This window comes from Sceloporus undulatus, chromosome 1 (assembly GCF_019175285.1).
Source record: "Sceloporus undulatus isolate JIND9_A2432 ecotype Alabama chromosome 1, SceUnd_v1.1, whole genome shotgun sequence".
Lineage (NCBI taxonomy): Eukaryota > Metazoa > Chordata > Lepidosauria > Squamata > Phrynosomatidae > Sceloporus > Sceloporus undulatus.
The window spans coordinates 281,612,256-281,684,344 of record NC_056522.1 but is presented as its reverse complement, the minus strand read 5'-3'; the positions used below and the strand labels follow the sequence as shown (position 1 = coordinate 281,684,344).

The following is a 72,089-nucleotide window of genomic DNA, read 5'->3' as shown; positions in this document are numbered from 1 at the left end:
ATTACATTTGTCCTATGGATACATATATAAGTACAACCAATGGCACTCAGAAGATCTACAGTGCTTACAAAGTGCACAGTGCCCTCCCTGACAAAGAATTAAACAAACTGGATCAGGTGGGCCAGGCGGACTGACGTCACTCACCTCTCATCCTCTTCATGCATCCCAAAGCTTTGAAATAATCTTTTGTTACAATTTAACTAAACATACATACTGCATCTGCATGGATTTAATGATTGTTTGAAGATGAGGCCTGAAAAGTTTTATACTTAAAACATCAAAGGAATGTTTCCTTCTGCAACTATTATGCCATCCTACTTTTCAAGCCCTTTTTCAGGAATATAAAAAGCTTTACACAACAGTTGGTAGTTGAACGTCAAGGCAGCCAAAAGCCCCAATCTAGCAGGAGTCCTCTATGTGCACTTCTGTTGTAGGACTATGTTTTTATATTCAACAGATGCCACCCAGAGATATTTTTAACTTTTTATATTAATTTTTAATATAAATAGTTGTAAAGATATGTCTGTTTTATTCTGAGCAGTACAACTGGTTTGTATATTCTTAATAAGACATGTTGTTTCAACTGTGCAGTGTCTGCACCATTTTGAATGTATATGACATGTAATTAAAAGAGTTAAGCATAATAATACATCTTTAAAAATGGAAATGCAACTTTATCAGCAAGACAATAAAAGTCATACCTTGGGATAAATGTCCAACTTCTTACATTGTGATTATTTTCTTTGTGGTGGAATTAAAACACTGTGGAGTTTGAAGAGATTCTCTAAATTGCCATCCTAACCATAGCAAGTGGAGAAGAATGTGTAAAGCAATTTTTTTAAAACCTGAAAAATGGAGCAGTAGGAGCTTGTAAGCTTTCTGCAAGATAGAAGAGCCTGATGGACCTTCTATGGATTCTGGTTTCCATGTGAGAAACTGAATCAGAAAAATTGTGGTAAATTGAAGAAACTAATTGCATAATTTTAATTTTTTCATATGCATGAGCCATTCCATCTAACACATTTCATTTCTCTGTCATTTAAAATGTAATTTGCCTTTTGTTTTATCTAATGTAAGCAATTTGATGACCATTATGCATTTGGAATACAATCCTAGGCAACCATGGAGCAGGTGGGTAAGAGATGTACACACAGAACTTTTTACAAATGTTTATTTGGAAGTTATTTAAGGTCTTTTAACCAGACAAAGCTCCTGATGTAACCTGCAATTAAAATGATAGGGCTAGAAAGGAACTCTTTGTAACATTGCCACAGCCCCATTTTACTACAGCTGCTCCTATCATAGTCTGGATAATGGTTAGTTTTGTTACAAACTGGCTTTGCATAAAAGCAAAGTGCTTGTCTCAGGATCGGATTCCCTATGAGCCACCAAATCAAATCACTTTAGATAGATTTGTGGAGGCTATGACTATCAGTGGCTTCTGATCATGGTGGCTATGTGCCTTTCAATTAGCATAGAGGGCTGTTGCCCTGATCACCTGCTTGGCCACTGTAGTAAACAAACAAGTTGCACTGAGCCTGTGCAACTCTGACCTACTCCACGTCTGTCTCCATGGGACTTCTAAGACCATGGTACATTCTGTAAAGAGCACTATGTCTAGTAGTTCAAGACACTGTCATCTTATAAAAACAGAGGTGGAGAAAGTGCAGCCCATGTGGCCCTTAGGCTTTTTTTTCCCTTCAGGATAGTGGTTCTCAAATGGTGGGGCAGGACCCTCAAGAGGGCAAGACTTGGAGGCCCTGATTCCCCCTCCTTCTCTGCTTCCCAAACCTTTTCTGTCTTGGAGGAAAAGAGAAAGGCAAGCAGGTGCTTGGGGCTTCATAATCTTATAAAATGTTAAAATATGAATATACATGGATGAATTAACAAAAATACACACTAAACAAACAAAATATTTTGATTCATATACTATGTTATGTGTGAGTGGGGGGGGGTTGATATCCAGATGTAGATGTAAAGGGAGTGACAAAGGTAAAAAGTCTGAGACCACTGCTCTAGAATAAACAATTACCCTAATGAATTGTTCTCCTGGGGGGGGGGGGCATGGGAATATTTCACCATGTTTTTGGCTCTGTAGGCCATTTTAGGCCTGGGAAAGGTGGTTGTTGTTTTTAAAGTTACTCCATTTACTTCCTGTTGTTAAAAGGGCCTTCTGGATCTAAAATGGCCCAGGGGACAAAAACCATGGCAAACACAACGCCTTATATTTGTTGTTAACTGCCCTCGGGTTGACTTTGACTCATGGCAACCTTGTGGATGAGACATCTCCAAACTACCATCCTCAGCTGCTCTTCTTATGCCCATGGCCTCCTTGATTGAGTCTAACCATCTTTCTTTCCTTCTACTAGCCTCTGCCTTTCCCAACATCATTGTCTTTTCTAATGAGCCATACCTTCCCATGATGTGGCCAAAGTACAACACCTCAATTTAGTTATCCTGGCTTCCAGAGAACATTCAGGCTTGATCTGTTCTAGGGCCCAATTTTTTGTCTTTTTGGCTGTCCACGTATCCTTAGCACTGTTCTTCAGCAACACATCCCAAATAATTATTTTCTTTCTGTTCACTTTCTTCACTGTCCAGCTCTCTCATCCATATGTGATGGGAAAAACAATGGCTCATTGTAGTGTTCACAGTTATATCTTTGTACTTTAAAAACTTATCTAGTTCTTTCATTGCTGTCCTTCCCATTCCTAATTGTCTTCTGATTTCTTAACTGCAGTTTCCACTCTTGACAATATTTGATCCAAGATTTTGGAACTCTTTTGACTATTTCAATTTTTTTCTTTTCTAGGATATCTTCTTCAACAATTCCTCCAGGTCCTTATTGGGTTTTGCTAGTAGTAATGTGTCATCTGCATATCCTAGGTTGTTAATGTTCCTCCCCCCAATTTTTACTCCTCCTGTCTCTGAATCTAAGCCTGCTGTGCATATGATGCTATACAGATTGAACAAGCAGGGTGATACAATGCAGCTTTGCCTGGACACCTTTGCCAGTTGGGGACCATTCTGTTTCTCCGTATTCTGTTCTAATGGCAGCCACTTGTCCTGAGTACAGGTTACACATCAGGACCACCAGGCAGTCCCTTTCCTCTAAGAGCGAGTTATAGCTTTCTATGATCTATGCAGTTGAAGGCTTCGCTGTAGTCAATAAAGCACATGCATTTTCTTCTGGATTCCTTAGTGCCTGTTTCTCTGGGATGTCTTGTTCCATATATGGTAGGAGTCTTGGCTTGAGCATGACCTTACTTGCAGAGGAAATTAAAGCAATGGATACTGCAATCTTCTGTGCTTCCTTTTTTGTCCATGCATATTGATCGCTTCCAATTGGTGAGCCCCTGCTTTGTTTTTGATAATTAAAACTATACAGTACTTTAATCTGTGTCTGTGGATTGTAACAGTTCTATTGTTATGTTGTCTGCTCCTGGTGATTTATTTTTCCCAATTACTTTGAGTGCAGCTTTCACTGCACTCTCCAAAATCTGAGGTTCATCCTTGCAAGTTTCTTCTTCCCATGTGTCATTCAACCTTTCACATTTTTTGTGTAGCTCTTCTGTGTATAGTCCCCCCTATGCTACTTAAGGGCATTTTGAGGGCAAGAAAATTATTTGAATTTTTTTGGCAACATGGTGCAACCTCCAAGGTCTCATTGAGGTTTAATGCTACCCCCTACCGCCCAGAGCTGCCCACCCCTGCCTTAAAGCTAATCTGTTGTCTTTCACATACCCTGCCTGGTGGGGAGTGCACCTTCCCACGTTCTGCTAATCTATTGCATGGCTATCAACACCTGCTTTTAGGCTTTGCCAGTTACACATAGATTATGAGGTTCACCTCTTTCAAGTGCCCTCACCACTGAGTAGGTAGAAATAGCCACTCTGAAATAGAAAAATACACAATGGGGCCAGCCTGCCCCCCTAAATAGGTGCAGCAATTGAGGATAGCTGGGTATGGGAATGCACACATGGCTAGAGAAAGTCACTTCTGGATTGGATCCCTAGACCCAGCAAGCCAAACCTGAAACCTGCAGTTCATGCCAAGTAAATCATGTCAGGATCTGGCCCACTAACTCACCACCCATTATTATTGATGACAGCCTTCTGGTGTTTGGTGTAGGTAAGCATTTTTATAACTAGGGTCACCATAACTAGTATATACCTTCAAGGCATAGTACCAAGATTTGTTTCTAGATTCCTAATTTGGCTGTGTCAAATAGGTAGAGGACCATAGGACCCACCCTTAAAGCAGGACTAAGTCAGATTCTAAGTATGGAAGAGCCTAGACACTGGGGCAGTACTGGGTGCAGAACTGGTAAGTGTATGATGTTGCCTTGGGTTCAATGGTAGCCAACCAAGGTTCCTCCCTTAGGCTTATACCTGCCTTTCCCCTGCCCCCTTGGACCTCAATCCTCACTGTAGCTGCTGTGGCTGATGGGAGTCTGCTCCCCCGTTGTTCAGAAAAGTGCTCAGGTTCCCACCCCCTCATGACAGCAATTTCCAAAACAGTCTTTGTAGCAATCCCCTCACATAATCACTTGCTTAGGAGGATGAGAACAACCAATTAGCCTCTTCTTTGAATATCAGCCAGAAGTGTGATGCTGCAGCAAGGAAGGTGAATGCTATTTTAGACTGCATTAACAGAAAGATAGATTCCAAGTCATTATATATAATATCCCCTTATATTCTACACTGATCAGGTCTCATATACAGCGTTCTCTTCTGGGTGCCTGATTCTAAGAAGTTGCATTAATCAGTGTTTAAAACAGGAGTAGGCAACCTTTTTGAGCCAGGGGCCGGGTTGCTGTCCCTCAGGTGACTGGGGGGCCGAAGCCAGGGGGTGGAGCTTCCACCCTCCGGGGGTGGGGCCGCGTGCCGGGGATGGAGCTTCCACCTTCCAGGGTCATCGGGCCTCCCAGAGGCCTCCTGCTGCCGCCAGGGCCCTGGACGGCTCCCAGAGGCCCGCTGCCACTGTCAGAGCCCTGTTCGAGGGCTCCTGCGGCCGCAGTGGGCCTCCTAGAGGCCGCCGCCGGACCTTTTCTGTGGTCGCACGAGACTTCACCTCTAGGCCACCGCCATTTTTCTCCCAAAATGGCGGTGAAGTCTCGCACGACCTCGCCGCCATTTTGGGAGGGGAAATGGCGGCGCCCGGAGCGGCGAAAAGTCGCAATTGGCGGCGGCACCGGCAGCCAGGGGCCGGCCAAAAGGCCTCTGCAGGCCGCATCCAGCCCGCAGGCCGGAGGTTGCCGACCCCTGGTTTAAAACAACAATGGGGAATACTGGATCAAGTTATATTTCAGTTTATTATTTTGTTGTTGTATTTTCAGCATATAAGTTTTGATTACACTGAAAGCTAGATACATTTTCCATTAGGGTTTGGGTTGCTGGCAAGGGAGGAAAAGATGCACCAGGTCAGCTTGAATTTGCAGATGTAAAGATGGTTGTTAACGTGAGGAGTCTGCTTGAGTGGAAAAGATTCCCTTGCCTCAACCATAGAGAAAGCTGGATGCACAGAAGGGAGACAGGGACCAAGAAGAAAATAAATTCATTCAGTTCTTTATCTTCAATGCAACTGCTGTGGGAGGAGGAACTAAATGAACTATTTGCATCACTAAATAACAAATCTGGATGATCAAGTATGTAGACATGTGTTTCAAATGAAGGCATTCTGAGTACAGTACTGAGACACTGAACTCAGGACATGTCTACATTCCTTCATATGTTCAAAGCATGAACAACTGTTTTTTTTACTCATTAACCCAGCATGCCAGATACCAGAATCTGCACATATATGCATGTTGAAATATTGCTGATTACTGAAAAATATCTTTGTTCCGTTCTAAGAAACAAACATAGAAATGTATACAAATTATTTATATGGCAAGTACTTTGGCTTAGTTTTGTAAAACCCCATATTATTGCACAATGAACTAACTCAATCATTTTTTTCTGCTAATATACTACATGTTCAATGGAAAAAGTTCCAGTATCCTGTACGTCAGGCTAAGAGAAATATTTCATGCCCTAAAAAGCCAACATTAACGTTTTTTCTGTAGATATGTCTCATATGCAGAATAATTCAGAAGATACTTTATTATGCATGCACTGTTTGAATAAGGTGCAGTAGCAGGTCTTTTGATTTTACATCCTTGCTGAAATGATTTTACAGATGGAACATTCAGAAGGAACAGTAATGCAAATAGGGGAACTTTCTCAAGGAATAAACAACCTCACAGTAAGTATTACTACAAATTTATCCTTTAAATAAACAAATGAGGCTCCATGACTGATAGCAAACCAAGAGAATTTCATGGCATCTTCACCTGTCTGAGATGGGAGTGGGACAGAGAGGTTTATTTTTATCATCGTTTCCCATTCGTCTTTTCTCTCATATTGTAGTCAGACAGTTTATTTTGGTCACCAACCAGTAAATACAATCAGTAAAACAAACAGTAAATTTATAAAATTGATCTCTAACATCAAAGCTTATTGGCTACCATTTGAGGACACAATTTACACATTATGTAACAAAACTTTGCCACTTTTAATAAAATGGTTTTGTTTTGATGGTTCAGCAAATAATGTAAATAAAAATCATCAGAGTGAAGTCAATAAAAGGAAATTAACTATGCTACTCTAAGGCCTGTGTAGTGTTAAAACAGGCCTCCAACAATGCAGTTTAGGGCATTTTAAACTAGGATCTTGTGGATTCATTATCTCTCCTGAGATGTTCCTGAAAATTTTGGAATCTCGCAGATGGAATAAACCCAACGCGCAAGATCTCCATCCACCATTTTCTTCCTCTGCCTGTGGACAGGGAGGAAGACAATATCGAAGGATTCTTCCTGGAAGCATATGCTTACTCCCCAAAAAACCTAGATCTAAACCATGAAACTCCTGTTTAACATACTGTGTGGGTTATATTCTTAAGGATGAAATAAAAAGCACAAATTTGTGTAAAGTTGGAATAAAAATATTACTTTTTCATAAAGTGCATATACAATGAAATTTTCAGCTGTACACTCCTCCCTCCCCGTTTACAGACTTGAAGTCTGCGGTCTCACTACTTCAGGGACAGCAAGCAGGGAGGGACAAAATGGCACACGCACCCATTTTAACCAATGGGTTTGAGTATTTGCTGTTTTTTCGATTTGCAGGGGGGGGGAGGGTGTCTGAAAGGGATCCCCCGGGAATTGGGAAGGATGACTGTATTGTGAAGTGATACTCAAGGTTACATTCATACAAATTGCAGAATTAATGAAATGCAGGAAGTCCATTTCAGGAAAGAATACTGAAGAGACTTTCAGCTTGCAGCTCATGTTGCTGCAGTTGATATTAATCAGTGCTGTCTTCATTTGTGTCCCACTGACCTGACATTCAAAAGGAAGATCAGGGCCTCTGAAAGATGCGTTCAATATCTGATTGGAGGCTGCCCATAGAATCATAGAATCATAGAGTTGGAAGAGACCACAAGGGCCATCCAGTCTAACCCCCTGCCATGCAGGAAATCTAAATCAAAGCATCCACAAAAGATATTTGAAGACCTGTAAGGAAGGAGACTCCACCTAAAAGGTCATTAATTGTTTTATACATTAATATATTTATATCCTGACCTATATCCAAAGATCTCAGAATGTTATAAAATCAGAAGTTATGACTTGGTGCCAAAATGACACCAATGTTGGCACAAATCATGCGTCCAAAGGAAGGACATTCCACAACTGGAGTACTACAATAGAGAAGGCCCTCTCCTGTGTCCTGTCACAATGTATCTTCTGTACCAGTCAGACACAGAGTGTCCCTCCAGCAGATCTCAGGCAGGCACACATTGAGATAGGCTCTCCCTCAATTGTCAAGATCCCAAGTTGATTAGGGCTTTAAATGTTATCACCAGTAGCAGAAGCATATTGATACCCAGTGCAATACCTTCAGAAGTGATGTTATACATTTTCTGAATGGTGTTCCAGTGAGCAGTCTAGCTGCTGCAGTTTCCATGTCATCTTCCTGGACATATAAAGTATATTGCTAGTCTAACTTGGAATGTTTAAAGGCAAATGAAGCTGGAGGTCAGATATGGCTACAGCTTGGAAATGTTGGTTTTATGGACTTCACCTTCCAGAATTCCCAGGCAGCATGCTCACTACCTGTTCCCTTGTGTTACAGCATTTGTCCAGCTAGGACCAGTCATTCACATATTTTATACTTGCAAACATAGAAGTCTTATCACTTTTAGTATTCATAGAATTCAATACCATATATTATAAAACCTTTTTACTTATGTTGATAAAATTCATTTTATGTATGAAAATAAACCTGAATGAGCAATTCATAAATTATGCCCATGTAAATTCCCTCTAAATCCATAGTGTATCTGTAGACTATATATACTTTTGGCTTATGTAATTTACTCTGTAATATATTTTTATTTCCAGACTATGTTAAGTCAAGATCAGATGTTCAATGATGATAGATTTTTAACACCGGCTTTAGAGGACTGGAGATGAAGACTCCATGACAACACCACTGCTAATACCTTGGTTGTATTAAGAGATATGGCTAGGGCTGGATGGGTGCTACATTTAACAATTTGTCACTGTCTTTGCCACTGAAATAACTAAGTGCTATTTTTAAAACACCTTCCATTGGGACAAAAATCCTATGATCTAGTAACACATACAGAGAACCTATGCAATATTTTTAGAAATGGGAGAAATTGAGCATGTGTAAATATTATACTTCTACACAGGGTGAGCCACTTATTTGTCAGTGATCCATTTTTTCATATTTTGTACATTTAAGATTTCCTTGTGTTGTAGACTGTTGGAATTGCATTGTTTTCTAAAGTGTTCCTGCTCTAAAAAGGTTGATACAACCGATTCAATTATTTATTGTCAATATGGTATAGCAAAACCTGTTCCTTCTCAAGATAAATGTGCTAATTGTTTGCTTTAGCCCCTGGCCCTAAAGCTACAACAAGCATCCAGAATGTGAAGAGATCATTCCTAACCTTTGTGCAGTCTTCTTAACTCTCACATTCTGAACAGTGTCTGTAGTCTACAATAAGAAAACTTAACTTCCTGCATTTAAAAAATGCTAAGAGCAGAAGAATCTTCTTGTTCCGATTGTTTCAGTAACCATCCTATTTTGTATTTGGATAATCTAGAGCAGGAGTGGAAATGTCATATGCAGTACCCAAATCCCAGGCACCCGTTCCCATGGGCTTCTAAATCAAAACCAGAAAACCACACCTCCAGAAGTTTGGTTTTTTGGAGAAAGGTGGGATACAAATTCAATAAATCATTACATCACCGAACCTCTTGGGGGGGAAAATGGATGTCTAAGCACAAGAAGCAGTCCTTTTAGTCATAGCTTTGTAACTCCTGAAAAGCTACATTTTTAATGTTTACAGATTTTTTTTCTGATAAGAATATCAAACTGAATTTTTCATCCAGCAGAATATCTATATTTCTTTCTCTGGTGCACAAAATTTGGAATTAATTCTGATCAACTAAGTAAGATTACTCTCAAGCCAGGATAGATGGGTACTGGGATAAGAACATTAAATGTTCATACTGGAGGAAATTTTTTTCCTACTACAGAGCATCAACCTACTTTCCACTTTCCACTGATGCTCTCTTAAATTTCACCACTTGGCTGCTTTTGGTCTGAATCCTACTATTAGTTCCAAGCAGAACAGAACTACTGACTCTATAAGAATTACATATGTGTTTACTCACTATGCAATAATTGTTTCAATGAAGTCACGCCTTAGTTTCCTATTTCAAATGGGATTGCCCGAGGCAGAACTTTTTGAAAATTTTCTGAACTGATTTTCATAGCAACTGCAAATCTACATGAAAATTTTGTATCTTCTGTAATATTTGCTGATTTTCTCTTCAGATCTCTAGCCTAGTAATCTAAACATACACAAGGGTACCCTCTGCTGGCGATACAAATGTTTGTTCACATAAAACATTCCAGATATAACTTACTATCTTCTACAAAAAAAACATCTTGAGTTTTCTTTCTACACAGACACTAGTCAACTTTCAGTCAACAAGAATTCATTGTATCCTTGTGTTGGAAAAATAATCTAGCCCATTTTATAGAACTAAGTAACAGGCCTTTCACTGGTTATACAAGAGAAATATGCAGTGGCTGCAAAGACTCTTCAACATTCATCCAGACAAGATACATTTAAAAGTTCAAAACCTTTGGAGATTTCAACCATATATACATTGTTATATAGATTCAGATCTAGAATGTTCTGTACATTGAAAAGCATGTCAAACTCAGATGTACATAATGTTTACAAAGATTAATGTCAGCCATAAGCATGCAGACAGAGATCAACATCTTATTTGAACCCAAAGGATGAGTGGTCATACAGCTAAAAAGCAAAATGTCTGAAGAGGGTATTTCAAGCACAACAGTCAATGGTGGACTTCCATGTTTTTATTAGGAATGGTAGTTTCTGAGTTTCAGTATTAATAAATACAAAAAAAGTTATCCTAAGGCTTGCATGAGAAATGGGGCTCAAATGTATGTGCTTCCTAGAATGTCTTCACTACTGTCTGGATAGCTTGACCATGTTTCATGAAAGTTGCTTAAATTTATAATACTGTCATAGTGTGACGTTGTTGTTGTTATTGTTGTTTCCTCTTATGGTTCTGACCCTAAGGTGAGACTATCACAATGTTTTCTTGGCAAGATTTGTTCCATGAGAGGTTGTCTTTGCCTTCCTCTGACACTGAAGGTTTGGCTTGCCCTAAGTCACCCAGTGGGTTTTCATGGATGACCATGGATTCAACCCCTGGCCTCCAGAATCATAGTCCAACACTCAAACCACTACACCACATTGGTTAATAAATGTCAACTTCAGGAACAAGTCTTTCACCAATTTCACAGTCTTAATCCACTTCTGGTTTTGCCCCTCTGGAGGCTGATGAAGATCCAGTCTTGCAGAAGGTATCTATCAATGGCGGGATACAAACCGCCGCTTTGCGGCGTTCCCCCGCCGGCGCCATTTGCTCCGCGAGGGAGCCGCAGCATCCAAACCACGCGGCTCCCGCGCGGAGCAAAAAAGAAGCTCCATTTCGGAGCTTCTTTCTGCGGCGCACGGATGACGTAGCGAAGCGCCAAGGGCGCATTTGCTACGTCATTAGCGCCGCGACACATCTGGACGCTATGCGTCCAGTGCATAAAGATGGCGCCGGCCATGTAGAAGGGCCGGCGCCATCTTGTACATATTGTATACATACTAGGGTTAGGGGGTGCGGAAGCACCGCCCCTTCCTAACCCTAGTACGTATACAATACGTACTATATGGCGGTGTGTATCCCACCAATGAAAGCCACTTCTTGGAATACAAGCCCTGCCTTCTATTCCCCCAGTCCAAAATTTTATGTCAATGGCAATATCTACATGAACTATTACATTCATGTTGCTACATGTGCACCACCCATGTATGCTCCTCCTGCTTCCAATGTCATCACATCCACCAATGACATCTACAAGCATGGATCTCTCCACTTTATTTGTGAAGGGATGAATCGGACATATGTATGCCAAGGGCAACTGGGCTTCAATTGGGGTGGCTACATCCACAATCACTGGGGAGGTGGAAACAGAGGCAACAGCAATAACTGGTACAATTATAACCGAAACAACCAAAAGCAGAGCAACTACAGCCCGGCACACAACCATAACACTTACATAGTTCTCGACCCTCCTACAAATTCTCCTCCCAGTACTTACAATCCAGGGCCACAGCTCCAACAATCCATTGTTGCCTTGCAGTGAGCTGCTGACACCATTTTCTAGTTCTACCATGATTCCGTTCGCAGGAAGTACTCCATGTGGTAATTTCACTTTTGAGTGGAAAGAACTGTAATGATCTACTGAGGAAAGAAAGTTATCTTCCAGATGCTTTCCTGGCTCAGCCTTCACTTCAAAGGACAAGGGTTCTCAGGGGACTACCTCATATCTGGCCTAACTCTGCAAACAGAATCTATTCCCAATCACTATGCACTGTGCTTCCAATCTCTCGCAATGAATATTCAATCAGTTTGCCTCTATCCACCATCATCCAGTGGGAATAAACGGCAGGCCAGCTCCATTGGGCCATGTCTGAAAAAGAAGAAGGCCCTCAGTCCATCCACCATCATCCAGAGGGAGGTAAGGGCAGGCCAGCTCCATCAGGACCTAAAGTAAGAAGAAGGGCTCTCCCTCCAGTCCATTTGCCATGGTCCAGGCCTCTGAGGGAGAGAAGATCTCCTGGACTTATTCCCCTTTCCCATTGCCATTCCCTTCTCCTTTTGTGTCTTGTCTTTTTAGATTGTAAGCCTGAGGGCAGGGAAATGTCTAATTAACAATTTGTAAGTTGCTCTAATAGCCTTTTGGCTGAAGAGCAGGGTAGAAATACTCCAAATAAACAAGCAAACTAACTAACCTTAGGACCTGGAAGAGAGTTGAGCAGCTGGATTATGCAGAGCTGGACTGCACAAAGCTATCAATAGTGGCTTTACATTGAGCTGGGGTGGATATGAGGAACAAAGCCTTATCTACCCTTCTTTGTGTTTTTTATCCTAAGTGTTATGCATAGGCGCTATGCATAAGGTCACATGCTGAATACAAGATTCTAAAATAGCAAGGTTGAGATCAAAGCATCTCAGCCCTGCTGTGAACAATGTTAAGGTAGAATGACACTAGATAAAAGGGTGCACAATTTTAATGTCCCTTGTCACTTGACCACCCTCAATGCTATAAGATGCACCTCAGCTCTATGTTTTACTGTTTCCCCTCTCTACAACATGTCACCTGGCTGTGTGAGAAGTTTACTGGTAATACTTTGTCAGAAATACCTAGATAAAGTAGAAAACTGGGCAGATATTAATAAAATTAAATTCAATATAAAGGTTTAGGCCACAAACCCCAAAAGTAGTGGTATAGGTTCAAATAAATGCAAAAGGGACCTTGGGATTATTTCTATTTTATCCTGCATTGGTAGAAGCGTAGTTTCCACGTTGAGGGAAGTGATAGTCCCACTATAATCTGCACTGGTCAGGCCTAATCTAGAGTACTGCATTCGATTCTGGGCACCTCATTTTAGGAAGGATTAAAACAGGTTCAGAGAAGGGTACCAAGGATGATAAGAGGTATAGAGAACAAAATATATGAGAAAAGGTTGAAGGAGCTGGACATGTTCAGCTTGGTGAAGAGAAGACTGAGAAGAGACATGATTGCACTTTTTAAATACTTCAAGGGTTGTAACAGAGAGGATGGGGCAGGGTTGTTCTCTGCTGCTCCAACGAGTAGGACAATGTCTACTGGTTTTAAGCTACAGGAGGATAAATTTCAGTTGAACACTAGAAGATATTTCATTACAGTGAAAGCATTTTGGCAATGGAATCAATTGTCTAGAGATGCTGTGGAGGTCTCCTTCTCTGGACATCTTCAAAAAGAAGCTGGACAACTACCTGCTGGGGATATTTTAGCTGGAGAACCGGCACTGGGCAGGGATTTGGATGATGGCCCATGAAGCCCCTTCCAACCAGTGATTCCAGGACTATGACATGAAAAATGGATTTTTGTCCTCTTAATCCTGTTACGCTCAGTGACAGTAGGTATCCTAGCTGTACCATCACAAGAGATGGGAGAGGTGGAGAAATCTAATTTTGAGAATATTTTCCAGCTGTAATTAAATAAGGGGTTTTGCTAAGGATACAGCTAAAGTCATGTGAAAATGCAGGAGCAGAAAAATCAGCACTCAAGAGGGCCACAGTGGAGAAAAACTATGAATTTTAAACTCAGCCACTTGTAAGTTTTTATACTGGAGAGAGCGGGTTGCCTACTTGATATAGACTTCAATTTTGAACAGGATGCAAAATTATTTGCTTTGTACACAAACAATGTTCAATTTTCTCCTCCTTACTAAAAAGATGGAACTCCTTTTGTTACACAGAAGCTGCTACGTCATTACTTACATTATCGTGTAGATTACTGCTACATGATTTTATAGCAGTAAATGTTGGTTTTAAGAAACATTGTCCCAAATTCTTTAAATGGCACACCCAAGGAAAGGAGGGGCTGGGAAGGTGGTAGTACAATCTACTAAAACTGTTAAGCACTATCTTTCAAGATGAATGGCACTAATTTTCAAAATGCCTTATTATCACCTAATAAGTAAAGCCTATATACTCTATGATGACCAAAAATGTCACTTATCTGAATAATGCTAAATAAGGTCTACTGCTACTTAAACATACACAGTTGTCCTATTAATGTGCAAACTAGACATTTCTTTTGTAATGAATAGGAATAGGAAAACCATGAAGAACTACAGAGTCTTATTTATCTAATCCTACATCAAATATATAAGTGCACTTGACCCTCCACATTTGTGTCTTTGACTTTTGTGGCTTTGATTATTTACAGATTTGATTAATATGTTCTCTCCAGAAATCTCTAGGTCCTCTAGTGCAACTCTGCTGGAAGTTGACCATACAGTTGTGCTGAAGAACCTAGAGATTCCTAGAGAGATGTTCTCTCAGGTAAAAAGAATCGTGTTTTTTATTTACAGTTTTACCACATTCATTGGGGTTCTTCATCCCTAACCCCAGTGAATGTGGAGGGACCACTGCACATATTTAGATACCAAAGCCCATTCAGATGTTCTAGGTATCTGCAACAAGATGCAACTCCAGATTTAATAAGTAAAACAATTGTTTTCTTTAGCATAACCTAGTTTTTCAAGATTTGGCTGACAACAAAACTGGATGATAGGTGGAGGCCCACACATCAAAATCAGTGTGCCATCACCAGGAGGAGAAAGATGTTCTTTAATCATGTCTGCAGTAATAAAACCAGAACTTTATTTCCATCCTGAAATAAAAACAACCAATAAAATTATAAAACAGAGTTTTGTATTCTGATTAGTTACTCATCTTCTCACTTGCAGAAATGCTAGCAAGAATTTGTACAGATTAGTTATTTGGCATTATCTCCTCACTTGTAGGCAATGTTGTCAATTGTAGACAAATAGACTTGTAGAGAACACCATACATGTCCTATATTCAGCATAAAAGATGGTACTGTAAGCCCCACATAGAGATGCTTCATCCAAATTACTTTCTCCATTCAGTTCACTGAAGGGACACTTCTCATGCATGGAGCTGTCTCTGCTGGCCTGAATGAGTGGAAGCATGTATGGAAGTGTTTTATGTATGGATATCAGAGTCTTATTTAGACAGGTTAACATTGATAACAGTTGTTGTGTGCCTTCAAGTCATTTCTGACATAGGTTTGCACACAACAATGACATTTTACTTTGGAAGGCTCTTTGGGATACATCAGTCCAATCAGGAGGAAAAAAATATTCCCTCTAATTACCCACCCATTTGCAGAAGGAATCCTGTTTCACAAACTCTTAATAGCTTGAAAGAAATTTTTCATCATAACACAGCAAATTTATAATGGACTGTCACAGAACAATGCACTAACAAAATTTTGCTCGTATTAATTTGCATACAGGGAAGAGGGCTTCTTTAGTTTTTGCATGTGTACGTAGTTTACCTTGAGGTGGTCTGTTCAAAGTATACCACACTTTAAACTGGTCTGGATGATTTGCCTACCAGATTTTCTAGATATGGTCTCAATAATATATCTTGTTTTATCTATAAATACAAAGCCAATTAAGCATTTATTGAGTCTCAGCATGGAGTGCACATGTGATGATGACTATTTTTGTGGATTGTTGGCTTTTTAAACTTCACTAGCACCATCCAGTTTCACCTTGTTGGCACTGTAGAAAGTTGGATGGTCACAAACATCTCAAACCACCTAGTTCCCTAGACCAAGCATCCTTGCTGAGGAGCAAGAAGTAGATTCAGACTACATCAATGGAAATATCATTAGAATTAGGATGCAAGAGATGGCACAGAGCCAGTAGACTATTACTGGGAGTATCACATATGTGGTAGAATGTCTTCGGTTGCTCCTGCTCATATATTGCAAGCCAATTCAGTATCAGATAGTTATTTTCAGGCAAGCGCAAGAATCACCTGTCTTCTTGAATTCAGAAATTCAAGATTTTTCTAACCCAAATTCTAAAAGCTCTTTTGTGTTAGAGCAAATCAAAACATCTTTCTCTTTTGAACTCAAGAGTAATCCTACTGAAATGTATCAAAAGCTGACTATCAGATACATGCATTTCAACTCCACTACCCACCCAAAATTTAAAGCCATGACTGCAGGAAACTATCCCCAGCCCCTCCCTGGCTCCCTTTTCCTTTCCTGGTGCTAATAGGGCTATCATCACCTGGCTTTCATTTTCATTGTGTTGCTCTCTGCAGAGGAGAACAAGTTTCAGTGGAGACTGAGGTCTCTGACAAAATGCAGCCTGGAACAAAGCAAGAATCTGGGAATTGGTGCTTCAAACATGCCCAGCTTTCTGGGACATTTTTTTAGACCCTCCAATCTGGGGTTTTCCCGAACTCCTAGCACATATGGCCAGTAGTGTTCCTGCACCAGCTATCACCCAGTGCGAGGGACAGGATTTCCGGGGGGTGGACGTTCAGCTGGGTTTGAGGGGTGGGGCTTCCGGGGACAGCACATGCTCCATCTCCCCAAGCCGGATAGTACTCGGGGGACAGAGCACACATGGTGGAATGAAGCGACACACGCAGACGGAGAAGCACTTATGAACAGAGATACACGCTCACACATATGGGAGAGGCATGCACGCCCAAGAGGCAGAGCATTAGACAAAGCAGGGGGGATGGTGCTGGAGGGGGTTGACCGGATGTCACCCCTCCTTCTGGGATGTCACCCAGTGTGGTCTGCATCCCCCTCCCACACACACCCTGATGGTTCTCAGAGGGGCGGGATACAAATAATAATAATAATAATGATAATAATAATAATAATAATAATAATAATATGTACCATAATCTAAATAAGTATGCACAGAGACCCTTTTAAAAAGAACTTAAATCCTATTAACCAGCTGTATGGCAGGGAAGAGGGCTGTTGGGTAGCATTCAGTTTCCTCCTCTGCCTCCTAAGCAGTCAATAATCCAGTTTTTCCCCCCCTGGCCTTCATGCATTCAGTTTTTGTAACTGTTGCACCAGAGAGGGTATCCACAAACAACACCTTATCTATGTAGCCAGGACCATGCACATGGAAACCTCTAAGATGGGCTGGAATTCCTGGCCAAAATTATTTCAGGTTTTATTATGCATGTCTCATTAAGATGGTGACTGCACAAGATTAACAGTTTAAATATAGATTATTTTCCAACTTTTAACAACTCTGGCCAACAGACATGGAAAATGTAGGCTAAGTCTCTGATACCTTGAACTCAGCTTGTAAAACTGTTCAGTAGGATATATGGTATAGCCATCCCTCAGTCCTAATCAATATTCCAAACCACCATGTACATTAGTGCATCCCAGACTTTATTCTGACATGCTACAAAGGGTATCTTTTGTGTGGTACCATTACTACTTTGCAAAAATACTTGGCATTCAAATTTAAACAAACTCGGGACAATGAACACTGACACAACATCCCAGAGTAGGATTTATCATTCATCACAAAATACATATAAACTGCTTCTTTGTCTTAATAACATTTAAGGGGACAGCCCAACTAGTTAGCAAAAAGGAGGAAACACTTTGTGTTATCACTGGAGTCCTCTGTGATGTGATCAATCAGCTGATATATTGGAATAATCCCTATCAAAATCAAAACCAAAAATCACCATTGTTTTTCCATTTGCATAAGGAAAAATACTTCAAATATTTGTTTGGATCCTATTTTCCCCCAGACTCCTACTCTCCAGATGCTACACTATCATCACAAGACCTGATGACATGATGAGATGGCTCCTTCAAAGGGATATTTGTTGACACCATCTCACGGTGTAATGGTTTCCCATGGAGTTGACAAAAGGACTCTCCTACAAAAACCCTATGAACTCATTGACAGGCAATCCAAAGGCACTCACACCCACAGATTGAGAAGGCTCTGAGTCCTCCCAAGTGATATCCAGGCAGTACATCTAACTGGCTATGTGGTGCTATGAAGTCAATCATTTTATGCATGCATTGTCGGACTGCATAGACCCTAGAGTGAATAAGTGTTTTTAAGATGTAAAAATGTGATTAAACTGGTAGGAAGTTAGGGGGACAAAGGCTGCAAAGGGATGCAAAAGAAATGCACACACTGAAGCATTAAGGGATGTTTACTTGGGTGGGGCCCAATGGCATTACTAGGGTTGGTGTCACCCAGTGCAGTAACTCATGGTGTCAGAGAATCATAAAGACCACAAGGGCCATCCAGTCCAACCCCCTGCCAATCAGGAACTCATAATCAAAACACCCCCAACAGGTGGCCATCCAGCCTCTGTTTAAAAATCTCCAAAGAAGGAGACTCCACTATCCTCTGAGGGAGTGTCTTCCACTGTTGAACAGCTCTTACTATCAGGAAACTCCTCCTAATGTTGAGCTGGAATCTCTTTTCCATCCATTGTTCTGGATTCTGTTCTCTGGAGCAGCAGAAAACAAGCTTGCTCCATCCTAAACATGACATGCCTTCAAATATTTAAACAAGGCTATCACATCACCTCTTAACCTTCTCTTCTCCAGACTAAACCTACCCAGCTCCCTAAATCTCTTCTAATAGGGCATGGTTTCCATACCTTTCACCATTTTAATCTCCTTCCTCTAGACGCACTCTAGCTTGTCAACATCCTTTTGAAATTGTGGTATCCAGAACTAGACACAGTATTCCAGGTGAGGCCTGACCAAAGCAGACTATTACTTTCCTTGATCTAGACATTATACTTCTATTGATGCACCCTAGAATTAAATTGGCCTTTTTAGCTGCTACAGTAACAGAACTTTTTGTGTGATGCTATCTCATGTTCTTTGCTTGCCTGTGTGAGTTCACTTCCTTACTGGCACCTTTTAGCTAATAGTGGCAATTGGAAAACTCACATGAGGCTTGGGCAGAGGGCATTACTTCTGTGGCTCGGAGCAGCACCATTTTGGAACAGACTGGAGCAAAGAGTTAGAACACATGGTGGCAGAGGAGAAGTGGCGGCAAAAAGGAGCTTTCAAATTTGGGACTCTGCTTAAGCTTTGTGATCTTAGCTGGGACTTGGCTAGCAGATTGGAGCTGCACTGCTCCTCCTGCTTTCTTTCATCAGATGGAGTGAGAGAAGAGGTAGCAGAAGAAACTTTTTGTGGGAGAGAGGACAATTGAAGCTGTGTGAGGAAGACAAGTCTTTTGCTCTGAGAGCATTTCTAAAGAACAGGGTATACATACAATAAATAATAATAATAATAATAATAATAATAATAATAATAATATCCTTGGGAAGGAGTATCTGTGCTCAATTATTGGAAAGAGTCCTTTGTCTTGGAGTGACTCTTGTAGTTAAAATCTCTCCCTTTCCCAGTTCACATCAGTCTCCAGTCCAGAGCATGTGGCCTCTGTAAACCTCCTACACACACACTGGCTGTGTCTTTCTCTTCCTCGATTGAGGATTGAGAGTTCCTCCCCTCTGGAGAGAAGCTTCTCCCTTCTACCTGGTCACCCTGGGAGCAGCAACTGAGTAGCTGGCTGAGCACCAGCCAAGAGGCCTCTTGTCCACATTTGCTGCAAGGCTGGCACAGGTGAGAGGCTTCTCGGTCACTGCTTAGCCAGTTGCTCAGCTGCTGCTGCTAGGATGATAGGGTGCAAAGGGAGCAGCAACTGAGCAGCCAGTGAAACTGTGACCCAAAAGACTCTTGCCTGTGCCACCCTTTTCTGCAAGACCGGCACAAGCAAGAAGCTTCTCTGTCGCTGCTCAGCCAGCTGCTAGGTTGCTTCTCCCAAGGTGACTGTCTGGGAGCAAAGGGAGCAGTGACTGAAATTGGTTGTCTTGAATTTGCAGTACATCAATAAACCTAATATAAAAAATATGCCTCCATATCCACAGCTTCTTTAGCCATGGATTCAACCATCCACAGAATGAAAATATTATAAAAATACGGTATATAAATTCGAAAAAGCAAACCTTGATTTTTCCATTTTATATTAGGGAGAACATTTTACTATGCCATTGTATTTAATGGGATTTCACATCCATGGATTTTGGTGTCCACGGGGGGGGGGGGGGGGGGGGATCCCAAGACAAACCCCATAAGATACCAAGGGCCCACTGTATAAGTACTTTGCAGCGAGCAGGAGTATTGCTAGTCTTGCAGCCATGGGTTTCTGGTCCAGTATCTGTTCCATCATGTATAATGTAACTAATGCAATGCAGATTTATTTTCTGTGGGCCTTTTAGGAGACCAGCACAGCCATTAACAATACCACCCATACCTATCTACCCACACCCACAGTGCTGCCTCCATTCCACACCTTCTCCCTCCCCCTTACCAGGTAATTTAGAATATACTAAAACTCATTCATTAGTTGATAGCGCAAAGTTACATTTATTATAGTAATTATTGTATATACTCATGTATAAGTCTAGAAATTTTAATCAAAAAATTAACCCAAATAACCTAAGTCGGCTTATTCACAGATCAATGTAAGCAGGGTACTTTGATTCTTATTAAAAAAAGGAACCATCCTCTACTGAAAAACAAGAATGTTATTTGTCCTGGAAGCACTGACCCCTCACTACTCCCTCATCCAGCCTTTAGCGTGAGCACAAACAGTTATGTCTGCTGGAATTTTGTAATTTCTTTGGCATTGTTTTTCTTTGTTTCATCCTTTAGATGCTTTGTTACAGGCCCCTACATTTTAACCTAACTTATCCACGGGTCATATCAAAATCCATTATTCTGGCCGCAAAACCTGCTCTCGACTTATACATGAAGTCGACTTCTAGTTGATTATATACGGTATAGTATTATATTTTTATTTTCTTATAGTATTATAGGCCTATTAATTAGACACTTCTACTGCTGCCTAAGTAATAATCCATGCATGCAGAAATGTAAACAGGAGTACACAATTAAACCCAAGAGAGAATATTTCCCCATGGGGGATATGCAACTCCACCTTATAAGACGCAGATGCATGGAGTAAAGAAAATGGACAACATATGCTTCTCATAAATGGCTTGTGGTCTAAGCTAGTGCTTCCCTGTCTTTTCAGGGTGAATGACCCTCCATCACCTGCTCAGAACAGGAGTGTCACATATGCTTCTTCTTGCATGACTTCTTTTAAATTTCTGAAGTAGATCTTGCTGTCATATGATAAAATTTATATTAATACATGTGTGAAAGTAATGTATACAAGTTTACAGGATTGCTAAAAAATATTTCAAATGAACATTAAAAAAAAAAAAAGGAATCAACTGCTACCCAGTTTTAAACATGTTTACTCAGAAGTAGCTCTCAACAGGTTCAGTGGGACTTACAACTAGTAAAGCATGCCCAGAGTTGCAGTTTTAAGGTGCATCAGGGAATATAGCCCATAAAACTCAGTGGGATTTACATCTCTTAGGAAAGATGACAAAGATGTCATTGTTTTTCCAAATCAAAAGACATTAATTTCTAAAGCCACACAAATATTGCTTCCCTGTGGTTTTTTCCCTATAAAAAAGTCTTTGATTTAAGACACATGCAGTCTATAAATTCTAGATACAGAGTTGCTAGGAGTCATACAAATAAATCAGGATATGCACTTCTACTCTGTTCCCTCTGGCATATTATCTGATGATTGTTTTGAAAGCATAAATTCATGAAAATCTTCATGCCTTGTTTGATGAGTCTGCAAAAGTAGAAATAAAATTAAGAGTAGGTAAAAATAGTAAAGAAATGGTCAGTCTTTAGTTAACAATAATGATAATCATATGATGGGAATATAAAGCAAACTTCACTAACAATATAATTAGTCAGGCATTTGTCCCACTTTAAGAGAGCTGGAGAAGTATAACAGTTTGAGTGCTGGACTCTGACAGGCCAAGGTTTTAATCCCTGCTTGGCTGTGGTTGACCATGAGCAAGTTGCATTCCCTAAGCCTGGTAGGAAAACAATGACAAACCTCCAACTGAACAAACGCTACCAAGAAAAACCCATGATAGGTTCACCTTAGGGTTGCTATAAATCAGAAATGACTTGTAGGCACACAACAACAACTGCTGCTGCTACTACTATTACTACTATAAGAGCAACAACAACCACTTATGATGAATTTGAAAAGATCATAAAAGATCACTGCTAACACCAGTCTTCTTTCATCAGAATGACAGCCCAGATGTGTGAGTCCTGGAGCCCCATCCCAAATCCTCTTCTAGTGCATCAGTTGAGACAATGTTGACTGGTAGAAATGAGAGAATTGTGATGGTGTAAGTTGGACTCACATCATCACAACTCATTTTTATGATCATTGCATATGTCGGAATTCTGTTCCAACCACACAACAACCAAAATTCCTTTTCAAAACTCACCTTGTAAACCAAGGGTTTGCCAATCTGGATACTTTTTTAAAAAGCTTGTTTATATATTTATCTATGTATTTACATTTAAAAAAAAATTAAAATGGCTGATTAAAAATTAAAACCAGTTTGGTTTGGATATTATTCAGAAATCAGACAGAATCAGGGTCCCCCCCCCGACTCATTGATGTTATAGCTCTCTTCAGATTATTTAATTTCTGTCTTATCTTTTCATCTAGAAAGTTTCCCAAAGTAAAATAATAAAATGCAATCACATTAAGGCTGATTCTACTTCCCCTCTTTCCCTCCCTCATAAAGCACAGCTAAAGAGTACCATCAGTGGATGTGTAACATTATTATAAATATGGGGTGTACATATCTGAAGATACAAGGCACTCAGAACCTATGTTAGCTATGTCCAAATCAACTGGAGTAGATATAATTGCTGGAAGAAACATGGATGCCTACTGTTTCCAAATATGTGTTGACCAATCCAATCAGTGAAAGAAGCAACATTTGTATAAACTCCTGGATAGCCTTTTCTTCCACAGCCCAAGCCCCAGCTTATTATTCCATTAAGGGTATAGTAGCTTGAGTCTTCTGAAGGACAAACCAATGGGCCACCAGAATCACCCTAATAAAAAGAAATAAGATTGCGATTAACACACCCTATTTGCAAGGATGTAAAGAATTATACATTCAAGAAGAATATCAGAACATTCTGATTGGCACAGATCTAAATACCAAACTACTGGAATTCATGTTTATTTCTTCACTGTACTGTCAGAACTGTACTCTGAAGCTAGCAACCCTCAAGGCCGAAAGAATACAGCTCCTATCTCCTGAGGCAATCACTATAATCAGCTTCAAGTGTTCTGTTTTTCCACATTGTTAACCAGTGGACTTGAATATCAAGTACGTTTTGAACAGAATTATAGGTAGGAATCTATAGACATATGTTCCTGGAGCATTCACATGTTAAGACAATCTCAGACTTTGTAAATCCATAACAAATAAGAATATGATGGCTTACTGTACATGAATCCTTTCCCCCTTCAGCTGGGAATCCAGCACAGAACATCTGTTTATTCAGACCACCTGAATGATTCATGTAGTATTTCTGGCATACTTCAGACATCAAAATAGGAACTTCAAGCTGATGGAGTTTTCTTGATTTTTCTCCATCTTGAGGCAGGAAAGGGGGAAAAACTTAAAGTCAGGAAAGTTATTCAGATTTAATTTTCTAGAGCAAAGTAAAACATCTCTTAAATGCTCTCTCTCTCTCTCTCTCTCTCTCTCTAACCAAATGGGCAGCCTGCCATCCTCATCCTATTTCATATGACCAACAGACTAATTTCAAAAGTCCTCTCCAAGTGTTCAGTTCAGACCTCTAGCTATAATGATCTGCCCCCCCAAAAGCAGCCTAGTGGACACAGAAGAGGAGAAGAGGAAAGAAATGGGGCTGGGGGTGGGTAGGAATAGCCCCATTCACTTTGAACTTTGGACCTACCTGCAATTGGTTTTGGCTCTGCCCAGTACCCATGTGTATCATTCACCAGAATACGCCAAGAAAAGGTGTCCCCAACAAAAAAAAATCTTATCTTGGTCTCAGTTCTTCCTTTACATGCATAATCTTAACATGTTTTCCACCACACATGCCTGGCGGATTCCATGTCAGTTGAGTGGTGAGTCCACTCTGGGTTTTGGACTGAACTGCCAATGAACTGTTCAAGGTGCTGGTCCTATTTGGGGAATAGGTTTCAGTATCTTGGGTAGCTCCTTTACACTTCAGGATAAACCAAGAATGAGTCAATCAATCAATCAATCTTTATTGCTTTTGGCCAATGGCCGTTGCAAAAGATAATCCAAGAATGGATTTGCCATTCCACTAACATGGAAGCCACAAGTTGCTATTGTTTTATATCAATGAGGTCCCTTTTATCCACTACTCTCTTTGATGAAGCTAAGTGGCTAAGCAAAGTTCTGGCCAATGGCTAAGTACAGCATTTCTGCTGAAAGGGATAGTGCTCACCTTCGTACTGAATGCCCCATCCTGTAATGACACACAATCTTGAAGGTTCCACCTTCTCATCTCTCTTAGGTAAGCAGACTGGACGAACATAATGGTTGAATTCAAAAGGCTCCATCAGTTGCACCAGTGCAATGTCTGAATCCGTAGTAGTAGCATTAAAATCTGGATGCAGAAGGTACTGCTTTACAGATCTTTTCTAGAAAAATAAAAAGATGGCAGCACCATGCTATAGGAGAAGATGGACATCATCAATGTGAATGCATTTGACCTGGTCTAGAAATTATTTTGGAGTCACTTGTGAGATAAAAAATTCTGTTCATCAACTGCATGATAAAGCTAATATCTCTTCTAAAAATGAAGAAAAAAAACTTGCACTAACCTGACTGTTTTGTTCTTGGTCTCCTATGTCATGGGCTCCAGCCACCACCCTCCAAAGATCTTTGTATTTTTCCCTTTATATGGAATAGAATGGAAGATATTTCAGGATTGCTTTAATTACACAGTTTCTATCGAGCATTTCTATTCAGTCATAAGAATATCCCTTACATACACAGTTGGCCTCTTGAATGTGAACAAAAGTAAGACTTCCTTCTGAGAAAATGTAGGATTTTACTTATACAAACTGACTAACTTCCTTATGAGCACCAGTGGCATTAACAGCGATCAAGAAAATTAGAATACAAATGTTCTCAAGTCAGACAGCAGTATATAGGAACATAACAATAAACTGGTACTCATAGCTGGGAATAAATTATTTTTTAAAAAATCAGTTGTTATTAGACATGAGTAATTTGTACAATATTCAAGGAATAAAGCTAAAATTGCAAAGGAGAGGGTGGAGAAGAGGTAATTGATCTTGGTGAGACATTATAGAAAAAAAGGAGACGGTGATTAGCATTAAGTATATGGTTCTGTATTTAGGAGGTATATATTCATCAACTGATGTGGGTGTAACATATGAAATTAAAAAAAGTAAAACTTCACTGTTTTCATCTTCTATGCTAGTTAACTGCTAATATGGATAAGTTCCCATACCATTATGTCATATAGCTTTTCCAGTCATTTTTTGGCTGGTTGGCTGGTGAGAAGATACAAAATTGCCCAATTCTGAAAGTGGCCAGGTTCAATATTCTGCTATCTAGTTATTGGAGGTATTTTGTCAAGATCAGTTCTTGACAAAACTCGGCTATCAATATCCATAAGATTATAAGACTGATACTTCCACTTTTAAAAGCCCTCCCTTCAGCCACCATCTTGGGGGGAGAGAGGCAGGCTAGCTCCAACTGCCTGCCTGAAAGAAGAAAAAGCCCTCCTTCCGACCACCATCTTGAGGGGGAGAGAAGCCTGGCCTGAGAGACTAAGAGCCCTCCTTCTGACCACCATCTTGAGGGGGAGAGAGGCCTGGCCTGAAAGACTAAGAGCCCTCCTTCCAACCACCATCTTGAGGGGGAGAGAGGCCTGTTATGTTTTATTTTAACTTTGTATTGTACTTCCTGTTGTACACTGCTTTGATCTAATTTGGAAAAGCGGTATATAAATAAACATTATTATTATTATTATTATTATTATTATTATTATTATTATTATTATTGAAAGATATAAGTCCACACACCAACATGCAACAGAAAATAGTCTGCATTCCTCATTGTTGTTTATATCCATCTAAAAAAATCAATAACAAGGCTCACAGAAAAAAATAGAGGCATGAAAAGGCCACTTGGTGGCAATAAATTCAGTTTACAAAGAAAGGAGGGCTCAAAGGCATTCACAGGCAGGAAAACCAAAAGCAATCAGCAGATAATAAGTTCTGTTTTAAAAAGAAGAAGAACCTTTGTCATTCTGAGAATTTCTGAAGAACAGAAATTGATAAAATATTTAGATGAGTGAGATTTAGGAGATTATTGCACACATTTTTCTCATGGGCTGGGTATGGGTGTAATCTGCTTAAAAACAGATGTTTTTGCATGCCTCCATGCCCAGCTCAGAGGCATTGCATACTCGATCCTGACTTTGCAAAGAACAGGACTTTCCTATTCTTTGTGACATCCGGGAGAGGTCTAGATTGGGTATGGAATGCCTCCAAGCTGGGCATGGAAGCATGCGAAAACATCCATTTTAAAGCTGTTTATGCCCATACCCAGCCTGTGCCCAGCTCAAGAGAAAGATGTGTGCAATAATCTCCCAAGGCTGATGAGTATGTTTAATTTTTGCAACCTTCAGTGGAATGTAACAGAGTTTTCTTGGCAAGATTTATTCAGTGGGTTTGCCTTTGTCTTTCTCTGTGGCTGAGAGAGTATGCCTTGCCCAAGATAACTCAGTGGATTTCCATGGCCAAGCAGGGATTCAAACCCTGCTCTCCAGATTTACAGTCCACTGCCCACACCATTATACCATGCTGGCTCTCTCTTACAGCTATACAAATTATATTTTTTAAAAAGCATTTTCCTAGGCATAGAGTTAGCAGACAAATAAACTAGAACTTTCATTTTTAAAATCTTACCTGGTTTAGGAATTTATTGGTATAAATTTGAATAACTAATTTGAATTTATTGGTATAAATTTGAATAGCCTTCATCTTCTCACAAACAACACAGATTTGAGACAGAATCAGATCTTAAAAGAGTGATTCCTTTTTGTGGCCACTATGTGGCAGTTTATTCTACATAATTGCCAACCCTTCAGAAGATAGAAAATGAAGGAACATTTTTAATTAGTATAAAAAGAAACAGATTTTGGTTCAACTAGAGTTCACTTTGGTTCAAATAAGGCCAGCAAATACTAAGGCTTCAATACAATTTTTACTCCAAAATAGAGTTGTCACTAAAACATAACTTATATAAATATTATTAATTTTCCATTTAGTCACTACAGTATATTTATACTAGGCAGGACTAACAACTCAAATTAGAACTAAAGGGAATGGTGAAAATAGCACAGCCCTCTTGGTGATATTGGGTTGCATCTCCAAGCATTCTTCACAATTATCAGTCCTACTGCTGGGATTTGCAGTCCAACAACTTCAAAGGACTGCACCATTCTTCCCACTAGACAAAGATTTCAGTTGTATACATTCTTACCAAGGAAATTATCAGTAGATACAATTCAACTGCATTGCAAATTGTATGGTGTTATTATCAGGTGGAAGGTATATTACTGACAATGTACTTACCTTTCTTTAAAACAGTGAGCAGCAGTAACTACCCATGTGCTTGTAAGAACAGTTCCACCACAGAGGTTTTCACCCAAAATTTGTATGCTGGCTTGCCAAGGCCAAGAATATGGTACAGCCTCCTCACCTCCAACTATTCGACTGAAAAGAAACCTGGGTTGATTTAATGCTACTCCACAAATGTCATCTGGTAACAAAGAACAGGAAAAAAGCTAAATCATGTTCAAACTCTTTATGTGAAAACATAACACTATCTACACCTGGATAATCCTACAGAATTATATACAATAATCTATATTTTTCTTATTCTTATTTTATTAAGAAGAGATGCTATATGTATTCCAGTCCTTGGAAAAAATGGAAAGCTACAGCTCCTAGAATCCCCCAGCTAGGATGGCCACTGACTATGGTCAATGGGGGATTATTGAAGCTTTCATCCAAAAAATAACTTTCCCAAGGTCTGCATGGAATACCGCATACCATGCAGCTGCAGACAAGTCTACATAGGGACCACCAATTGCAGTGTTCAAACACAAACAAAGGAACACGAGAGACACTGCAGACTGGGTCAGCCAGAAAAATCAGCAGTAGCAGAACATGTTATAAACCACCCTGGACATAAAATGCTGTTTGAAAACACTGATATTCTGGACCATGCCAACAACTATCAGGTCAGAATGCACCTGGACAACTTCAAGAGGAAACTAGAAACACTGAAAGTAAACAAAGGGCCTGAACAGACAGGCCAAAATAAAGCTGCTTTGGGTAACTTTGGAGGTATGCTGTTTAAATGACACACACATCTTAAGAGGCCAGAAGCTGTACCAAAGCTGTGCTCCAGTCCTTAGGACTGGAGCTTGGCTTTGGCTTGGCTGCCAGCCTCTTAGGCCACATGTTTCATTTGAATAGCATACCTCCAAAGTGACCTGAAGCAGCTTTATTTTGGCCTGTCTGTTCAGGCCCAAAGTTTGGCTGCCAGTCCTAAAAAACACCAAAATCAAGACCCAGTAAATGCAAATGAAATCCATCCAGGGCGAGAGGGTTTCCCAGCAGACAATGGATCATTAATTAAATAGACATCCTGAGGCATTGCCATTCAGCAACAGAACAATACACATATTAACATACATATTATTATTATTATTATTACAAATCGCTTCCCCTCAACCAACAATATATACACCCCACTCTCTTCCATGCCAGCATTCTCTGAAGACGCCAGCCACAGCTGCTGGCTATACATCAGGAAAAAAACTCTTCTAGAACACAACCTCATAGCCCAAAAAACCTCTGGACTACTTTTCACATCCCTTTTGCCCTTCTCTGCTCCTACCAAAGAGTACCTCAACACAAGTTGATTTACCAGAAATGTCAGTTTGATTTGTGGCATGACTTGTTTCTTCAGGAACCAGCACTTCACTGCTTGAATTTGATATGTTTAAATCTAGGAAAGACAGAAAGACAGAAAAGCAACAGGCACTCTGAACATTTTTCCAAGTAAGGTTTCTTCTGCTTTCATCATAAAAGATAAAATGTGAGCCACTGGGAGGACTTAGATCCATAGATAAAAGATTTGATTAAAGGCCTATATTTTGAGGCACAGCAGTGAAGCAACATTCATCTTTTTTGCCTGCCTGTGTTACCAAACTTTTGGATGCTACCAGAGCAAGTGGCAGCCAGAATTTAAAATACCACAGAAATTAAGGTTGAGAATACTAAATATTATGAATGTAGAGTAAGAACGGGCCTTAACTGTTGCTGCTATTTTGTTTTGTTATCCTTACTTATCATCTCAATCAATAACAATAAGAATAATTGTTATTATTTCTTACCCACTTCTCCCCGTGGATTGAGATAACAAGAAATCAACAATTAACATCAGTTAAACCATATTAATTAAAACATGCAACAGTTTAAAAAAAAACAAATAAGACATGTATATTTAAAAACAGTCTACATTTAAAATTCAACATCTTAATTCACTATTTAAAATCATCTGGATAGGCCTGCCAAAAGAGATTAGTCTTCAGTGCTGTCTAATCTCTTCTGCCAGGCCATTCCACAGTCTAGAGGCAGCTGAAGAGAAAATCCTCTGTCCGACAGTTACCAACCTAGTCCTGGCTGACTGGAGTAAATAATAATAATAATAAAAATTTTATTTGTATACCGCCCTTCCTATGATCAGGGCGGTGAACAGCAGGTTAATCAAATACAATTACATATAAATACAATACAATAAGACAAAACTGTTAAAACCAGTACTAAAACCCCATCAACCAGCTACCATTGCTGTCGAAGGGGGGAGGGAGACTAGCTGGAGCTTGTGTCAGGGAATGTCCATCAGAGGACCTGATCATACGGGGATGATTATATGGGAGAAGGCCATTCTGTAGGTAACCTAGACCCAAACCATGCAGGGCTTTAAAGTAATAGCCAATGCTTTGTACCTTGCCAGGAAATTAATTTGCAGCCAGTGGAGTGATTTTAAGATCAGTGTTATATTTTCACTCCTGGATATCCCAATAATCAAACTGGCTGCTGTGTTTTGAACTAACTGAAGTTTCCAAACTTGGTACAGAGGTAGACCAATGTGTAGCACATTACAAAAGTCCAGCCTTGAAGTTATCAGTGCATGAGCTGTCATCTTTAGGTCCTCCAAATCTAGGAAGGGGAGCAGCTGATATAGCAGCTGAAGCTGATAGTAAGCACTCTTGGCCAAATACAATCTACCATAGTCTAAGGTGCATCATATATAAATTGTTTGATACTTAGGAGTATAGATTAGAGTATGTTTTTAGAGATGACTTCAGAAACCTCAGTATTAGTCTTCTGCTTTGGCAGGAGGGAGTGGGGAGAAGCCAGCTTTTCCCCACTCTGTCCACAGCAAAAAGAATGATTGCTTCTTGCAATGAGACACTCTTACCTCTACTTTGGCCGATGGGTGGAGGAGAATTGGGGGACTGGGAGGCAAGGTTAAGGGCTAAGGGAGAATAAGGAGGGTGACCCTGAATGGTGCAAAAAACAACTGTAAAACCCGTTGTGCTATTGAAACATTGCAATAGTAAACACTCCAAAACTGGTACGTTGTCATTCCCTTTTAACATTGTGATTGTGGCAAGAAGGAGGTGAGACAAAGGTTCATTTGATAAAGTCCTGTGAGTTATCTATCACTTTCAGTTGCTCATCATTTTACATGTTTTCTCCTACATAACTGATTAGTTTGAGCCATTCTCAGGGTTCAGGGGAAGTTATGTGTTTAATATATTATTGTCACTTTATCCAGATGGGGAAGCAGAACAATGGAGTTGATCACACATCTCGAGTTCCGCTATGCTCCTGTCGGCCCAACGTCACCAATCTGTGATGGGAGCCTCCTGGTGGGATCATGCCTGGTGCTATTAAAGTGGAACGTCTCCATTTTCGTCATGGAAGCATTCTCGTAATTGTTAGGAAAAGGGCCCTTTTTAAATAACGGATCAAATCGTTATTTTAAAAAGGCCCTTTTCCTAACAATTATGAGAATGCTTCCATAATGAAAACGGAAGCGTTCCACTTTAATAGCACCAGGTGCGATCCCACCAGGAGGCTCCCATTGCAGATTGGTGACGTTGGGGCGATGGGAGCATAGCGGAACTCGAGGTGTGTGATTAACTCCAATGAGAGCAGCCCAAAAGCATGGCAGAGACCATGCACAGTCCAAACCCTTTCTGTACACAAGATTACAATAGTTATACTGTACCATTACAGAAGAAACAACTATAAATGAAATATCCATAAACTGTATTCTTACTGCTATTACTGTTACTAATTTCTTACCTGCCTCTCCCTATGGATCGGGGGGGGGGGGGGACAACAGTCCAACAAATACACAACTTCAGTTAAAAACTCAGCATCAGGTAAAACACACACCAATTTAAAAGAACAAACCAGAAACATACAGTTTATATTAAAACAATCTATTTTAAAAAATACATTATTTAAAATTTACAATTTAAAAAATCATCTGGATTTTTATATATAATATCATACAGCAGAAACAGACTCCTAATTATCCATGTCCTCCCCATCAAGTGACCTATGAAAAGAGTGCACAGAACACAGAACAGCAAAGGGAATATGGAGTTTTTAATTCCAATGATGGTGACTAAGGCCACTTGACTGGGGCATTTACTGTGATTATATGCCACTAATTTCAAATGCGGATGCAAAGGGAATACAGAACTTGGTTTGGGCTAAAGCTGAGAAATATTAAACCTAATGCATAGAACACTTCTCTCAAAAATACACCCCACAATCACAGACAAACGACTGGTTCATGGAAACCCCATTTCTCCTCTATTTCCTTTACCTGTGACAGCGATGAACAAAAATTTGGCCTTAAATCCACCAAAGGTCTCTGTTTCATCTGAATGAAACCTGATTAGCATGGTACTAAAGGAACTCAAAACTGGGGCAGGAATAGCAAATCCACATGATCGAGCTGAAAAAAAAAAGAAGTGCTCACAATCACAGCTTTAGCAACAATTCCACTGCATTTTTTCAACATATAGAATGCTAAAATTAAGAAAGCTATCATGAAATTGGAATTCACTTCACTGAACATTTTTTGTATAAAATACCATTGGAATTTGAAACATCTGAGATAATTTTGACAGTTTTAGCATACTGTACATGTACATCTCTGTTATTTCTTTTACATACATTACAAGAATGTATAGACTAGGAAAGTGTAATGGAACATTTCAGGTGCTGGCTAGAGTTTTTAATTGCTAGAACTACTCTAGTTGTTTTTTTTTAAACACCTTTTTTTACATAACCCCCTCCTTTATAAATTCATTTATTAATTAATGTGATTGGAAAGACATAATTAGCAAAGCAGTCACTGAAATTATGTGTAATGACACCACATCCATGTTAAGCAGTCACTTATCTAAGAACCAAATAGGCATGACATGGGTGATGTGAGCTGAATTTCCCACCTACAGATCCCTTCATGAGTCTGGGTATTCCGTTATTGAACATTCTGGTATTGAAGTCCAGCTGGTTAATAAATATTTTTTTTGCAACAGTCCCAAGAAGATAAACATTGTGGGAGGTTCTCCTTCCTTTAGCATGATTAGAGCAAGCTTAGGTTTAAACAAATATGTCAACAGCTATATTATGTACCCACACTACCTTGCAACATGAGATCAGCCTCTAGTGGTTGATGGGAGAAACTGCTAGTTTTGTCACTTGGTTTAATAGAAACATCAATTTTGAATCAGTGCTAAATACAAGCAATAAACATAAGAAACAAACCTATTTCATTCTCCTTCACAACATTTTCATAGACTGTCACTGAGTCATAAGTGCAGTCCTCATTTTCCTCAAGTTCAAAATGTTCATATATGAGCTTCAAAATAAAATAAAATAAAAACAGCAAATAATTAGAGTTAATCCAAAACATCCATAACAGAAGGGCTTCATTTCAGATAAGATGGCATACTTCAGTTAGTGAAGTTTAATTCATTCATTCATCAATTTTCAGCCCCCTTTTCTCCCAATATGGGGTCCCATTGTAATTCCAAGGTCTCAGACAATTCTTAAGTTAACCAAAATCAAGTTTTAAGTAGTTTTTTAAAAATAAAAAATGGAACGTGATATACTTTACAACCCTATGCCTATTTACTGACATTTGCACCCTATTGTTTTCAGAGGGGCTTTCTCCCTAGTATGTGTCCCAGAGACCACAAACTTAAAAGTGACTTCATCCTAAATTCAAAGACATTGCCGTGTTAGTCTGGAAAATCTGTATTCAAAGGGATCTTGTAGCACTTTTGATACTAACTAAAAAAAGAAGTTGGTAAAATTAGCTTTCATAGACTTGAGTCTACTTCCTCAACTGCAAGGGGACTCAAGTCTCCAAAAGCTCATGGTACTCACTTCTTTCTCTCAGCTAGTCTCAAAGATGCTACAAGATCCTTTGCATACTATTCATCCTAGATTGTTATCACTCAAGCAAAACAAATCTTTAAAAGCATACCTTCTAATTTGGAAACCTGACAGCAAAGGATTCAGAATTGACTGGATGTATTTAGACCTTCCCTTTGGAGACATCATATGTGCAGATGCCAGAGGGCAGGGCAAAAAGCTCCAAATGATATTGAGGTGGAACTGCCAAGGCTACATGGTGCAACCCTGTTCACCAATGGCATGTTTAGCTAATTAGGTGCAGGAATGCCTAAAGAGTATTTATATTTACATCAGTTATAAAAGAACCCAAGGATAATTCTGTCTCAGCGATAGAATGCAGAGACATAGCTGTGTTAGTCTGGAATATCAGTATGCAAAGGAATCTTGTAGCACCTTTGAGACTAGCTGTGTAAAAGAAGTTGTAGCATAAGATTTCATGGGATGCACATGCAGTTTGACACCACTTTACAGCAGCCTGGGATTTGTAGCTTTGTGAGGCACTGGCACTCTTTGGCAGAGAAGGCTAAAGACCTTCTAAAACTACAAATCCCAGGATTCCATACGATGAAGCTACAGCACTTAAAGTAGTGTCAAACTGCACTATTTCTACAATGGAGACACACTCATAGTTTTAATCTACTTCCTCTGATGCAATGGAATGTTATGCAGCTTGTGAACCAAACTAAGTATAGCTATTTTGCTCAGATGGCACATGGAAAAGATGACAGTGAAACTCCCCACTACCTTGTACCTTAATCACATGGTTTTCTGGAGCATGAACAATCCATTGACAGTCTGCCAGGTTATTGTATGGCTCAGGATAGTGCATACTTTGAACTGTTCCCTCTTGAAAGAGAATTGCTAGAGATCCACAGCCAGAATCTAGAAGTGGAGTGGAGCAAAATTAAAATGAGACCAGTAAAATAACCTATATTGTGTGATTTTGGAGATGAGACTTGTAGACCCTCACGTGTGGAGGACATCAGGTGAGTTAAGACTGCTTTACAATATCCCACATTCAAGAAACATGTCAGGTGTTTACACAAACAAACAGAAAAGTATCATTTTTTTTGCTTTACAATATCCCACATTCAAGAAACATATCGGGTGTTTACACAAACAAACAGAAAAGTATCATTTTTTGCTAAGTATGGGAGAAGTCCTGACAGGGTATTGGATGCCTCTTATCTGAGCAGAGAGCTGTGCAATAACATCCATTTATAGACAGTCTGAGCCTGTGCCCAAATCAGTAGAAAACAACTAATGCGATAATCTCCTTACTTGTTTCATTCCTGTGCTACAGTTGATTTTACTATGCTTTTAAAATCTGATCTGTTGTGTTGTGTTTTGTATTTGTATGTGTGTAACCTGTACACCATTGAGAGATGGCTTTAAAATGCAGGAAACCAAGCCCTATAACAAACAGCTTAGAGAGCTGAATATGTTCAGCATGGAAGAGAGAAGATTGTGAGGCAATTTAAATATATGAAGAGATGTCACATAGAATATAGATCAAACTTGTATTCTGCTTTTCCAGAGATTGGGACATGAATCAGTGGATTCAAAGTACAAGGAAAGAAATTCCACCTAAAAATTAGGAAGAACTCCTTGACCGCATGAGTTGTTTGACTGTGGAAAAGACTGCTTCAGATGATTAATGGACTCTTTTGTGGAGGTCTTTTAGACAGAGATTGGATGGCCATCTTTCAGGATTACTTCAGATGTTTATTCCTGGATGATGGGAAATTGGACCTGATGTTCCTTGCAATCTCTTCTAACTCTATGATTCTATGATCCTATGAATACTTACCTAAAAGGGTAGCTGGTTTAATAGCCTGGTATATCATGGAAAATCCAGTGCCATGTTCCTTGTTATCAGAGAAAAATTTTAGCCTTACATTATTGGAACCAACCAAAATAGGCAATGGAGGGTCCATTCCACAGAATTTCCCTGAAAATGAATATGTATATATATTTAACAAGATAAATTTCATTAATATTTATCAAGGAGGAATTACACTGATGTCAAAAGGGCCTGCTTATGAATGCTTAGTATGACAGTGATTTACATCCAGCACATGTAATGTAATACCTGGGGATGAGGAGAGATGTCCCTATATGCATTAAATTCAACTCCAACATTGGGCAAACATTTAAGCTGCATTCATCAGAAGGTTAAGAGGTTATCTAGTACCCGAGCATGTTTTCGAAGTCTATTCCCTCAAAATGCCATGCCTTTTATTATACAGTTAGAGATATGATGTGCAACTTGCCAACAATAACAGCACCATCTGCTTTTAATGCAGGAAAGGGTGCTTGGAGCCTGTCATATTATATTTTGAAGAGGATACTCACCAACAAGTCTGTCATCCATAGAAATCACTGACAAGGAATCATAGTCACAGAATGGATCTGGCTCCACATCAAAATGGGAAAAATTCAACAAGATATGCATTCCTTCTGTGACAAGCAGAGTCCAAACACACAGCCTAGATTGACAGGATTATATTATGGCAGACAGTTAGTAAACTACAGGTACATGTTATCATACGTAGTAATAGAAATTGGCTTTTTATTTCTTTGACCCTCCCCACCTCCACCATGATTTCATGGAATATGGAATTTACGTTAAAATAAGTAATTTGGGTTATTTTAAAGTAAAGTTTATGATACTGGAAATAAAAAGCTTGCACATAACAATGCAAAGGATCACTAAAGAAACTCAATTATTATAGCCCTTAATATTTTGTGTATATATGCTAAATGTTATATAAAACAGCTTAAGCAGAACCTTACTAGCTAATGAAAAATCAGAGATATAAGTTATACAGCACATACAGGGTGTGTAATAGACAAGCACTTCAGTCAGAAGAAAATAAAAGCATGTGTACTTGATTGGGATGTGTATCTGACAGGTTTTAAAGGAAATAAATAAAAATAATGGTATCTTGGTGTCTTTTTTTACAGTGTGTCCATAAACATAAGCTCATTCACTGATTGTACTCCACATAGAGATCTTCAGTTAAAGGAAATGATACAAATGTTTTAACATATGAATAAATAAATATAAGTACTACATAGGCATTCAGCCTGCAGAGAAAAGGATCAAAGTATGAGGTGAGAAATGGCTGCAATCCAGCATTACTCACTGGTTGTCTGGATAATATTCCTTGGGATCTTCAGGGAAAAGTAGCCTTCCTTCACTGCCAGGGAGTTTACCATCTTGAATACTACATGATGCTATAATGTGAATGTGAAATTAGATACAGGATTCAATAAGTATCAATATTACAGATTTCAGGCAAACAAGATGTAGGAGATTATAATTTTTCCATATATTTTTATTACGAGGTTTTATAATTGTGTGTTTATTTTTATAAACAATAAAATAACAGTCAGAAATGTTGATAAAGTAGTGACTCCAACAATACAGTCTTTCAGAGCACTTTAAAAACATAGTTATAGTAAAGCTTATTTGAAAGAGTTAAATGCATGATGCAAATAAAAGAACACTTCTGTTGCACTTGGGCAAAATCTAACTGCTAATCCTAGCTAGACCAGATTCATTTGATCAACTGCCAGATGATAAATCAACACTTGGATGAATCCCATGGATTCATGTTTCTTCATAAACTGGGCAGGAGGCTGCTGGCAACTTGGGATTCTTTAAGAGCAATCTGAAGCTAAGCAGAGCTATAATCAGCTCTTGTTAGCACTTGAATAGGTGGCCATCGAAGAATAGCAGGTGTTGTAAAGTTATTTTTCCAAGGAAGTCCAAGGAAGTCAATAGAAAAGTGCCTAAATCTGTCTATGTTTTAAATTATATCTTAAATGTATAATGTACTTTAAATTGATTTTAACTATATCCTTGTAACAGAACTAAAGTTTGTTTTTAACTGTGTAATAGTACAGTTTTACGTAGATCTTTACTCTAAATTTTGTAAGCCACTTTGGATCTCTAGCAGGAAAAATACAGGGTATAAATGGAATAAATACATCAAATAAATAATGAAACCACCTCTGAGTACTTCTTACTAAGAAAACCCATGAATTTCATGGAATCTCTGTAAATTTTCAGGCTTGAAGTCACTTGTACAGAAAGAGAGAGCGAAATAGAGAGAGAGAGTTGTTGGAGTGCTTTGATCTTATTGATTTAGCCCATGGAAATACAGTATGTTTTGATTGGATTAAAATGGCAAACAAAATACAGCCAGATTAGAATGAAATCTATTTCTCTAGAATTGTTTTCAAAAGTAGTCAATAACTCATTCTGTACTGGTTTGTTGTTGCTGCTGTTGTTGTTCTGATTCTGAATGCTCATGGTCCAAAACAGGTTCTGATTACCAAAAAGAAACATGCTTCTGGGATGTCTGAATGGGGCGCAGCTGTATTTGGAAAACACTCAAATGGAGCTTGGGTGCATTACTATTTAAACTAGAAATGCTCAAACCTTCAGCCATGTTGACTAAAGAACTCTGGAAGTTTTTACTCCAAAACATTACTTTTCCAAGTGCCATTTTAGTGATCTGCAAGGTCTGTCCCTATTCCAAACCACAGCAGTGAAACATCTACACTTGTTCCTCAACTACACTTTTATTTCTGCAGCATCTTTCACAGAACTGATTTTCCTCAAATAAATCTGTCAGGAATCAAAACGTGTTCACAGATGTGTGCAGAAATGGGGTGCTAATTTTTAAGCATCTACTCAGACCACAAAATCATATTAAAATCCTAGAATTTTATTCCTTTTACAATCAGATGTTTAAACTCCTGGTGTTACTATCTGCAATCAAATATTAACAAAACTAATTATTTGAGAGATTCTGTTCCGTAATCCATGTTTTTCTGAAATAAAATAATGAACTTGGAGTCTTATCAGTAAACTCCTAAATAAAAGAAGGTGTTTAAGAGGCCTGTACTCACCTGTTGGACTTTTCATTTTGACATCTAATTAAAAAGGAAAAAAATGTTAATAAAAGACAATGATTACCAAAGGATTAGTAATTAGTACCGGCAAAATATGAATAGCATTCTTGGGCCTGAATCCTCTTTTTTAAAACACTCTAGGTCAGTACATTGATTAACAGTTGCAGTGGAGTACTTCTAAATACAGTGGTACCCCGGGATACGAAATACCCAGGTTACGAAATTTCCGGGATACGAAAAAATCCCATAGGAAATAACTGTTCCGGGTTACGAATGTTTTTTCGGGTTACGAAAAAATTTTTTGGTGCTTTTCGGCGCTTTTTTGCACGAAACGCGGCTTTTCCCCATTAGCGCCTATGGGTTTTCGGCTTGCGAAGGCTTTTCGGGTTACGAAAGCGGCCGCGGAATGAATTAATTTCGTAACCCGAGGGAGCACTGTAGAATACTGTCAATACTATGAAGGATAAAAACAAACTGCTAAACTCTGTCTGTGACAATCTTAGCTAACAAAGAGTTTAGTAGACTAAAAGGTACAATGGCTTGCTTTACTGCTGCCTCCACTCATCAAATTCAAATCCCCTATCACACTGCTATTCCAAACAAGTTCAGAACAAGCAAAAGACTGAGAGGTCAAGTTTCACACAACCTTTACCCTTACATGTATGTACTATATAATATTTGATCAAAGGGATTCAAATGAAAGAAAATAAAACACTGTACAGCAGCTTTCACATCTACTTTGGCTAGAAAAGAACCCCAAATACAAACAATCTATGGGTTATTGCAGTTTCAGTCCAGTTGGCAGAAGGAAAGGTCAGAAATGTTAATTGTGCAGAAAGTTATTCGTAGTCATAGAATTATAATGCTAGTATGATTTTGCTATTACCAGCATCCATATGCTGTTGAATCCAAGGGAGCACCTTTGTAAGATCTGTAAAAATTCCTGGTGTGCCTCTTTTTTCATACTTTTTTTTCAAGTTATGCATCCAGCTACGAGCACATCCTATGCCCCACGAAGTCACTCCAATCAGGGTCCAAGAACCATGGTCACGTCTGCACACAAGGGAGCCTCCAGAGTCCCCCTGCAGAAGAAAGAAGACCATCTTTACGTAAGACACAGGTGAGACAACACATGGGACAATATATTTCATGGTCTTTCAAAAATATATCCTGTTGTTTATAACCATTTTTATGCAGCATTGGTTCAGACATGCATAAAATTACCTATTGGGGGCACTATTGTGAGCACAGAGCACATCTTAGAAGATTTATTTTAAGAATAAATACAAAGACGTTCTGTAGCTGTCCAATTCCTGAGCAACATCCAGCCACTGCTCAGTTATAGATGGCTTGAGCATGTAGACTTTTCCTCTCCAAGTTCAAGTGGGGGTTAGTAGGTGATAGATTAATGAAGGGAACTTTTATAGTGGTGGAGCAAGACTTTTTAAAGTAGAAAGTAGAGCCCCATTTTGAGTCCCACTTCAGGCAGTAAAATTTCTTGGCCCTGCAACATGTTTTGGATGTGCTTCTTGGCTCTCTTGGTGACAAAAGGGAGGTGGCTTGAAACAGGGCAAGCGTTTTGTGATAATAAAAAAGAGGATCTGCAGCAGTGGTGTCACTAGGGGTTGATGTCACTCCAGTGCTATCATCCCCAGGCTCCCTGGCACCCCAACCCAGCTAGTCCTCAAGAGTAGATTGGACCACTATGAAAGAGAAAGGCTCTGGTCTACTTGCCACCAATGGATGGTGGATTGGGGAACCTAAAGTGACTGTTCATTTCCTAGGCTGTCCTGGTCTACCCACCTTGTTCTCTCACCATGGCATGCTGACAACATCCCAACCATCTTCTTTGCCACCTCTGGGCAGGTGCCCAGGTCTTTCCCCAAGCCCTTCTGTCTCTGGGAGTCCTGGTCTACCCATGAAAGTGCACCAGAACATATTGGAAAGTAGTCCCTTCCCACAACTGCACGAGATGACACAGCCTCTCCAGGGTGTCACCTGGTGCAGTCTGTACCTGCCTAAAAACACCCCTGATCAGCAAGCTTGCTGTGATTACACTGATCATCACATTTCTTGCATTCAGATTTTAGCACTGGAATGGAATCTACACTGCCTTGGGAGTAAGATCCTGCAGGCAGCTAGGGAAGGCCCCCAATTCCTCAATTCCTATGGTCTACCCACAGCTTGGAATTCATTTTGACACAAAATGGGGAAATGAGTTTGTTGTTATTAGTGCTGGGAAATACAGATTTTTATTTGTTCTTTTATTAATTTGTTTGGGATATTATATAGTTAATAAATTATAAAATATATTTATTATTTATTAATTAATTAAATTAGTTAATTAAATCATTTTCATTGGGATGTTTAAAGAAACCATGAGAATGGTATGTTATACTGCCACCATTGCCCCCAGTGGTACAATTTGTTATTGGTTCTTTCAAAAATGTTTTAATGTTTTTAAGTTGGCTTCTCTCCACAGACCTTAGCAACATCAGGATCACTTCAAAAAAGGAAGTTAAAGCCTCTGTCCTACCCAGTGATTCCAGCTGACATTGCTGTTTTCTTGCCAATCTCAGCTACAACAAAATGTCTTGGACATTCTGTTAAACTCTCAACCTCAACCTCATCATGATTACAATTGCTGTGGTGGCTTCCCTATATATGACATGTATTTAAAAGGCACAATGGTAATCCTGGAGCAAAATAACAAGAATTATCCCATTGATAGAACTATTTGTTTTACAAACCTGGCAAGCATCTTTCCCTCCATCTGGAAACCCAGCACACATTATGGTGTCACCTTGAATAGGTTTCTTCAAGGTTGATAACACTCTCGAACATTCATTCTGGTCTAAGATGGGCAGCTCTACTTCATGCAGTACTTCAGGAAGCATTCCATCTGAGAAGCAAAACACAGCAGAAAAAGCTGCTTCATCCCAGGTTGGAATCCGTCCCTCTCACCCAGAATTTCTACTCTGGCTGGCAACAGCTCTTCCAAGTCTCAGGGATGAGATATTTCCCATCCTCTCTTGCTGCACAGCTCCTTTTTAACTGGAATTATCAGGCACTGAAAGTAGGACCCTTTCGTCTGTCAAACATATGCTCTGATGCTAAGATATTCTTCTTCCTATGAACCAGTCAAATCAAACAGTTAATTGGGGGACAGGGAAGGGTGGGACAGCCAACAATGTTTTAATCACCAATTTAATGGGCTCAGCACAGAAAGTACAACTACAGACCCTATCCAAAGCAGAACAAAAATGAATGATGGAATATCCATGTGTGACACATCACGGAATAGCCTAGGAAAAACAGCATTATGTACTCCTTTTCTTAAAATACACTGCATAATACAGAAGCTCCTGAATCTCACCTTCCAGCTGTATCTAATCTTTGTGAATGAAGAAGAACCAGGCTGCAAATATTTGTGGGTTGAAAGTGAGAGAATTCTTACTGGGAGAATTCTCTGCCCCCCCCCCCCGAACATTCATTTTCACACACACACTGGTCTGCAATTACTTCAAAACCATTTACTACTTCTGATTCATTATTACCTGTTTTCCTGGGGCCTTTATCACTAGACAGTTATAGCACTTTGGCTCATTCTAATTGCCATGAAATCCGGGGATTTGTAATTTCATGAGGTAGTTAGAATTCTCAGCCAGAATGTTTTAGTGCCTCCTCAGACTAACAAATTCCAGACTCTGCAGGATGAAAGTGGAATCAAAGTGCTATAACTAATGGGAAAGGACCTCTAGTCTCAGAGCAATCTGTCAGCCATGAAAAAAATTATGTCACACAAATAGTGATTTATTATATAGCACGCCAACACACACACACACCCACAATTTGCTTTTGTAAGATAATGCTTTCAAAGTTAATACCAAAGACTTACTTTCTCTTAAACGGCCCCAGCCACAAGTGACACATATAAATCCTGGATCAAATTTTTCATTTGGATCTGGAAGGCATACTGGCCAAACTGCTGAACCTACCAGCAAGACAGATCAAAATCCTTGTGGCATATTAGAGTAAACAACGCTAATTCAGTTTATCACCCAACAGCCCTTTCAGTATGGCTTGCAGTAGCATTCATCCATTTAGGAATTAGTTTCTACAAAAATTAAAGAACCAATTCCCAAAATTCCAATACAATTCTTCCAGGGTGAGTACATCTGAAATGCAAAGCAATGTAAGGCATTTTCTCCTTCTGTGTCAAATCTCACCATCAGTTTGTATTAGTGAAACCTTCATTCCCATAACTGAGTTGTTGAAAAAGCTGGTTCTGGATGATGATCAAGATAGGTTGGGACAACCAGAGGAGAAACCTTGGGTTCTGACTAACCCAGCAGAAGGGGAAGGTGCTTTCTACTACTGCATCACCATCACTAGCAGAAAACATGTTCCCATGCTACTGAGTGGTGGTCAGAACCCAGGGTTTCTCTTTTTATGCTTTCCAGGAGAAATGTTATGTGACCTGACTTGAATAAAGTTATGACCTGAATAAAGCTATATAAAAGTCCTAAATAATAATAATAATAATAATAATAATAATAATAATAATAATAATAATTATTATTATTATTATTATTATTTCTTACCAACCTCTCCCCAAGGCTTGAGATGGGGTGCAACATAGATTAAAATACACAAACCATTTAAGCACATTTAAGTTAAAACACAAAAACACAGGACACATTAAAATCATACAACATAAAATTTAAAATATACTAATTTAAAATTCATGGTTTAAAATTGACTATGTAGGCCTGTTGGAAGATATAGATCTTAAATTCAAATAAAATGTATAGCTGTCAAATCTATCTCAGCAGGTCATTCCACAGTCTATGGGTGGCCAATGAAAAAGTCCTCAGGGTGACAGTTGCCAGTCTAGTTCTGACCAGCTGAAGTAAATGTCCCCCAAAGCACCTGACTGTATGGTGTGGATTTTATGAGAGGAGGTGATGGTAAGTAACCTGGACCCAAACTACATAGAGCTTTAAAGGCAATAGCCAAGACTTTTTAAAAGATATCAGTCAAATGTCTCCAAAATCCATAAGCAACTACTATGATATTATTTGATTATAAATCATTTCCCTTTGACTGTCAGTAATAAATAATGTTTAGAATACTGTAGATATATAAAGAGAGAGAAATATGATTCTAACCATTATTCTCATACTAGATTACAATATTACCATATTTAAAGTGGCCATTCATTTTTAGAAGGGCAATGTCATAATCCATTGGTTTCTTCCTGGTAAATTTTGGGTGTTTGATTATCTGTTTAACTTGTAAGGTCTGCTCTTCCACATCTTTCAGATTCAGATCATGTTCCCCAGCAGTGACAGACAGTGAACCGAGCAGATATCTAATGGAAAAATCAGAACAAGAAAAAAATAATATGTTTTTTGAAAACAAAACAAAACAAAAACCACATGGGTAATATATTAGGTTTAAATACCATGAAGGCACCGGATACTGTCTGGTCTTCAAAGTTAAGCAGGCTTGGGTCTGATTAGTACTTGGAAGGGAGACCACTAGAGAATACTAAATGCTGTAGGCTATATTTCAGATGAAGGCAATAGCAAGCCACTTCTGAGTGTTCCTTGCCTAAGAAAACACTATAAAATTCATAGGGTCTCCATAGGTCAACAGGCAACTTGAAGGTACATGCACACGTGCACACACACACACACACACACACACACACACAATGTCTAGGTATAAATCCAATTGCTTTCCTGAACTACAGCAAAACATTAAATCAAGAGAACTTAAATTAGTGTTGTCTTTTTGATCTGATGAACCTACTCATGACTTGCACATGGATGCAGACCATAGTGTGTGTGTGTGTGTGTACCCACACACATACAGGACCGGCTCATCCATATAGACGAATTAGGCAGCCGGTTAGGGCAGCAAGATTTAGGGGCGGCTTTGTGGCTTTTTGTGTACAATTTTTTGCATAGATCAAGAGGTGAAAATAATTATGAGGGTTGATAGGGCGTGCCAAAATATTTCTTGCCTAGGGTAGCCAAATACCTACAGCTGGCCCTGTGTGTGTGTGTGTGTATCATTGTTTTGCATATTGCATATCAAGAGCAGTGCATATTTTAAAGTATCTATATAAAAAAACACCAATAAATGCAAAATAAACAACATGAAATGACGGCCTCCCAGTGAATTTCTCCTCTGTACCTGCTTACAACACAGTGAGCTGCCGTGATTACCCACTGAGTGGAAACAAGAGTTCCTCCACAGAAATGATGGTTATTCCTTTTCAAGGAGACCTGGATCATGTAGAACACATGTCACATTAGGAAAGGCATGATTTTACACATCTACAAAAGAAAGTCAGAGAGCAGGATCTATATTCTCAAATTACATGTCCATTATCTGGCAAACATCCACATTCACATGTATATTCCCTAGGTCTGCGGTACATAGCAGAGATGAATGCTATCAGTCAATATTCACCAGTACAGCTCTAAATTTTCAAGCATTCCCAACATTTATTTGGTATTGTCAACATTCACTTGCCCCCCCCCAAAAAAGGTAAACAAAAATGTTTTAAAAACAAACAAACAGCTGCCTAGCCATTTACTTGGATAGGGAAAGGATTAATAAAGACTTTAGAACCAACACAATTTGGGTTGAAAGTAACTGAAAGACTATCTTCTCTCATACAAATTTGCCTGGGCTTTAATATCTTTGAGGGAAGCTCTTCTCTGGGCCTTATAACCATCAGAAGGACATTTGGTGGGAACACAAAAGAGAGTCTTCTTGGTGGCAGCTCCCAGATTGTGGAACTACCTTGTAAGAGAGACTAAGCTGTTCCCCACTGTATTGTTCTTTCAGTAGCAGAAAAAGATGCTCCTATTAAGGAATGTTTTTTGCAACTGACACACTGCTGAGGAAAGGGCTTTTAATGGAGGGTCCTCCAGGGTTTTGTTTTGTTTTCATTTTTAAAAAACACCAGGCAAGCTAGACCACAGAAAACCACTGGGAGACCTTGGGCAAGACACACTCTCACAGGTGGTTTACAGACCGCCCTTTTGGGGCGGCCTGTTCCCGCCCCTTCCCCATCGGATTGGGGCCTCAGCTGCCACAGCGGCAGCCTCTGAGGCCCCGATCTGCCACTTTCCAGGCCGTGGGGAAGTGGCAAAAGGCCGCTTCCCCGCATCCTAGAAAGGGGTGTCCTTGGGGCTTCATGCCCCAAGGACACCCGGCGGCGGCGGGGACAAAGAGAAAGGGGCCGCTTGGCCCCTTTCTCCTTTGTGTCACTGGTGCAACCGTGTAAAGATTGCGCCCAGCAACGCAAAGCTTTGTGGTGCCAGCATGTCACTTCCGCGTCGCTCCATTTGGAGGCGGCGTGGTTGTGACATCCCAATGGCGGCACCATGTAGAATGGGTGCCACCATTTTGTACGTACTAGGTACGTACTAGGGTTAGGGCATCTGGAAGGGACGCCCTTTCCTAACCCTAGTACGTACCTAGTACATACTTTTTGCGCGTCTGGAATGTGCCACAGTCTCAGAAGAAGGCAATGGCAAACTTCATCCAAACAAATCTTGCCAAGAACCCCCTGTGATAAGTTTGCCTTAGGGTTGCCATAAATCAGACATGACTTGAAGGCACACACCAACAACAAACAGCCATATGGGAGAGACAGTCTCAATTGCACTCCTGCTGTTTAGCTGTTCAACTTAGTATTAAAGCAAAAAACAAACAAAACAAAAACAAAAAACCATTCCAGAACACCAAATTTCAAATGCAAATTTCCAGTTAGAATGGTTGAGAAACGTTTTAATTATTTCACACTTCACATGTGGCAAGAAAAGTAAAATACATTTCCCAACCTTCTCCAGGAAGTCGGAAAATTATAACAGCAATTTACATCCCTAAATAAGAGTGTTTGGGGAGTGGATAGCACAGAGGCAAACAGCTTTAACATAAAAAGAGTAGCCCCACTGTTTCGGCTCCATCAACCATCTGGGTAGAAAAGAAAGGTTAGACCACAAAGTTGTTGCTAGTAGCAATGCCAGACACTGGTTGGGAAAGACATCTTCCCCTCTGGTCACCTGGCCTTGATTCTTATCACAGGAAACACCTTCCTCAAACTATCCTTTTGCAGATCCTTCTGCCTGACTTGGACTGAGTTTGGAGCATCCAGATGGGAATAGAGAGACTAGAAAGTCTCAGATTTTGTTCCTGTTCTTTCTAGTTTTATTTTGGAAATCCATACATTTTTTTCTTTATCCCAGAATATTTGCTGTCAGCTCCTGGTACACAGAGAGACTTTTTATACCAGCTCCTCACAGGTCAATTAATTTTAATCTTTGAACAGATCAGACTAGAGCTCTCCTTGGAAGCCAAGATGATCAAGTTCAGGCTATCATACTTTGGCCACATAATGAGAAGGCATGAATCACTAGTAAAAAACAACAGTACTAGGAAAGGTAGAGTGTAGAAGAAGGAGGGAAAGACCACAGACCAGATGGGTGGAGTCAATCAGGGGGGTTATGAGCATGGGCTTGCAGGACCTAAGCAGAGCAGTGGAACATAGGGAAACCTGGAGATGTGTCATCCACAGGGTCACCATGAGTTGGAATCGAGGACAGCTAACAACAACAACAATAACAAATCAGAAGGAACAGGAACAATATCTGAGACTTTTTCAATCAGTCTGGATGAGCCCTCCAGAAGCTTCTGGCTTCTGGACTGTTTAGATTGAGGCTAGCTATGTACCTCACAAAGTTATTTATGGGACTTTCTTTTCTCAAACCGTCGAGGACCAGCAAAGTGTAAGAGTGGTGCATGTGTGTGTGCATTTAGATGGATGCAATTTTTACCTTTCTTTGCATTACTTATTTATGTGAGAGTTAGATTTGATTTTCCAGGTATTCACTATCCTCACTTTATAATAATGACTCTTTTTCCCTTGCAGATAATATACTTATTCAGAAAAGTCTTTTGACAAGTCAGAGACAATGGTGATTGTTTTCACTGTCAGTATGTGCTTCACTGCTCTTGCAAACAGCAACATATTGTACTGCAAAAGAACCCATGAAACCAAGCCCAAGACATTCAGTACCCTCGTTTTTTTCTCCTCTGTGATAGATCTTAGAATTGAAGGTGGCTTGGATTACAACTATCAGGGGGAGGGCTAGCTCACCTGCCATGGGTGTGTACCTTGGCGCACCTGGGTCCCACCAACAATCCGTGAGAGGTAACCATAAAAAGACCATGGATCTGTGGCATAGGTTTTCTGCCCACATTTTGAACCTGAAGGCATAAAGAACAGAAAGAGATGGGGGGTGGGGGTGGAATCCAACACACCAAGAACGATATCATAAAGATTCAAAACAGTTCTGATTTTCTTAAAGTAGCTGAATTATTGGTCAATATTCAAATATTTGACTAAACAGCCAAAATAGACATGTAATAATCAAGTGTCTAAACATTTCTTTTCAAATTAATTCCTTGTTCTACAGTTTGGCTTCTTCATAAAATAGCTTGAGACATTTGCACCTGTTATAAATAAAATAGTGCCGATGTACATTCCAATCTACATTCAACTGGCTTCATTTGTATTTCAGATAGAGCAACTTTATAAATGTTATGCTTTATTGTCACAGCATACAGTCCAAGATGATTGGACAATTGTTATGTGCCTCCCCCACAAAATTGTGATGTATTTTTTTCTCCAGTGGAGGCCTCCAAGAACAGAAGGAGAGAGATGAGATTTCCCGCAATCTCCCCTTTCTCCTGCTGCCATTATGCCACCTTCTACATTTTTAAATGAGCCTTCAACTCTCTGGAGCATATTTAGGGGTACAGAAAGACATCATGGGAATTAAATGAAATCTGCTTTCCATTCACAGAAGTCTCTGCTGTGAGTGGACGAACATGGCTGGATACAACACAAGCAAAATAATACATACTGTATATGAATAAATGTGTGTGTGTGTGTGTGTGTGTGTGTGTATTTATTGACTTCATGCAAATTTCCACAAATAGCATATATCCAAAATGCTAATGAATGCATGCTAGTAATGAATGCATGCTAATCTAAAAAAACAACAACCCAAATTCACTAGATTAAAGATATTTTTAAGAGACATTAAGTTCTTTGTATTTTTATCTACAAGAGATCAACTTTAGTCAGAAGAAAAAGATGAAGACGATAATGATGGTGGTGGTGGTGGTGATTTAGTTCATCCAAACAGCAACTATGCAGGCAATGCCATGAACGTGATTGTCCACATTGGTTGTAACAAGTATGGAAGAGCAGTAGATCTTCTCTCTAGAGATCAAGTGACTACACTTCCATCAGATCTCAGTGCTGGCACTCAATAAATAATTCAGAAAGCAAGGCTGTTGCATATGCAGTACAATCTGGGCTAAGGAAGTAAATTAGTCTAGTCCCATGCTCAGGTTATGTGAGGTTACCTTTATTCTGAGCAGCTGCTCTTGATGGAATAAAGATGGCAACTGAGATAAATTTGCCAGAGATGTGAAGATAATCTATTTGACCTAATATGAGCATCTGTATTTTTGCCTTTAAAACATGATTAGAGCTGAATATGAAATCATACCCGTACCTTGTACAGACCCTGGTGTAGAGCTTCCTTCTTGGAGGTAAGTTGTCCCAAGCACAAGTAAAAGCAGGCTGCCTGAAGCCACTGGCATGTTCAAGCTGTAAATGACCAAGCTACATGCAAGAAGAGAACTTTATAGTAGCAAAGAAGAAACTATAAAGCAGTGGGAGAGCAGTGAATGACTAATTAAAAGTCCAGGTTATTGATTAAACTAGCTGTAAAGCTTTTTAACCAGGTACTGCTATATACTTCCACATTTAGCCAAGCATTCTTTTAAGTTCTCAAGTGACTGAGGTGCTTTACTGAAACCCATTCCTCTCTCAGGAGGCCAGCCTATACATTGAACAGAACAATACACACCCCCTGGCTAGTCACCAGATGAGTCCTATGCCAATATAACTGATGATTAACAATGCCTCCAGTTTAATTATAGTTGTTTCCAAGGTTATCACATATGAACTTAAAAAAATACAAGAAATGCTGCTCTCCTATATTTGACAGCAAGTTCACATCAACACTATAGTCTTAACTAATTTACTGGGCACTAAATTTCAGTTAATTGAAGAATGCTTTTTTAATGCATGTTAGGATCTCAGCCAAATGTAATTGCTAAACATGCAATTGGCAGTTGTATTATGATAATGCAGGAATATTGCTATTCAGAGTCCAGCTTTGTATATGATACGTTCAGCATACAAATTAAACTGTAGAGTGATAAAACGTTCCCTTGCCTGACCCTCCCCCTATGCCAACTGGAAATCACTCTACTTCTCCATATTCTGTCCTGATGATAGCCTCTTTAGTACAAGTTATGCATTCGGATAAGGAAATGTTGTGGTACACCCATATCTTTAAGACCAGTCCATAGTTTTCATGATCTACACAATCAAATGAAAAATATTCTGTTGTAGACGTGAAGAACTGAAATCCATGGCCTTCTAACCTGCAGTGCTGGACTTGATGATGTAACGTGATTCTCTCCCAGATAATCTGAATGGCTGTTAAGATTTATCCATGGTTGTGCAAATTTCATAAATACCAATTAATTAGTCCCTGTGATATTACTGGTGACCTCCGATACACAAATTAGCTTGCGTCAAGTCATCCTTACTATAAAAAAATGAGAGGTCTGTAACTCACCACGTACTCTTAAACCTGTAATGCTGCAAATAATATTTGAAAAACTTACTATGTGCTTTTGCAATTCCCAACAATCCTAACCAACACAACCAATGATGATGAATGCTGGGAGTTGCAGTTCAGCAACAGCTAGAGCTTTGTCTAATTCCTACCCCTGCCTTTGGCCAAAGCATGTTGTAATGTTGGACTTATGAAAATCCTGGGCTAGTCAGTTAATGTCCTCAATGGATGCTAGTTATTAGACAATTGTTTCTTGATACAGGACCACTCTGGAATGTTCTAAATGGGGGGGGGGAGGGAGATGACCAGAGGACGCAGGGGCCATATTCCCATTCCCTCCTCCCCAAAGCTAGGATCCATGACTATGAGTGGAAAGAAACACTAGACAATGCAATTTTTGAGTGACAATTAAGGAAACAAAGAATAAGCTGATGTTGCTTTTGATCTTCCTAATCTGTGTGTGCAATTGGAGGGGATGGGTGCCTTCTGAAGTAGAGGCAGTGGAATTTGCTACAGATTAACAGATGTTTGCTTGCCTCCCCCTATGTCCCAAGTTGTGCATTTGTCAATAAGATGAATTCAGATATTTCAAAGAGCGTGGTTTCCTTTCAAAGGAAACCAAAATGGGGAAGACACTGCACTGCTGGACTCCACAGTCTATAGTATAACTCCAGTGAAGGAAAAAGCAACAGCAACAGAAGCAGCTCATTTTAAATGTAAAACACAGAAAGAGACCACTTACTGTACCACTGTGTTGTGCCTCTTGGCAAGGAAGAAAAACAGAGCAGCTCAGAGCAGTGTGATCTATGTAGTCTTTCCTTCAGTTAAGGTAGTGGGACAAGGAGTGGACAGAACATTTTTCGCCCCACAGCCTTTATGCCTCTTTCCTCTGCTTCCCATTCTTCTGATCCTTCTCACTGCAAGGAGGATAAGGTGGCAACAAAAGCTCCTGGCAGAAAGATTGATAAGCACAACAAGCAAATCTGCCTCCTGCATTGTTTGTTGGCACATGCGACTTCTCTTTCCTCATTTTAGCAAAAGATAAATGGGGGAAGAAACTATAAATCCAGAAACCATTTTGAAACATTATTTCTGCAAGTGATCTATACAATATATTGCAAGAGCCTAAAATAATTTCAACAAGAAATCTAGATTTGGAATTAACTCAATGGCTCAAACTTTTTGTGTTTCAATCAAATGCCTAGAAAGTTGGCTGTGTCTAATAGCCTGGTCTTTTTCTGACTGTTGCATGTTAGGTGAAAACAGTCTATATGTATGTCTACACACAAACATTATACAAAGACTGCCAATTCAGTGTGATGTTTCAAGTTACAGTGATAAAATTACACTTAGAGTTTGGAAAATTGGGTGGATCGAGAACTTTTCAGCACCCCCTCGCTAACTATTCCTATTTTGCAGGAACAGTCCCAGTAAATCCTCAGTCATCCCATTTTTCCAGCTGTTTTTAAAATGTCACAGTTTCTCTCTCCTTTTCCTTCTTTCCCCTTTCTCCTAGGCTTACTTCAGTTGCTGCAAACTCGGTTAATTTAGAAGAGGATATGTGAATATACTTATCTGTACACTGCCCTGAGATCTCATGATATAGGGTATGATGTAAATATTTTAATCAGAAATAAATAAATAAATAAATAAATAAATAAATAAATAAATAAATAAATAAATAAATGTGTGCACTCTGTTCACAAGTTTTCATGGGTGCATGTGGAAAAGAGTAGAGAGGGGTGCAAATTCACAACCCCATCACCTCACATACATGTTCAATGCACCCTTATATTATTTGGAAGGGGCCTTTTTACATTTCCCAAGGAATTTAATTGTGTGTTTTTGTGCTTTTGGGGTGTATTCCATTCCAAATATAAACAGGGGGTGGGATCGGCTTTACTGAAAACCCAACCACCAGAATTTTAATAGGTCAGTTTCCCTTCCAAAAGGAATGTGGAGAATTTCAGATATGCTGACCTTTTAAAATGCCCAGGCAGCCTTTTAACATAGACTAGACTACTATTTATAGAAAGCATCATCATTAAAATGTACTTCTTAGAATTCCTTAGCTCTGCACATTTAAAAAAAAATCCAGAAAATTAATAGCACCCTTTGTCTGCTTCCAACTTTATTTTTTCTTCCAAAGCTTTCTTTCTAAGTCTGCCTTTAAAAAGCAGGTCACATGACATTTGTTGTCAGTAGTTATGACTGACTCTCAAGCCCAGTTCCTCACTTTGGGCTGAAGAGTTTTCCCCATCCATTTGCTTTTGTGGAAAATTTGGCTGAGATTCATTTGGAAGTTTGGTCTTCCCTGTCAGTACTATAGTGGTAAAGTATGGAATGTAGGTGCTCAGCATGATAGGTCCCACCATGGCACCCACAAAAAAAAATGCAAAAAAAGAGGCAGACATCGGTGTTGACTCATAAGAACCAGTCCATTCTAGAATGTTTTCCCCTTTTCCAGAGCAGATATTTTCCTAAACATCTTAAGGAACGTAGTGGTTCAGTGGTTAAGATGCTGACTGTGATGAACACAAGCAGGTCAGCAGTTCAAGGCCCAAGCACCACATGGCAGAGTGAGCTCCCATTGCTAATCCTAGCTTCTGCCAACCTAGCAGTTTGAAAGCAGTGCAAGTAGATAAATAGGTACCACTTTGGTGGGTAGGTAACAGCATTCTGTGCAGTCATGCTGGCCACATGATTACAGAGTCATCTTTGACAATGCTGGCTCCCTCAGCTTAGTAATGGAGATGAGCACCCCCCCTCCCCCTCTACAGTTGGACATGATTTGACAACCTTGTCAAAGGGGAAACTTTTACCTTTAATGGATCTTAGCTGGATGTTGCAGACCACAAAATCACAAAATACTTTGCATTCTAACAGTGACAGATCTGAACAATATATTGTGGTGGGGAATGGATGGTTTAACTATTTACTAGACTTTATAAATAAAACTACAATAAAATTAAAGAAGATAAAAGAAGTCTCTCCAATGTGGAATAAGATATACTGGCAGCGGACAGTGGGGTTTTGTTTCATTTTTTTTTAATGCAAACCACCAATAGGGAAATGGCCATTTTTAGTTGCTTGTGAGACAAGCAGGCACTGTCCAATCTTCACTCAAGTGGCAGGTGGCTAAAATCTGGAAGATCTTTATTACCAGCCCACCTGTTTTACAGCTTGTCTAAAGAGTGGAACTGGCAGCTGGCAAGGTCAAAAGTGTCTCAGGTTAAGGTTGCTTTTTTTTTTTTTGGCTGTTCTTTCCTATTTCTTCTTAGGCCTGTGAATACAGAGAGCCAGAATTGTGCAGTGATTTGGGTATTAGACTACAACTTTGGAGAGCAGAGTTGGAATCCATGCTTGGTTACAGAAACCCACTAGGTGACTTTGGGCAAGTCACATTTTCTCAGCTTCACATGAAGGCAAGGGCAAAGGCAAAGGCAAATCCCCTCTAAACAAATCATGTTAAAAACCCCAGTGATAGGTTCGGCTTAGGGGTATCCTAAGTTGAAAACATTTTGAAAGCACACAACATGTGAATGCAGAAACACGGAGCTTCTGAGAAAGAAACCCCTGATGTTCCAGTGCTCTGACTCAAAATAAAGGAAACATCTAGAACAATGCCTACTATGTACCTTCAAAGTCCATCTGCCACTTTAGCTCTGCAAAGTAGGACCAGGAGATGCAGTTTTCTGGGGAGGCATGGTAGCTTGGTTGAGGAATTGAGTAGTTGCTGAGGACAACTCAAAAGATTAAAGCAGCCAGTGAAGGAAGTATTCCTTTATTTCTTGTCCTGCTCTGAAAACATCTGGTCATGGTCAAATGACCTAACTGCATCATAGCAGTGTGACAATCCTGCACATTCCCATGTCTATCAGACAATCTAGTGGATGTTATACTTTGGTAGTGGAGGAGAAAGAGTATCCAGTAAATGGCTGTTAAATCCCACTTTTGCTGCCCCCAGCCCCCTGGCAGGAGACAGGAGGGGGGAAATTGGTCACCGGTCCCCATGCAGGCGCCCATCACTGCTGCATGGGACTGTTTAGGGTGAGAAAATCAAAAGGTGTTCCATAATATCCTGGTGTATTTTCTATTCTCACCCAGGTAATTTCACTCCAAAATGAATCAGGCAAGCTAATTTATTGCAGGATGGGTATGGATGTCTTGTCTGTTGTGTTGCACTGCTGGGAGGTGCTTGTGGTAACTGCAAGGCTGCGAGTGTCTCTTTCCCCCCTGTGGATGCTACTCTTTTCGCAATTTGAGCTTTGGTGACCATGCAGGTGTCATAATCTTTACTGCTGGTCAAATGGCTCTTTTTAGTACTGATATACATGACCCTCATTTTTTTCTGCATTCATTTTAGGATTCTTGTCCAAATTCTTCGTGCTGCTTCCCACACTGGTACAGTATGGTTGGATTTTGTATCCGTTCTGGTAGCCTATGCTTAACTATAGCTTTCTTTTAGAGGATTGCTGACTACCACCATCTATAGACTCCCTTTCTCATATAAGTGGCTTTGACTTTTATATATTGTGCATCCTACTTGTGATTCCATGTCAACACCACCCTCTTTCACCATCAATGCATTTTCATATTGGTGGGATGAAATATAACATCTCCAATTTTTTATTGTTGTCAATTTATCTGTATCCCACCTTTCTCCCACTCAAGGTGGATATCAACAAATTTAACACTAAAAACAATACAAAAGCATTAAAAAGTATTTAAAAATATTAAAATGGATTCAACACTATATACAAACCTTGACATGTGCATTGCTCAGCATTTAAAAGTCCAACCCACATCAGCCTGAAAAAGCCCAACAGCACAAAAAAATGTTTTTACATGCTGCTGAAAGGAGAGGAGGGATGGGACCATGTCACCAGGATCTTGAAAAGGTTAGGTTTGTTAGCAGGAAAGTACCACCCTGTGGCAAGTGGGCATTTTCCTTTCCCAAAGTACATGTGATTGATGAATAAGATCTGTTGGAGGGCTCTTTTTGCATTGTGGCATCCTAGCTGTGGAATGCCCTCCCCTTGGAGGCCCAATTGGCATCCTCATTAGTTTTGTTCTAGCACAAACGTGGTTTTTTATTACAGCCTTTGGGACCTAGTGATTCCATCCAAATCTATAAGAATTCATATTTTAAACTATTTTAACTTTTTAAAGCTATTCAGTTTAAAATTATTTCATTGCTACATAAGTTGCTACAGTGTTTAAGTTCTTTTATTGTTTAATATTAGAATTTAATATTAGAAATGGTTTTAAAAGATTTTATTGTTTATTGTTATGATATAGGATGTTTTAATAAATAATGCAGATTGGGACTCAGTTGACTACAGGGACACAAGAAGCTCTTCCATTTGGACATCACAAGCATAATGGGCCATACAAGACAAATTAACATTTTATATACAAAAACAGAAAAAGAGTGGGAAATGATTTCCTGTATATTTCCTTGATTATGCTTATTTAGGGATGGAGAAGACTGAAGAGAGGAGATACTTAATCTATTACCTACCCATTATTTCACCAAAAACAAAAACCCAACAACAACAACAACAACAACAACAGGAGAGGCCTGGGTCATTTTTAATTAATATTTCCCAGGTAGATTAAAAACTAATGTAATTGCAGCTTGGTGAGCACATTGGAGGGAGAGAGCTGCACAATACAGAAAGGTTAATCATCCTTCCTCCCTTCACTTACTTATTCTCCTTCCTGCTTATTTTCCTATTTATCTTAAACCTTTAATATAGTTCATTTTTATCTTTTCAATGTTTCTATTCACATTCAGAATAGGTACCCACACTGTAGTGAGTGGGAGAGAAAGAAACACAGGTGCAATCTGAATAACTCAGGAATGGCTAGAAATGTTTTTGTTCCTTTCCCATTCTTCCCATTGTTCTGCTCTCTTCTGAAATACAAAAAGCACTCTTCATATATCTACATCAGGGTAACATGAAAGCCAGTATGGTTGTAGTGGTTTGAGTATTTGATTAGGGCACTGGGAGGACAGGGTTTGAATCTCTGCTTGGCCCCAGGAGCTCATTGGGTGACCATCAGCAAGTTCTACTCTCTCAGCCTCAGAGGAAGGCAATGCCAAGCCTCTTCTGATCTTGCCTAGGAAACCAAGTCAGGATTGCCAAATCAGAGTTGACTTGAGGTGATATAACAACAAAAAACAGGCTTAGAGGTTTTGAATTGCAGAGTTATGAGAGTTTTCAAGAGCAGCCCCTATATAAGTTTCCTGTTAATTCTGCCCTAAGATCAAGTAAAACTTGGGAGATTACAGTTGGCCCTCCTTATACATGGAATTTTTATACATGAATTCAAGCATCCATGGCTTGAAAATATTTTTTAAAGTATAAATTTCAAGTATCAAACCTTGATTTTTCCATTTTATATAAGGGACACCATTTTGCTATGTCATTGTATTTAATGGGACTTGAGCATACACAGATTTTGTTATTCACAGGGGTTCCTGAAACCAAATCCCAGCAGATTTCAAGGGTCCATTGTATAGCGCGAGGTTTTATCCCATCCTTGCCTTGATGGGACAAACACACATTAGGAAGAAGATGCAAGTTATTTAATTATTTCTTTAACTGACTGATATTATTTTCTCCAAATATCAGGTCCAAGGTAGGCTATAGCATAAATTAAAGCAAAAAATCTCTCTCTCTCTCTCTCTTTCTCACACACACACACACACATATACACACGCACGCATGCACGCACACACACACAGACAAGCAGGTCTCCATATCCATGGATTTTGCATCCATGGATTCAACCACCCGTGGCTTGTGTATGTATGTGTATGTGTGTGTGTGTGTGTGTGTGTATGTGTATATATATATATATATATATACATATATATTTAAAAATCCCAAAAGCAAACCTTGATTTTGCCATTTTATATAAGAGTCACCATTTTACCATGCCATTGTATATAGTGGAACTTGAGCATCCATGGATTTTGGTATACACAGGGTCCTTTAAAACTTCCACAACCTATTAAAAGCTGGGGGGTCTGTGTAAATAAAAAAAGGGGCCTCTCCTTGCCTCCAGGGAAGGGAATTTCACAGCCTGGGAGCAGCCACCATGTTCCTTGTGCATACCAAGGGCTTGGCTTCAAAGAGATCACATTGTTTGATATCTTTACATAGTACCTCCTTCACAAAGTATGCTCCCCTTGGGAGCCTCATAAAACAGACGTGTGTCCAGGACTGTATCCAAGTAGCCCACAACAGAGTGGCAAGCCAAGTCAAATTGTTTCAGTGTTTCCAAAGAGGAATAAACATTTGAGCCAGTTCATTAATGCATTTTCTTTTGGTCAGTCAACAATGAAGTGCTTTGGCTAACAAACACAACAGGACAACATCCAGGAACTTGCAAGCCCTTGCCAACATCAATAAATGGACATTGCCTTTGTGGGTAAATGCAGAGCCAGGCTGCCCTCTTTTGAGGCCTGCTTTCTTCTTCTTTCTGTCACTGTAACCTACAGTGCATCCACACTGCACACTGCGAATGATTTGACTCAACCTGAACTGCCACAGCTCAATGCTATGGAATTCTGGGAATGGGCTCTGGTCCCACAACAAACTACCATTCCCAGAATTCCATAGAATTGAGCCTTGGCAGATCAAGTGGTATCAAACTGGATTATTTCTGAAGTGCGGATGCAGACTTAATTATCTTTACCTTGCTTTCACTTGATCCACAATGTATTTTGTTTCATTAAAATGTGTCCCAGTTATTCTCTCTTTGACCGTGAACCATCTCAAAATATTTGGCTGCCTGAGCCAAAAGGACAAGATGACAACCCACACACTTTCACCATTGCATGGACAGAAAATGACTGGACTGGAAGTTAAATCTTCCTTTGACACTGTACATGGGCCAGCATCTTCCACTGCCCCAGGGAGTACTGGGCTAGCATTGAAGGTGCAGAGCAAGCCACATTGCATGCAAAGCTTTGTCCTGCAACATTTTACTGCCCATCCACTACCAGCCAATTCTTCTACCACATTGTGGCTAGTGACAGGGCCAGCAACACTGTGGAATCCTGTCCCATGGGAGGGTAGGCTAAGCCCCTCTGCTCTCTTTCTGCTGTCAGATACTGACCTTTTTATTTAAACAGTGTTTTGACAATTCATGTGCAGAATTTTGTGCAGAAGAGTCTTTTAATGGTTTGTTTTGTTTTGTGCAGAAGAATCTTTTAATGGTGTGTGCGCACGTGTGTGTTGTACTTTTGTTCTTATTATTATGTTTTTAAATGATTTTATATTGTTTTAAATTAGAGGTATTTTAACAGGGTATCTTATTTACGTTTAATTTACATTTAATTTCTTATTGTCATGTTCTCAGCTCAACTTTGTTTTAATCTATTCTGTAAGCCACCATGGGTCACACATTGGGAAAATGGTGGAATGTAAAATGAAGAAACAATCAAATAAACAAACCCCAAATAATAATAATAATAATAATAATAATAATAATAATAGGATTTATTTATATACCACCCAATCACTCGGAATCCGAGTGGCTTACAACAGAGGGGATAATAGATGGTTCCCTGCCCTCAGGCTTACAATCTAAAAGACACAACACAAAAGGAGAAGGGAATGGTGAGGAGGGGAGAGGATCAGGTCCAGCAGTTCGTCTCTCCCTTGGAGGCCTGGACCAAGGCAGATGGACCGGAGGGAGGGCTCTTCTTCTTCCAGGCAGGCCTGGTGGAGCTAGCCTGCCTCTCTCTCCCTCAAGATGGTGGCTGAAGGGAGGGCTCATTCATGGAGGAGGTAGTCATTTCCCACATCCAGCAGAATATACTTCTCAGTATCAAGAAAGGAAGAAGGGAATTGTCCTCATTCCCTGGCCACTCTGTGGGCTTCCTGGAGATTTTGGGTGGGTCACTTGTTATTCACGAAGGTGAAAGGTTCAGAGAACCTCTAGTACTAGTAGTACAGTACTGGTATGTTTGGAACATTGGGGGAATTGTCTAGATTGACTTGCAAGAGATGAACAATGTCAGGCCCTGAAGCACCAACTATACCAGTACTTGCTGATGGAGACTCCAAGTGTGAGGGAACTAAGAGAACTTTTATTTGAAAAGAATATGAAAGAACACACATATAAGAGTAACTCACTCTAACACCCAGCATATAGAGCTAACTGAAATAGGAAGGTAAAGGAGATAGTGGAGTTTGAGGATTGGATTGAGGGGTAGTATCTACCTGTCTTGGAGAATGGTCCATGGGAAGCAAGAGCGGCTCAGACTAGGAGTTTAAGGGTGACAGCCACAAGGTATAGTAGGGGGCGGCAACTGTGGCACAGAAACTAGGATTTCCTAGTCTTATTTATGCTTTAAAATACCTCAGGCTAAGATGATTTCACTTTGTTTTCAGCTATCCACATGTCTCGGGTCTATGTGCCATATTCAAAATACCGGTACTATCGTTTCATCACAGCCTCTACAACCCATGCTGGCTTCCAGCAATGTGAAATAAAAATATAGCTGGAGCATGGAAATATTAGGGCATTTACACACTTTGCAAAAGAGGCTTATATAGAATGTTGGTCTCATTAGAGAGAGCTGTCCTCCATAATAAGGAAAATCTGTGTTTCAACTACAGTTTTCATGATACACAGCCAGTGTGGACTGCCTAAAGACCTTAGAAGCACTTGATCCTATTTGAAGAGAGTACAGAGACAGACAGCAGTCCATTCAGAAGGTTTATTTTAATTTATGGTTGGAAAAACCTGTGACTCTCCAGATGTCTTTGGACTGTAATTCCCATTTGTTGGAAATGTAACAATGCTCAGCATTTAACGTCTTAAAAGATGTCTTAGAGAGAGAACTTGCATGATGTATTTTCTACATTTTGGTTGGCCAATGAAAGTATCAATTTAGGGGCAAAGCAAACAGACAGGAAGGAGTGGCCAAAAGCCCAATTGCCCCAGAGCTGTGGCAAACACACATCATGTCTCCAAGGGTGCCTCCTCCTGCAGTTCCAAATAGGAGGGGGAAATATATGCTCCTTTTGGGGATGGTTTTGGGCCGCCTTAGGCCCATGCCACAGCCCCAGGGCAGCTTCCATGTGCTCTGGGGCCATGTGTCGTGTAAACACCATGCCCCTGGAGTGGCCAGAAGCCACCCAGATCTGCCCGTCTATTCTGGGCCTATGTATCATTCATTTGAAGATGCTGGATTTTGTTAACTTTGTGAAATGGCCAACATGACTACTCTAAATATGTTTCCAGCAATGACAGGGTTAAGTAGTTGTCCAATGATCCAAAGTCTCCTCCCTTATCCACCTAGCCAAACTTCTCTGAGACATAAACTGATATTCTTACAGCACATCCAGACTGATTAAAAAGGTCAAAAGTCCCAGATTTTGTTCTTGTTCTTTCTGATGTTTTGTTTATCTCAGAATATCTTCTGTCAGCTCCAAATACTGAGAGTTTTTATACCAGCACTCCAGGCCAGTTTATTTTCATCCAGTGTAAAACTGGAAAAAAAACAGGAACAAAATCTGAGAGTTTTTGAATAGTCCAAATGAACCTTTAGTGAACTTCCCATCTTTAATCTCTCACTTCTAGTAAAAAAACTAGCTTAGTACAGTAGTGTATTTTAGCACGCTTAGAGATTTTTTTTCTTTAACAAAATTCTTACAATAAAACCTTAGCTTGTGTCTTTGGCCACTGGTATCTTTGCACTTTAATCAGAATAGCCATCTGCCACACAAATTCAGTCCCCATAACCATGATGTTTATCACACTATGCTCTTAAAGAGGTACTATTCCAGTGTGACTCCTCTAGCAGCCTCCTGTTGCATGCTGGGATTGGCAGTTTTAAGGAGTTGAACTTCTCTGCCTGAGAATGCTAAATACCCCTCCTTAAAACTGCCAGTCCCAGCATGCAACAGGAGGCAGCTAGAGGAGTCACACTGGAATAGTACCTCTTTAAGAGCTCGTCTGATAAACACCCATGATTCCATACCACTGACTATACTGTCTCTGGCTGATTCAGTCTAACTCTACAGAGGGTTTCAAATTGTCCTGACTTAGAAATTTGTCACACCACCTCTGGTGCCTGACTTACCTCTTCCGAATTTGGCTCAAATTCAGAAGTTAGGCTGATTTTATTGCATAGACTTTTCTCTCAAAATGGCTTCCCGTTGCCTCCAGTGCTGAATTTGGACCCAGTAAGTCACTCTGGTGGCATTTTTTCCAAATCAGAACTTCCTAACTTCTGTATTTGAACCAAATTAAGAAGAGGTAAGTTGGGCACCAGAGACGGTGCAATAAGCTTCTTACTAAACAGCTCTTGCTTTTTGAAAGTTTCACACTCTCAGAAGTAGTTCAAGGTTGTTATTCAGACATTTCCAACTGAAAAATTAGTCATGCATCTGCTTTGTTTATCTCACTAAGGCTGGAGGAGTAAGAAGCACTTCTGGCTACTCTCTGAGAAGCCTCTTGAGATTATGGTGACTGAGAAAACTCCTTGAAGTCTATTACAATATTGGGCAATAATACTTTTCTCTGAATATGCCTCTTCCAAAAAAAATCCTTTGAAATTAATGGGGTCACCATAAGTTGACAGGTGGCATAAAGCATCTTGAGCTAAGATTTCAGGCACACAAATTTCATTTAATTCAGTGGACAGCTTTGGATATGTATAATATAGTACAACATACTAATTGAAACATCTTGAGCTAAGATTTCAGGGGATGATACCCCTAAGGAGAATAGGTCAGCGGCAAGGATGGGCAGTGGCATGGGGGCTGACCAGGTGTCACTCTCCTTTGTAAGACAAACCTTACTAGATTACAACAAAGGCCTGGAGCTCTGCTCAGACAAGTTGTCTTTGGGAAGGGCATAAAAGGAATGGTAAAGTTATTGTCCCCTTTCTCATCTATGCCACAATAACAGTTATTACAGCAGAGATAGGCACAGTTAAACAGCATGTAGACCTGTGATGACATACAACTCCTCAAAACTGTTTTTTTAATTCCATTCTCTATTATTTTCCCCACACCTAAATATCCTAAAGGCATGAGTTCAGTCTCATCTTGGAAGCAAACCAGGGTCAGCCCTGCTTAGTACTTGGATGGGAAGCTGCCAATGGATATTGCCAAGTGCTGTTGGCTATATTTCAGAGAAAAGAACTGACAAAACCACTTCTGGATATTTCTTCTCTAAGAATGCCCTATGAAATTCATGGGATTGTTACATGTCACTAGGTGACTTGAAGGCATATACCCCCACACAATGAAGTGGGGGGGGGGGGGAATGGATTGTCTAGATAAACTATTACCAAGCACAATGACACACTCAGACCATGAAAGAGAAAACAGAACGCCATTTGTTTTCACCTACAATTCCCAGCTAAGATTTCTGAAAATGCATCAGTGATTCATAACCTTTCCTTGACCACAACACATCCTTCTCACAGGCCCTAGGTTAGAGATGGTCACAGCACAGTCTTCCAAATGATTAAATTTGTTAGTTATTAAGGTGGCTAGTATGTTCATGGCTTTCCCACCTCCCTTGAAATAGTTATTGGATTTTATGTTGAAACGTCAGTCACAATTTTGCTTGTGGAAGCCTCTCTGAAATGTATTTCTCCTGTAAAGCAAGCATGCTGGTGTGTGTGTGTGTGTGTGTGTGTGTGTGTGTGTGTGTGTGTGTAGGTACCTTCAAGTCATCTGTTGATTTATGGCCACTCCATGAATTCCATAGGGTTATCTTTGGGAAGGAATATTCAAAGGAGGTTTTGCCAGTTCCTTCCTCTGAAATATAGCCTACAATACGTGATATTTGTTGATGGCATCCCATCCGAGTACAAACTTGCTTTAGCAAAAATTTGTTGAGGTATTTCTGAGTTTAAAAGTAAATGTGATCTTTTAGTCTTCTCTATTGTTCATTTTTTTAAAAAATTGTATAGCTTGATTTTAACAAGAAAAAACCAACAAGAATAACAAGAAAGTTAAAGTAATGATTGGAAAGACCGCACAAGTATAACAAATAATAAAAATAGTTTCTCATACTACAAGAGTATTAACAATCCATAAAATAAAATTACCCGTCTTTTTAAGGAGGATTAAGACACAGTGACTGAGATCCTATATCACTTCAGTGTATTGTAAATATTTCCTTGCAAACTTATGTTACACTGACACTACTCAGCCTTAAACCTGACACCATGGTAGTGCAGCAACCTATTTGGATATGTGATCACTATGCATGGCAGACAGCCCATCACACAGAGGCAGTGCTCAAGGGCAACTGCTTTGTGTTTATACATGCTACTGCATGAGCCCCAGTTTTACATGTGCAACTCTACTTCTGCCACCATCAGGTGGACATAACCACTGTATATTGTCCACAAAGTTTGCCCCAACAGGATTCTAGCCAGTGATTTACATGTTGCTGGAGGTTGTGCAACCACTCAAGGAATACACACTACCCACACTGAGTGTTACTAAATGTGTCTGTGGCATGTATCATTGTCCCGAAAGAAGAAGGAGGAGGGGCAATCCGAAAATACAAGAAATTACGTAGTAGCTTATCACATGCATGGACAAACACAGCGTCCATCTGAAAGAGAAAGCAGTCTGAATGTGAATGAACTTATCACGTGAACATATATCCATTGGCTTCTTGATTTCGAATTAGCATGTTTGTGCATGCGTGCTTCATGTTTGTGTGGAAAAAAGGCCAGTCTGCTCCAATGTCCTCATTTGCCAGGGGAAAGGTCTGCAGTACTACGCTCCCTCACACACTCAGAGCCTCCACAGCTGCTGTCTCTCTCTTTCTCTGTCTGCCTCTCCTCCTGGCAAAGGTGCCCATGCAGGAAGAAGAGAAGCCTGAATGGGAGAGAGAGAGAGAGAGAGAGAAGGAAGAGGAGGAGGAGGAGGGAATGCATGGGGATGAGAAAGAAGCAAAGCAAAGGATGACTTGAGAGCACACGTGAGGGGAAGAGGTTCCAGGCAGAGGCGTGTGTGCTCCTGGGCTTTGCTGCCACGTGTGATACAGTCCTGTGTCTAAATGGTTCTATACAGTTTGGATATGCCAAGTAAATAGTTCAACCAAGACAAAATTCATAGGGTTGCTATAAGCCAACAGGCAATTTGAAGGCACGTCCCAGATCCTTTTGAACCTGGCCTCTCCTGATATATGTAGATCCTGGATCCTTTCTTCTTTTGGCAGTTTCTAGCTTAGGTGTCATTAACAGGAATGTCTGAAACTTTGTGACGGCTGTCTTTTAAATTGCCAGTTTAAAAAAAAAAAAGATTATCAATACCAGGTCAAGACCCAAGATAATGTTAACTAGTTTGCAACTATCCTTCTTTACATTTCAACAGAAATTGATGCTTGCAAGCCTCCACCATGATGTTGCTGGCTTGTTCTCTGCTGCCTTAGAGGGTAGGGCAAGCTCTAATGGCTTTAAGTTACATCAGGGCTTTGATTTCTATTAAACATTAGAAGGAAGTTCTTGAGAAGGAGAATGTTTAAAAAATGGAACCAATTACCTAGAGAGATGGTGGGGTCTCCTTCTATGGATGTGTTCAAAAAGAATCTGGACAGCTAACTGCTAGGGATGCTCTATCCTGAGCAGGGGTTTGCATCTGATGGCATATAGGGCCTCTTCCAACTCTGTGATTGTATGATATGATTCTATAAAGTTGATTATCACAGGACCACCTAATAGGTAAAAAGAAAAGGTGTCCTTGCCCCCCCTCCACCATTCAGCATGAATTAGTAATTGGGGACAGTTTAATAATACAATCATAATTTCCTACATCACTGAGTGTAATGGCAATAGCTGTGACATAAACCAGAAAAGTTAAAATTATACCTTTAAATTACAGTATCATATACACAGCCTAAATGTATTTTCATGTACATTTTTTCATGTGGTTAAAGTGAAATTTTTGTTAAGATGTGATGTTTTAAAATAATTTTTAAAATTAATTGTTAAATTTTTATTTTTAAAAAACAAATTAAAATGTAATTAAAAAAAAAAAAAAGAACAACTGGGGCATCACCTTTTTCTTCCCACCAAGCCTTGGCCCACTCACACCATCTCTTCAGCATTTTAAAAGGATGCAGGCAAACTCCACAGCCCATTTCTATCCAAAGGTTGATGTCTGGACAGCAGCAGCCCACACCCTCCTAATGACACTCCTGAGTGGCAAATTACAACAAATCAGCAAGCTCACACGTAGCAAGATTGAGCTTGAGATATGTGAAACCTCAGCCATGAGACTGCATCAGGAGACACAGCTACAAAATGTAACTATGATAGCATCTCATCTGGTCCCCCCCCCCCCAATCTTTCTCAGCTACAGTCACTTGAATCTGGCCATTCTTTGGTCAGTGGAAATCAGTGTGAGCAGCAGACAAGTGTTTGGCTATTTTATACAGTAGCTGGATGTACAAAGGACCCCTGGGCAATTTAACTGATCTGCATTCAGCTATAGAAAATAATTGGATGTTTGTTTGCTGCTCTCCCTGTTTTCCACCAACTATGAAACAAGATAGTTTGGGGTACAACAGATGATGAAAAAAGGGGATTTGAGGGTGATACTGGTCATTGCACTGTCAGCTTTCAAAACATGAACAGCACTGGTAATAACCCTCCTCCTCCACAGAGATCTTTCATTCATACGGTTGCTGTAAGTCAAAACCAAGTTGACAGCAAACAACAATTTCTCTCTTTCACTTGACAGGTAAGCCTAGATATTTTCTCCTTGTGGGTGAATTTACTTAAAACTTTTTATGTTGCTAGTAAACATATTGATAGCTGAAAGAGGAAAAAATAGTTTGCAACCAAAAGTCTTGTTCATGCAGTAACATTGCTGCACCAAGAACAGTGCTGCTTAAACCAGCTGAGGAAGTTTTATTTTACGGTCACTTTTAATTTTAAAAAATTTCAAACCGGTCCCCACCCCCTCTGCACCTCAGGAATGGGTCCCAGAAGAATTTGCATTGCCACACCCTATTTTAAAAGATGTGGGCAGTGAAAACAAAGAATTCAGTGGAGGAAAACAAATAATTGTAAAGTTAAGAAATATGAAGTGGACGGTTGATTAAGTTGAACAGACTTCAATATTCATGCTGTAGAATTACGTACAATTCTTCATTAGAAAAAAATCATTTTCTTTCAACAGAAAGAGAAGCCTTTTTCATATAGTCAGTAAATATTATCATCTTTCCACCTGTTAAGTGATCAGGGAGGAACTATTTCTTTAAAGGCTTCTTAGACATGTGATACTGCCATGAGGGGGCAGTAGAAGACAATCTCTTGCAATGACTTTCCTTTTGATGGGCTTTCCAAAAAGTTCACACATCTCATTGACTTTTATGGTATAGCAAGACATATAAAAAGAACTTACATACACAGAGAAGGCACAGCCAGTGGTGGACTTCTGTGGATCTGGGAAGTAACAATTGCCTCTTTCTACTGCAATCCCCAAAAACCAGCTATGGAAAGCCAGAATGTTTTCAGGCAGCATGGAGGGTTGAGGGAAGGGGAAAGATGTTACTAATATTTTGCTAGCAGAATTATTTGATGTAACCCATTCACTCAACCACCATGATTTACCAAAGTTTAGACTAACATTTAAACAATGAGTGTAGGCCAAAAGCAACGACAACCACTAAACTCAAACCCAAACCCCCTCTAATCTTTGTAGTCTTGAAATTCATCTACACAATTCATACCTCTGCCTACTCTTTAACAAGATAGGCCTCCTTAGCCAGAACAACAAGAGAGGAAACCAGTGGCCAAACTACATAGAGGTTGGATTTGCCATTAGGCAATACTATTTCTGTATGAAACATGGATATACAGTTTTCGCAGGGGATTCGTTCTGGACTCACTCATGAAAATGAAGTTTTCCCTATTGGCTTGAATATAGGCACAGGTGTGCAGGGGTGCACCGCAGGCACATGCCCATTCATTCATTCATTCCTCGCACATAAGCAAGTCTGAAGACTTCAAGAACAGAGGGAGGACTGTATTTCGAGCTGGAGCTACAGTATTGTAAGCAGCCCTGGATATGCCCTGGTGTTGAATGTGGGAAATATCTAAAATACGGTCAGTTTGTTCATCTTTCAGATGTTTCCAAATCTTTTTTTAAAAAAGAAATTGCTGTGGAATTTTAAATAACATTTAGAGTACAGCACCAAAGGCTTATATGAAACAAGCCTCTTCCATTTTAAAACAGCCACCTTGGCATATTGTAGCTCCTTCAAGGCATTCCAGTGAATCTCGGCTTTATTTCAGCAGGATCCATAAAACCTTATATAAATGATCATTGGAATATTTTTCAACTTTAGCCTAAATTCCACTTTATACAGGACACAGCTGGAGAAAGTTATTTTTGGACTACAAATCCTAAAATCTTGTGTTGGCTGGGGAATTCTAGGAGATATGATCCAAAACAGAAACATTTCCAGGCTTTAATCCAGGGACAGTAATATGTCCTTTGCCTGGGATGGAATAGGATTGTACATCAGATCATACATTTGGATGCCCATGCCCAGCAGAAGAGCTTCCACTTTTTTACAAATCTGTTTTAAAAAAATACATAGCACAACCAGCATGCTGGGTAACAAGAAAAAGGCCCCAAATCTCCTCTTACCTAAATAAATAACAGCACCACAACGTCACTTTTCATATTTTTTATGAAAAGAAACATTTCAGTACAACAGTACTCTTCTCCTTCTATATGCCCCCTTTGTTTTCAGCTTAGTTCAATTGCTGTAAACTAAATTCAGATTATAAATGTAGTTTGCACTCAGTTAACTCAGGAGAGGGAAAAGAGAAGTAATTGCCCCACTTTGTGGCTGAGATGATGAACAGTTATACAAACATATATTTAGATGTATAATTATGGATTATCCTGAGCACTAGGTGTTCGCAAGAACATCTTGGCCTCCTTGAGTGACTGGTTGTGCATTCAGGAGATTGCAACAGAATGTGTTGTGATCACTCCAGGCAACATGTGTGGAGGCTGCTGATGTATTATGACAAAGGTGGAGTGGCAAGGAATTAAAAGCCCTGCTTGTATTCTTTTTACAAGAGTTCCTGCATGGGTATTGACTCTACCAAAAATGAAAGGTATTGGGAAGATAAGTGGAGTAGGATGGCTCATTTGGAGCATATCCACCTCATTCGATGTTCTCATTGGAAGCATTTGAAGAGTAACTTCTTCAGATACAGGTGGCCTGCAACAGAGGAAGACTTAGCCCTTTCTGAGTCTTTCTTCCCCTTTACCGGAGAGTAAAGTGCATCTTGGTAGCTTCTGGGAGTACCCACTTTTCATAGAGTGGAATGAATAGTACATTTGTGGTTGTTCGCTGCATGATTTTTTCCAGATGCAATGGTGCAGAAGTTTGTGTCTTGATTTGCAAAAGTAAACCTTTGTGTATGCATTTATCCACTTGTGGCTTTTCTGACACTGCATGCCTATCCAGTATCACCAGGTATTCCTTAAACAGATGTCTGTGCCTGTGGCATCCCTAGAATTAACATCACCTTGTGCAGTAACTCATGGCGTCATCCTCCCCATTGACCTCCTTTCATACCACACCATGCAGAATCCTTAGTAATATTTTTGTACTAACGTTACTGATAAATCATAATTCCTGTATATCACTGATGTAATGTATTAGTTGTGACATAAACAACTAACAAAATTAAAATTATATATTTAAATTACAATATCATATGCACAGCTTAAATATATTTACATGTACCTACTTATGTGTGGTTAAAGTAAAAATTTGGTACAATATGATGTTTTTAAATAATTTTCATGCTTCCAGATACCCCGGTGCTAAAGAAGAGAAAGGGTCTGTCCCTTTCTCCTCTGCATTGTTGGCACGGCTGTTTAGTTGCATCATTGGCTCTGCATCATTGGTGTGGCCATTTGGTTGCCGCGCCAATCATGCGCACACCCAAAATGAGCTCCAAAATGGAGTTCCTTTTCATGCTGTTGGTAAGGCGCGATAAGAGCCCTCCAGTGGTGCAGTGATGTGTCCTGTGCGATGCGTCATTTGTACGCACCACACAAGACATGTCATGGATGTGCGCCCCAGGTGGGCAGGGCTGCGCAATCATGGCGGCACCCACATGCACTAGGATTCAGGAGCATGTAGTTATTGCACACTCCCGAACCCTAGTATCAATGGCAGCACACCACTTTTGGGCCATCTGTCTCGGCCCAATGAGACACTTACATGAAGTACACATGCAGTGCCAAAGGTAGCACAGGAATGAAGAGTGTTGGGGGAGGGATATTACAGTTCATCTAGCTGGTCCAACAAGCAATGTTTTCTTTTTGTAGCAAAAAGAAAAGCCAGAGTGCCCAGAACAGTTTTTCTGAAAACTACTCATTCTCTGTCCAAAACAGAAAAAGAGGAACACAGTCAGGAAGAAAGGGGCCAACTAGTGTCTCGTGGCACTCTCAAGCCTAGCTTTTCAAATGTATTCATTCGCATGGACTTTGGTGGAACATACAGACCATTTCCTCAGAAGTGCCTTGATGGATTGTAACATAAAAGTCTCTGAAGTATACATGTAGGATCACATTGTGGTATATTGTAAATGCAGTATGTGTGTATAATGCACATGCACCCTTATAACATATAATGTAACTGTGCATATTATATGCAAGATACATGTGCATATGTGTATGTATGCATGTAAGTATATATGCATAAGATGTAGCTCTTGAAACAATTATTATTTTTATTTTGTCTTTTAAAATCCAGAAGGTACGTAGTTATCAGAAGAAACAAAAGCCCCATCAGGAGGAGGAGGTTTTTTTGTTTCTTGGAATAAATCTCTTGTTTCCAAATTGTTTGTTTGCTGTCTTCTTTATTTGTCCAGATATTGTTGCACTGCAACCCCATTGCTAAACTTTCTATCCTACTTTTTTCATCTATAAAAGGATATTCCCAATTCTTTCTTCCACAGTTGATTCTGACCTGAAGAAAAGTAACAGGACAAAAAAGTAACAGTATTTGTAAACATGTCCCCATCATTACCATGGTTTAAATAGAGAAAAGATGACATACATTTAATTTGATAAAGTCAGTAAGTGAGCATGAGAGCTGAATCAAATTCAATGCTGCCGTTCACTATTTTTATAGACATGCTTTAATACTGGGTTTTGCTTACTTGTGATGTATTGTATACTCCTTGTGCTTCATAACATTTATTGCTGCCACACTGACTTTCAAAGCACTGTATAACTGAAGTATAAAAAGAGAAGTGGTGGAAAAATAAAGGGAGATTATTGCCTGGTCCCTTCCAAAACTAAGGAAGCAAAAACTTGGACTCAGTCAATAAACTGTGTAGAAGAAACCAACAATTTGCCTCAAAATGGTCACTTGATGGATGCTTTTATTGATTTTAAAAAAACCAGGATGTTTTGGCCTGTACAGTGAGCCCTTGGTATGTACTGGGATTTGGTTCCAGAACCCTCCAGGGATACCAAAATTAATGGATGCTCAAGCCTCATTATGTGCCATAGCAAAAAAAGCCATAGTAAAACATCCCTTATATAAAAAGCAAAATCAAGGTTTGCTTTTGGGAATTTATATATGTTTGGAGTATTTTCAAGCTGTGGATAGCTAAATCTATGGATAAAGAATCTGTGGATATGAAGGGCCAGATGTATATGCTCTCAAAGGCTAGTTGAAGTTAAACCTTTAAATTTCTGAAACTAAAACTCTCTCATATGCAAGTTCTGGTATGAAAGTTTCAGCTCTAGAAATTTCTGAAGAAGACCTTTAAGATGTTGGGCTCTTTTATCAATAAAAACATCAATCAGTTGAGCACCTTGAGACATGTCTCCGGTTTCTTCTGTGACCCATCCAAAGCTAATAGTTTTACTTCAGCCTGACATTTCATGCAGTACAATCTACTTCCTCAAATGCACTGAACCATTGATGTATCTCCATAAAAGGATTAATTTCATCTTATTTTTCTTCCTTTATACCATATGCCATTATTTTCATTTCAGTATAAAATACGTATTGATCTACATACGAACAGATATGTTTGCTATTCTTTTGCACACACAAGTCATAGAAGCTGCAGGTGAAGTAAGAAACAAGAAGAATCAGAACCAGATGAAAATTGACACAAGAAATGCATGTCTGTGCATTGCAGTTACCACACATTACATGAAAAGCGTGACTCACCACAGCAGTAAGGTTTACAATTCCTCCTCAAGAAGATGGAGACATGACAGACAGGAACAGAAGATGTTTGCCCCCCTAGTGATGATAGCAAAGTGCCTTGATAATGTCGTGTACAACAAGATATTAGTTAAATACATTTCTGTGCAGTAATTAAGTACAGGGTGTGTTATATGTGAAACAAATATTTTTCACATTTAGGAAATACTGATCCTCAAATATCAAGTTAAAAGATTAAATCAACCATGGCAGGGATGATTACCAGACAACGATGTAGTCACAGGCATCACAGTAAAATAGAAAGAATACTGTAGGTTAAAGTTTATTTACTTACCTCACTACAGGTATAATGAAGTAGATGCATACCTAAATATTGTTTCTTTAACAGAAAATTTGGTACCAGAGTGAGAAATAACATGGAAAAAATAGGGAGAGGTTTCTATGCAACACAAAAGTAGAGCAGTTCAACATATTTCACGACAAATTTTTATTTACAATTAGCAGAATGCACTTGTGAACCTTGCACAATAAACAGAAGCACTTTGAACATCCCAGAGATCACCTGAAAGTTTCTTCCAACATGTA

The 72,089-nt window shown here is 39.6% G+C and overlaps 3 protein-coding genes across 3 annotated transcripts in view; 1 reads left to right on the top strand and 2 right to left on the bottom strand.

The window, feature by feature from the left end:
- The window catches only part of PPFIBP2 (PPFIA binding protein 2), a 198,400-nt gene extending 187,762 nt beyond the window's left edge, over positions 1-10,638 (top strand). Inside the window, exons 28-30 of the mRNA XM_042454773.1 lie at positions 1-116; positions 6,181-6,246; positions 8,444-10,638. The exon at positions 1-116 is cut by the window's left edge and continues 64 nt beyond it. Of these exons, the coding sequence (XP_042310707.1) occupies positions 1-116; positions 6,181-6,246; positions 8,444-8,515 (254 nt within the window). The 3' untranslated portion in view covers positions 8,516-10,638. The remainder of the gene's footprint in view (positions 117-6,180; positions 6,247-8,443) is intronic.
- A 4,080-nt stretch (positions 10,639-14,718) lies between these two features.
- On the bottom strand, positions 14,719-19,059 carry LOC121926510 (NADH-cytochrome b5 reductase 2-like). Its single transcript, XM_042459542.1, is given in 6 exon segments — positions 14,719-14,894; positions 15,585-15,639; positions 15,641-15,685; positions 15,804-15,813; positions 17,663-17,747; positions 19,011-19,059. Coding segments are annotated over 6 exon segments (420 nt in total).
- Positions 19,060-21,410: 2,351 nt separating this feature from the next.
- On the bottom strand, positions 21,411-49,227 carry OVCH2 (ovochymase 2). Its single transcript, XM_042445239.1, has 21 exons — positions 49,140-49,227; positions 47,711-47,820; positions 44,734-44,825; positions 43,731-43,903; positions 42,428-42,523; positions 41,280-41,431; positions 39,416-39,611; positions 38,527-38,550; positions 36,753-36,843; positions 35,959-36,092; positions 35,414-35,554; positions 34,355-34,485; positions 32,950-33,043; positions 32,000-32,131; positions 29,015-29,095; positions 27,652-27,838; positions 24,862-24,934; positions 24,483-24,678; positions 23,484-23,635; positions 22,919-23,084; positions 21,411-21,783 (listed from the first exon to the last, which is right to left on the bottom strand). The coding sequence occupies exons 1-21, from the start codon at positions 49,225-49,227 to the stop codon at positions 21,764-21,766; spliced, it is 2,529 nt and encodes an 842-aa protein (XP_042301173.1). The 3' UTR covers positions 21,411-21,763.
- Positions 49,228-72,089: the final 22,862 nt, after the last annotated feature.

Excerpts from the sequence above, each read along its gene's own strand:
- OVCH2 (XM_042445239.1), bottom strand. The coding sequence starts at position 49,227 with ATGCCAGTGGCTTCAGGCAGCCTGCTTTTACTTGTGCTTGGGACAACT. Across the intron at positions 27,839-29,014 it reads AAATCAAACTGACATTTCTG|ATGACATTTGTGGAGTAGCA; the intron begins GTAAATCAACTT and ends CTTTGTTACCAG. Across the intron at positions 24,935-27,651 it reads GCTCACTGTTTTAAAGAAAG|GGAAAAATACAAAGATCTTT; the intron begins GTAAGTACATTG and ends TTCCATATAAAG.